The sequence below is a fragment of the Enhydra lutris genome, unplaced genomic scaffold (genome assembly GCF_002288905.1).
Source record: "Enhydra lutris kenyoni isolate GAN:26980312 unplaced genomic scaffold, ASM228890v2 scaffoldscaffold90, whole genome shotgun sequence".
Taxonomy (NCBI): domain Eukaryota; kingdom Metazoa; phylum Chordata; class Mammalia; order Carnivora; family Mustelidae; genus Enhydra; species Enhydra lutris.
This window is the reverse complement of record NW_019154174.1, coordinates 2,013,940-2,084,124: the sequence shown is the minus strand read 5'-3', so window position 1 is coordinate 2,084,124 and position 70,185 is coordinate 2,013,940. Positions and strand designations below refer to the sequence as shown.

At 42.1% G+C, this 70,185-nt stretch overlaps 2 protein-coding genes and 1 pseudogene across 3 annotated transcripts in view; 2 read left to right on the top strand and 1 right to left on the bottom strand.

Moving 5' to 3' along the window:
* Positions 1–4,770, bottom strand: part of LOC111162293 (cerebellar degeneration related protein 2) — a 27,023-nt gene extending 22,253 nt beyond the window's left edge. The window contains exon 1 of the mRNA XM_022526600.1: positions 4,544–4,770. Coding sequence (XP_022382308.1) covers positions 4,544–4,622 — 79 coding nt within the window. The 5' untranslated portion in view covers positions 4,623–4,770. The remainder of the gene's footprint in view (positions 1–4,543) is intronic.
* Positions 4,771–10,368: 5,598 nt separating this feature from the next.
* Positions 10,369–28,180, top strand: LOC111162196 (annotated as a pseudogene).
* Positions 28,181–67,638: 39,458 nt separating this feature from the next.
* LOC111162215 (methyltransferase like 9) overlaps positions 67,639–70,185 on the top strand; it is a 45,216-nt gene continuing 42,669 nt past the window's right edge. For both annotated transcript variants that reach the window (XM_022526453.1, XM_022526451.1), the window contains exon 1: positions 67,639–67,952. In XM_022526453.1, coding sequence (XP_022382161.1) covers positions 67,788–67,952 — 165 coding nt within the window. In that variant the 5' untranslated portion in view covers positions 67,639–67,787. The remainder of the gene's footprint in view (positions 67,953–70,185) is intronic.

Below are 70,185 nucleotides of genomic sequence, written 5' to 3'. Positions count from 1 at the left end.
GGGGAGCCTGCTTCCTCCTCTCTCTCTGCCTGCCTCTCTGCCTGCTTGTGATCTCTGTCAAATAAATAAATAAAATCTTTAAAAAAAAAAAAAAAAAAAAACCTGAGCCAAACCCTCTTCCAGACTCAAGACTAACTTGAGACCATCTTCTACTACTTTGATTCAGTTAAGAAACTACCTACTCCTTAATACACAGCCAGGAGTGGCTTTCCTGCTCTGGCTGCTGTAGAAAGAGATGCCTGCCAAGCACAGCGCTGTGCCAGTAAACAGCAAGCAGAAAAGAATTTGAGACTTGTCCTTCTCTCCATCCTTATTTCCAGTTAAACAAAGCTCCAACCCGGTTCAGTAACCTGAGGTCTCAATCTCCTAAATATTTCATAGAGGTATAGGGTAGAATTCTGGCAAAACAAGTCTCAACTACGAGTAAGTGTCTGTGAAGTCACACTGCATAATAGGATATTACTTCATCTGTTAGTTTAAAGACAAGGGTCTTTTTTTGGTCTTAAAAAAAAATTCATTTCCTGTTGTGTAGCATCTGGCTTCCATATCCAAAAGGAGCCAAAAGCTGGCAGTAAGCCTAAGAAGTGTTTCTAAATAATTAGTGGGGGGAATGGGAGAATGCTCAATGCCCTTTATATTTTTAATTAAGGCACAAAAGGAAAGGTAACAATACAGTTTTGAAGCCTTATGCACCTGATCATCTCTATTTCTCGACAAGGATTTTCTTTAAGAGGTTGTCTTTTCTAAATCCTGTTGAACTGAGCTAGGCAGCCACTAAAAATACCACACATTTACTGCTGGCTTGAGAATTACAATCTATCAATACCTTCCTATGTTTCATATTTTCACTCATTAATCTTTGCAAGTGATAATCTACCTTAACAGTGTAAAATGTTAGCTCTAAGCAGGTACTCTACCCAGCCCGATGCCAAAGCAAAAGATTAGCTCCGGCAGCTGAGTGATTTTTTTAAAAGGATCTTTCTTCCGGAATTCTGAAACTTTTAAATTCCCCTGCTATTATATTTTTATTTTACTTCAGTTTTCACAAACTGTGAGGACAACATATTCCCATGTTAGCTGTAGGCTGCAGCTGTAATTCAACAACATTAGGGATGACAGCTTTTCCTATTACAAAATCAAATGCGTCATTTGGTGATGCTTCTGTGTAACTCCTGTTGCCAACGTTACTATAATTGGGAAAGCAAAAAACCTGAATATAAACATCAGAAAAATGATGGTGCCAGGGGCTCAGTGGGTTAAAGCCTCTGGCTTCTCCCAGGGTCCTGGGATCGAGCCCCACATCGGGCTCTCTGCTCAGCAGGGAGCCGGTCCCCCCCCACCCCCGCTGCTTGTCATCTCTGTCTGTCAAATAAATAAATAAAATCTTTAAAAAAAAATGATGGTGCCAGTTTTAATGACCCTTCAACAATGATTCAGCAAATTAGTTGTACACATGGAAAGTGTACTCATCATGAAAAGCAGGAGAAATATGAGGGTTCCTTTAAACTAAGACCTAATTTGCTGATCCACCTAGTAGGAACTTGAAACCTTATTCTAAGCTTGCACAGCTCACCAAATGACAATTATAATAGCAGCTGGACTAAAAGAAAACTCAGTCTCTGAAGTCTTTCCACCTTGTTCTTGGGGCACATTTCAAAGCAAGCACCATCATTACCTGCACGGAAGGCTCCTGCTGTCCCAGAAAGGATCTTACCCATAGAGATCATTGTCAGTATTCTTACTGTGCCAACTCAGCCCTCTGACAAAAGAGTCTCTTTATCAAAGTGTTCTGTAAAAGCAGAGGGTTTTCTCCTTCTGCCTGCACAAGCTTTACATGTTTCTAACAAGGTATAAATGGTGGACCACATCCTTCCGAGGTTAGAATTTTTCCGCAATTTTAATTTAAAAAAGAATTCCCCAGCAAATTTGATGTGGTCAATTTACTTAAATAATGTTTCTAGTGCTAAAGGAAACAAGTTTATAGTTTAATGACTTTGAAACGTTTTTAGCAGCTCTCTCCAAACAAGGCTTGCTCAGTAAAGTTAATAGTGAGGACGTTAAAAAAAAAAAAAAAAAAAGAACAGATGTGTGCATTTGATAAAATCCCATTAGATGTGCTTATCAATCTGTTTAACAGGACAGACTTGTTTCCAAACTGTATTCAGCATCAAATATCTACTGAGGGCCTTCCATGTGCCAGGCACTGTAGTTGGGCACATAGCAGGAGGCACTATCACCAGGCTCCACTAGTAAACAGATTCCTAGACTGTCAATTCCAGGAGTAGGACCCTATCTATTCTATCTTGTGGATAGGCACTGTGACCCCCGTGCCTAGATGAATTCCTGGCACAGACTCGATAATAAATTCTTCAGAAATTAACACACTTAAAAATTCGTTAGAAGTTTAGATGTACTGTATATGTGTACATGTAATTTTTAAAAGTTGGGACAAAGATATCCTTTTATTCACAGTACAGACTTCCTTCTTCTATAGGCCATATTCACAAGTTATGATTGTTGGAATTTCACATCTATTCCTACCCCACGCACTTGGGTTTTGACATATAGGGTTAGATGTAAAAATCTTTTGAAAAGCAGAAAACAAATCCCAAATGCAAACTGACATTAAGGAGGTTTGGACCTGCGCTCATTACCGTTTCATTAAACCTGAACATCTGATGGCTTTGCTTTGATCAGAGGTTAAAGAGTTCCACATGTAATGGCAACAGGTTGCATCTGTTTCCCATAGACTGAAATCTTACAACTGGTCGCTCCTAACAACTTCCCACAGGGTAGAAGTGCACTGTGGATTAAAGCACCCGATGGAAGGGAGCCATGAAAACAGTAATCCTGATTTAATATTTGTTGACTCAGGTCAACAAATATTAAGACTGAGCCTCTATTATATGCTTAAGTTTGTTAGATTAAAAAAAAGGGGGGAGAAGTTTCACAGATCTATGCTTGTTAAAGAAAGATATTTAGCTTTGATTATACAAACTGCTTCATTTATTGTAGGGATATGCTGCAACTGTGCAGTGGTTGCCTCATTAATCCTGGAGAAAGTATCTAACTAGGCCATCAATCCTTATGGGGAATTTTGAAAACAGGTTTGTTAAAGTCTAAGACAAATCTGCCTTGTGGACATTGAGAACATACGATGGCAAATACTGCACTGCAGTCACTTAACAGCTTGGGCTATTTCAGTGAAACAGTGAACCACTTTGGTTCAAGTGACTGTCCACGACATATCAAAAATCACCTTTCCCCCAAAGAGCTGCTTGTATTTAGAAAAGGCAAACAAAACAAGTCATTCAAGCCTGCATCTTCCCCCCCACCCACTCCCTGTTCCCACCAAGTTCAATGGTTACCATGAACCAACATCATGGTTATTTAATATTCAACTAAATGAGATGTTAATTTTCAGTGCAAATTTAAAGCTGAAAAAGTTGATTTTCACAGAATTGCAGAGACAGAAGATGCCTGAAAAAAATTCCTAAGGAGTGTTCAGTATAGTGGCTAAGAAAGTTTGCTCTCAAGTTTGGAGTGGAAATCCTAGCTGCCCCCCAAACAGTATCTAGTCTACGTCCACAGCTTGATGGGAGGACTAAATGAGCACCAGTGTTAAGAACCCACAAAAAGCGTTCCCCAAATGCAAATTCCCTCTATTAATACACATAAACAAGGTGGGAGCACTGGCTCCAAACTGAAGGCTGCTCTAAGATTTCTCTCTGGAGACAGCTTCGGCCAGAGATCCAAGGCAGGCCAGGATCCGAGGGCCTGTTTTTAACTAAAAAGCTAGGGCGCAAACTACAAGAAGTCGCAGAGGCACAAGTGCTTCAAGTCACTCTCACTTGGCATCTGGTGAACTACCCACAAGCAAAAAAAAAAAAAAAAAAAAAAAAAAGTTTTCGACTTTCTAACACCCAGCTGAAGAAGCTGTAAACCGGTGATAAAGGAGAGATAGGGTCTAGGCAGTGGCTACGACTCCTCGCTCTGAGTGTGTGGGTTCAAACATGCACTTGACGTGGGCGAAATCGTTGGGCCGTGTTAGCCTCGCTTTCCTCATCTGCGAAATGGGGACAAAATTTCCTCCCGGAGGAATGGATGGAGAGGGTGAGGTGGGCGGGCCCGGCACGGTTCCTGCCACATTGCACGGCTACCCCTACCACCTGCAGCAGCTCCTACTCGGTGCGGGCTCGGGGCGGGGGTCCCCGAGGAGGCGCAGAGGCCGCGGGGTGCGAGCCGGGAAGGGGACGTCCTGCGCCTCCTAGGAACGCGGGGAGGATTCAACCAGCTAAGCCGGGAAGCGCTCCCGACGTGCCCGGCCCACACGCAGGGATGGTGAGGGTCACTGCGCAGAAGCGGCCTCCCCTCGGGCTGGGCGCACGGCCCGTGCCCACGCCAGGTGAGCGCCGGACCTTCCCGCACCTGGTGTCCACCCGTCGCCGGCAAGAGCAACTTTTTAACGGTTTCGCGCCTGGGAGCCTCCCGCCAGGCCGCCCGCCCGAGGTGGTGGGGTGGGGGGGAGCGACCGCGCCCTCACCTTGCTGGAGGTCCTGGTGGTCGTACCACGGTTCGTCTTCCTTCATCTCAAACTCCTCCACTAGGTTTTCCGCCAACATCTCGGCCGGCTCCTCCGGGGGCAGCAGCCCCCGCCGCCGCCGTCCCGCCTCAGCCGCTGCCCCGGGCGCTCCACCGGCACCTCCGCCCTCAGCCAGAGCCGCCCTCGGGCGGGACGCGACGCCGCCCAAGCTCCGCCGCGCCTCCTGACCAGAACTGCTCCTCGCTGCCGCAGCCGCCGCGAGGCGGAGCGCACCGCACGCCGCGGACTGGCTTCCCGACCCCCCAACGGCCCCGACAGCCGGAGCCCCGGCGCGAGCGCCCCGGCCGGCACTCTGAGCCGGCTCCTCACGCCGCAGCCGGGCCCAACGTGGCACTTTGGCAGAACCCTCCCCGGCCGGGGCCGCGATTCAAACCCCCGGCGGCCCCTCGGCCAATCGCGAGCGGGCCACCGGCCGAGCGGCAGCGACGTCGTCCAATCCTGTCTCACCGCAGGCCCGCGGATCGCCCGGTCTAGCGGGCAAGCAGCCAATGGTGACTCCGGAAGAAACAAAGAAGGCGGGGGAAAGGCGAAGGGGTGCGGTCGACGGCCCCGCCCTCCCTTCTGCGTTGGGTCACTTCTGGGCCAGCTTTCCGAGTCCCGGGTGTGGAGGTGGCGGCCTCCGTGGTACCTTTGGTGGGTGTCCGACCGGCCAGTTAGCCGGTGGACAGGCTACGTGGGCTTGAGGGGGCGGGAGTCCTGCCTCTGAGCAGTGGGCGGTCGTCGTGGGGGCGCCCTTCGTGCAAGCGGAGGCGCGAAGGGTGCCGGGAGCCGAGGTCCGCCGCCTGACTGGCCCCTTCTGGTCTTTTGACTCCCGGGTTTGCTCTTGAGAAACTAAGGGTCGGCTGGGAGTTTAGGCTGTTGGCTGTTTTCTCCTTCATTATCTGAGCGCTCACCTCCAACCCACTGAGAGTTGTGCTCACTTCCCCTGAAACGGAGGGCCCCATTTAAGTATCTGGGGGCTGAAAAGGGTGCAGCTGAAGGTAGCTCCTTAGGGGAAAAAAAAAAAAAAAAAATTGCAAGCACTTTTGCACATGATTTTTAAAAGGTTCATAGACCGCCAGTTAAGTACCCAGGGTCACAACATGGCACCTGGAGGGAATTGAATGCAGCCCTAGTACTTGATGGCCAGCAGGGCAGTGAACTTCGCTCCGCACAACGTTAAAGTTGATACCGTTCGTGGGGTGCGGCTTTTACCATCACCGTGCAGACCAAACATAGAAACTTAAGTGGGGTGACTGGATGGTCAGTGTTCTCGACCTTGACGTAAGGGTAAAGATACTGCTGATAAAAGCAGTGCTCTCTCCTACAGCAGAGTGCCAACCAATAAATGTAGAAGGAATAATGGTGTTGGAAAGTAATAAAGAGGAATGGTAAACGCAAATCCTTTTCTTCTGAATTCAGGTATACTAAAAAGCAAAATGTTACTGATTAGTTTTTTGGGTTTTTTTTACTTTTTTATTGCTAGGTTAAAAAAAGAAGAAGAAAACTAGGTTACCTTTATAGCCTTTACTGCCCTAGTTGTCAAAATTCAGATATATAGTCCAGAGCCAAAAGAAAATAATTTAAAGCCAACTGTCTTAATCTAAAAGTAAGTCACTGCACACTGAGCTCTTTGGAAAGAGAGATGATTGGATTTAGGATTTGCTGACGGTGATTTGTGGAAGCTGAAGGGCTAAAATCAGGCATTTGACCTTCAAGGGACTCATCTCCCCTAGTCACTGATCCGCAACATTGGAAATGCTAGCTTTTTTTCTCCATGGCAAATAACTCATTGAACTCCACATCAAACTGGTCAGTGTACTGAAACGTTCTTTTGCATTCTCCTTCAAAAACAAACAAACAAAAAAAAAGATATGGAGAGTTAATATTATTGATAGATTAAAATGGCAGAAAAACAGACTTTACATCTTTCGTACTAGTGAGTTCTTTCTACAGACACCTTTTGAAGAAACTTTTTCCCTGGAAAATGTGAACAAAAATTGCATTGAAAAAGAGATGTTAGCATTCACTGCTCAAAACCATGCTTTCGAGGGGTCCCCATCATTCTTTCACAGCCTATTTAGTCAAAACTTAGAAGCAATCATCCCTTTTTAGGGACATTGATATTACTTGGTGTAATGGTAGGTTAGTGAATAACAACCCAAGTTGATTCTAAAAAGAAGGGTTTGGGTTTTCATTTAATAATTCATGGGTACTGGGGCGCCTGGGTGGCTCAGTGGGTTAAGGCCTCTGCCTTCCGCTCAGGTCATGATCTCAGGGTCCTGAGATCGAGCCCTGCATTGGGCTCTCTGCTCAGCAGGAGCCTGCTTCCCCTTCTCTCTCTGCCTGCCTCTCTGCCTACTTGTGATCTCTGTCTGTCAAATGAATAAATAAAATCTTTAAAAAAAATAATAATTCATGGGTACATTGTACACCTGCCCAGCCTAACCATTATACCATTTTGCTATTTAAACTCTTCTGTATAAAACCTTTTGTGGTAAAGAAGAACCAGTTTCAAAAGTCTTTTGTCCCTGCTCATAAAGATAAAATATTCTTGTTTGTGGGGCACCTGGGTGGCTCAGTGGGTTAAAGCTTCTGCGTTCATCTCAGGTCATGATCTCAGGGTCCTGGGATCAGCCCGCATTGGGCTCTCTGCTCAACAGGGAACCTGCTCCCCGACACCCCCCACCTCCGCCCCATGCCTGCCTCTCTGCCTACTTGTGATCTCTGTCTGTCAAATAAGTAAATAAAACCTTTAAAAAAAATTCTTGTTTGTGTCTTGTTGCTGTAGTAAAATCAGGTAAGGAGAGTTTTTAGATAGTAGTGGTGGCTTTGAAAAAAATTTTAAGTGGTGATTTTCAGTTTGATATTTACTGAAATAAGTATTTACTATGATGAAAATAATATAAAGCAAAATATTGATAGTTCCTTTTGCAAATGGAAATAAGGGGGATTTTACTTCCTCCTCTCAGTATATATAAACAAAGAGAAATTGAGGCTATAAGAGTTTTTCATAATGTTACTAAGACCTTATATTCACATGTTTCAGACAGGATGGGTGCTTAACTCAAATTCTTTAAAAAAAAACTTAACTTGGGACACCTAGGTGGCTCAGTCAGTTAAGTGGCTGCCTTTGGCTCAGGTCATGATCTCAAGGTCCTGGGATGGAGCCCTACATCAGGCTCCCGACTCGGGGAAATTTCCTTCCCCCAACTCCCTTAACTCATGCTCTCTCTCTCTCTCTCCCTCTCTCATTGTCTCTCTCAAATAAATAAAATCTTAAAAAAAAAACCAAAACAAAACAAAACTTAATTCAGTGAATTTATGATCCTCTGCAAAATTCTGAGTTTGTAAATACCCACTTCCTGACTTAATGATAGATCAGCTCAGAATGTGTGGCATGCTTCTTTTTTTTTTCAGCATGCCTGAAATAAAACTAAGAAAAAGAAGAGTGCCTACGTTTGGGGGGACTAAATTTGTATCTTGGATTTTGTTTCAACGGACTCCCTTATTTTGGCATTCTTGGCAACACAGTCTTCAATCTTCATTCTCACTTATACCAGAAGTTACTCCCTAGAAGGGGGTCTTCACTGGTATTTCAAGCTTTTTCAAATCTGAGAATTACCTTTAAAGCCAAAAATGTTGGCTGACCTCCACATAATGGTACTTGTACTTTTCAAGTGTTTGGGTACTGCAAAATGACAACAAAAAAATTCATATAGTATCTTATCATTACAGCAAAATCTACAAACATTTTAAGAATAGTAGTGCACTGGGGCGCCTGGGTGGCTCAGTGGGTTAAGCCTCTGCCTTCAGCTCAGGTCATGATCCCAGAGTCCTGGGATCGAGCCCCGTGTCGGGCTTTCTGCTCAGCAGGGAGCCTGCTTCTCTCTCTCTGCCTCCCTCTCTGCCTACTTGTGATCTCTGTCAAATAAATAAATAAAATCTTTAAAAAAAAAAAAAAAGAATAGTAGTGCACATATGAGCAAAATATTCTTTTTTTTTATAAAGATTTTATTTATTTATTTGACAGAGAGAGAGATCACAAGTAGGCAGAGAGAGAGGAGGAAGCAGGCTCCCTGCTGAGCAGAGAGCCCGATGTGGGGCTTGATCCCAGGACACTGGGATCATGACCTGAGCTGAAGGCAGAGGCTTTAACCCGCTGAGCCACCCAGGCATCCCGCAAAATATTCTTTATTCAGTCTGCAGACAATGCTTGGTCTGCATACGGGTTTCATAACCCCTTTTCATTGTAGGGTCCTGCTTCCCATATATTTGGAATCATTTTTGGATCTACCCAATGCAAAGTGAAGCTCAGGGACTTAGATAATTTGAACAAGCTGTTCACTGCTTGCTTCTAGCTTGCCCTTCCCTTCCCTAAGAAACTGGGCAGTAAAGACTGCAGTGTCCGCTGAATTCCCAAGGATTATTTAAGCAAGTGACTTCTCTTGAGTTATCTGGATATTTGTCTGTTTTGTGACACAGTAAGATTATGCCGACCTGGCCAAATATTCCAGGAAGTTAGGGATAAAACAAAAAAATCATGGTATTATCTAAAACTATAGTCAGGGTTAAAAGAAAGACTAATCTTGTTTTGTTAACCTATTTTCCTATTTTCCAGTTGCATAAATCAAGTCACTGAAAGGCTGAGACAATAGGCCAGATTTACGAGGGACGTCTACATCGAGCAAAGACAAGAATGTGTTATTTCTTTTTTTTTTTTTTTAAGATTTTATTTATTTGTTTTGTTATTTATTTGTTTTGAGAGAGAGAGAGAGCAAGTGCACGCCGGAGGAGGGGGCCCTGAGAGAAAGAAACTCAAACCCAACTCAGGACTTGATTTCACAACTGGCACCCCGGAATGTGTTACTTCTAATATCCATCTTAGATACAACCTTTGGGCCAAAGTTACATAGTCTGTGAGGAAAAGACCAACAGTAAATATTCCAGTGCAACTCTGTAACTACTGAATGGTCGACTTTATACTAAGATGAAAGATTCTATTCCTTCTGTCTGACTTTAGCTAAAGGATGTCATTTCATTGTTCCCTTTCTTTTTTTTTTTTTTTTTCATTTTTTAAAAGATTTTATTTATTTATTTGACAGAGATCACAAGCAGGCAGAGAAGCAGGTAGAAAAAAAGAGAGAGGGAAGCAGGCTCCCCGCCAAGCAGAGAGCCCGATGCAGGGCTTGATCCCAGAACCCTGGGATCATGACCTGAGCTGAGGCAGAGGCTTTAACCCACTGAGCCACCCAGGCGCCCCTCATTGTTCCCTTTCTGTTGCACCCTCCAAGCAGGGAGGATAATAATGCCATAGACACATCTCCTTGGCCCCTAGTTAAGCATATCCAAACTCATGGGTAAATCTCACTTTTATAACTTGGAAGAGTTATTAAAAATATGTTCAAGTAGGGGCTCCTGTCTGGCTCAGTTGGAGGAGTGTGTGACTCTTGATCTTTGGGTCTTGGGTTTGAGCCCCGTGTTGGGTTTTAGGGATAACTAAAAATAAAAAAAAAATATATATATATACATATGCAAGTGGGTTACACTTTATGCAAATTAGGGTCCCTAGCAACTTCTCAAAAAATGCTGAGCGAATGGTTAAGAAAGTAAAATGCTGAATCTGGTGACAGCTAGTGGTTTTAGATTTTTACTTAATTAAAATTAAATTAGTGTTCAGTGGAATTTTGCCACCCATCATGTATTGTATGCAAACAGTGAATTTTAACCCCATTTTCCTTTTTTTTTTTTTAAACAAAAGGAAGAAGAATTCCTTTGCATGAAAAATGATACTTTTAAGGATCAAACTCATTGCTTGGGCATATTCTATGCTAACATTAGGGACTGAAACGCTAAATTCTGTCTTCAGTTTCTACTATGTGAAGCTTTTTTTATATCTGTACAAGATTTCAGAAGTGGCCTTTTACCAAGCCCAAGTGAGATGGAGCCCTCATTATCTTATCACCTAGGACAGAGTTTCTCCTTCCCCACAGGGGATTATTATGATTTTCCAAAGAGCTGATTCTTCACACAGCTGTCTTTTCAAGAAAAGGTTATCCATGTCCAAATCCTCTGTTCGAGGGCAAAGAAACTTTTAAAAAGATTGCCACTTAAAACATAAAAGCTTTAGAGTTTAAAGGGAAAGCTTTGGTTATCTGGAAAATCCACTTATATGGAACAATTAGAATTATTATTAAGATATTCTATGTCTTTGAGAAGGTCCGTGGTAATCACAAATTGGGTTGTAACTCATTACCAATTATGTGGTCAGGGTGTATAGAGTTAATGGTGTTAAAACTCTTATATTTTATAATATTACTCATTTATTACCACCAACGCGAACTTGACTTACTTAGTATTGTTTGGCATTTTGCAATGGCAAACATTGATATTTTAACCTTCCCTAATGGAATTGTGTAAAACTATGCCATGGCATATACACAAGCCATCATTCTCTGTAGAGCGTGGCCTTGTGTGCCTTAAAAAGAAGAAGAAGTCTAACATAACGATTGAAAGCACAGATTCTGAGGTCATCTGCCTTGGCTCAGATTGTGGCTCTGTCACTAACTAGCTAGGCAAATTGATCAACTTCTAGGGTCCTCAGTTTCATTTGTAAAGCAGGGATAATTGTAGTACCCACTTCATAGGATCATTTTAAGGATTTAATAAATTAATTGATGTAACTATTTGTACAATGCCTAAACACAAAGTGAATAGGCCTTGGCTTTTGGAGTGGTATTAACCTATCTGATTATGGATATTACAGGATGTACGCCCCCTACTGGTTCTGAAAGCAGTGAACTTTTGCCTCCCCCATGCCTCCCCCACCCCTTATAGTTTTGGTTATTTCACGTTAAAAGTTTGGGAGTCGGGGCGCCTGGGTGGCTCAGTGGGTTAAGCCGCTGCCTTCAGCTCAGGTCATGATCCCAGGGTCCTGGAATCGAGTCCCGCATCGGGCTCTCTGCTTGGCAGGGAGCCTGCTTCCTCCTCTCTCTCTGCCTACTTGTGATCTCTCTCTGTCAAATAAATAAATAAAAATCTTAAAAAAAAATAAAAACCACACTAAAATAATCCTGTGTTGTTGTTTGTTTGTTTGTTTTTTGTTCTCCTAGATGATTTTAATGATCTGGCATGCTCTTAATGACCTGACTGGGTATTTTCACAACAACTCTCAGGCTGACTGCTGTTCCAGTCCACGCAGTTCTGTGCCCCTTTATATTCAATAGGCTTCCTGCTTCCTTGGTTCCCTTGGAAATACTATCAAGAAGGTTGGCAGAGATTTTCACTAGACACAAAAGTCGCCTTCAGCTTATTAAAATTAGCCAAATGACATCACTAATAGGATCCACCAGTGTCCTTTCCTGTGGTCCCCTCTCCGATAACGTGGAAATTTTACTCAATTTTCAGGCTGTTGCTGTGGTCATGGCTCCTCTTGCCGTGGCCAGCCTTTACACTGGCATGTGCCACATGATCACTTGGAACCTACCAGAGAAGCCCCGAGGAAAACCTTTTCTCAGAGAGTGAGCAGGATCTCCCCTGGACCTCCATGGTCTCTATTGATGAGACAGATCTTGACTCAGCAAAACTTTTGCCTTTTTCTGATAATAAATTTCTTTCAAGTCTTCCATTTAACCTTCTCCAATAACTTCATGATGATCTTTGCCAATAGTCTCATTCCTAAGGACATTCTTCCCTCTTCCATAAGCAGTCTCATGTACAGGTCAGGCTTTATTTGCCCACAGGTATGTGATGATTCTCCCTGTAACTTCCCACAGGGATAAACGCTTAACTCTTACCTAGCTGAGGAAATTAAAAACCTGATTGTATCAGCAGTTTGTCAAAATGATACTGTAAGAGACCCGAAGACAATAGAGTCAATGATATTGCAATAATGTCAGGTGACAGATGGCAGCTAGACTTGTGCGTAAGTGTAGCATAATATAGAGACTTGTGAAATCACTAGGTGGTATACCTGACATTAATACAACATGTATGTCAACTGTATTTCAATTAGAAAAAAGAGAGAGAGGGGTGCCCTGGGTGGCACAGTCGGTTAAAGCCTCTGCCCTCGGCTCAGGTCATGATCCCAGAGTCCTAGGATCGAGCCCCGCATTGGGCTCTCTGCTCAGCAGGGAGTCTGCTTCTCCATCTCTCTCTGCCTGCCTCTCTGCCTACTTGTGATCTCTGTCTGTCAAATAAATAAATAAAATCTTTAAAAAAAGAGAGAGAGAGAGGGAGACCCAAAGATTCAGAGCCTCAGGTGTTATGTAAGATTCCATAGAAGCATAATGGAAACAAGAAATGAAAAGAGAAAAGAAAAGTGAACCTATGATATTTGAAACCTTTTAGCTTTTGAATTTTGTTCTCCTGAGCTTTCTCACTTAAACCGTAGCAGAGGTATGGCAGGAAATAAACAGCCGGTTTGCTTTACCCAGGCATTTAACCTTCCTGTAACCATTATAAGAAAGAAGGTTACTTGATCAAGAATTCTTGAAACCAGCTTTCAAAACACTTGGCTAAAAGACTGAGTCCTGGAATTCCAGAACGTTATTAAAATTCCACGCTCATGACCATTACTGGAAAGGGCATGTCCTGCTTCAAAAAGTTTACCAGCCTGCTGGGGTTTTTTTTTAACTCCATTTGGAGAGCTGATGAATCATATTGCTTTCCTTCACCTAAATATGTCACCCCAAAATATGACTTAACCTAGCCTATGATACAGGTTTTTCCGATTTTCATAATTAAATAAGTAAAATTCATTATCCTCTTCAGAGAATAAGTCATTCTAGACAGAAGAGTTTTTACTTCGTTTATGTGTTTACATGGTTTCAAAAATATTTAAACCATGTGGGATAGAAATAGTTCTAAAATATTTTAAGTGTCGCCACACTTTCTTATGCAAAGGACACAGGATACGCTGGCGTTTTCGAAGATTAGCTCGAGGCCTTGTCATGGCTTGGTTACTGTATATACCGTAATAATGGTAAGTCCCCTTGGGTGCTTACTGTGGGTCATGAACCATGCCAAGCCCATTGCTCATATTATCTCATGGAATCCTCACAACAACCACCTTCAAGGGAAAGACTCTTCTTGTCCTTACAGATGAGAAAAGATGAGAAAAGGTTCAGAGGCATCTGCCTTTAGAGCTATACGCTTTTAGATTCTGTCTCTAAAATGTACTGTGTTTACACGGTTTACTTAGCAGAGTAGACCAAATAGAGTATCATATTTAGCTTATCAGAATAGTCCCAGGTACTAGGTATGCATAGTGAAATGATGCTATTCCTTTAGGACAGTTAGAAGTCTGTCAAGCTGTTTGCTCCTATGTTCAATGACCCAGAATGGGGAACTGTTTGTGCTCTTATCTGTGTTATCAGATTCTAAGACATATGTACATTTTATTTTATTTTTTTTTAAAGATTTTATTTATTTATTTGACAGAGAGAGATCACAAGTAGGCAGAGAGGCAGGCAGAGAGAGAGGAAGAGAGGCAGGCAGAGAGAGAGGAAGGGAAGCAGGCTCCCTGCTGAGCAGAGAGCCCGATGCGGGACTCGATCCCAGGACCCTGAGATCATGACCCCAGCCGAAGGCAGCGGCTTAACCCACTGAGCCACCCAGGTGCCCCGACATATGTACATTTTAATATAAGCATATCTATAATATTTATCTTCTTATTTTTAATCATGTACTTGTCTAGAGTATCTCCTCTAAGTGAAAGAAAAAAGTTTGTTAAACTCTTATGTTAAAAATAAAAAGAGTAGGGGTGCCTGGGTGGCTCAGTGGGTTAAGCCTCTGCCTTCAGCTTGGGTTGTGATCTCAGGGTCTTGGGATTGAGCCCCTCATCAGGCTCTTTGCTCCGCGGGGAGCCTGCTTCCCCTCTCTGCCTCCTGTCTGCCTACTTGTGATCTCTGTCAAATAAATAAATAAAATCTTAAAAAAAAAAAAAAGAGTAGGGGTTTCTGGCTGGCTCAGTTGGTAGAGCATGTGACTCTTGATCTCAGTGTTATGTTCAAACCACATGTTGGGTGTGGAGCCTACTTAAAATTTAAAAAATAATAATAATAAATAAAAAATAATAAAGTAGATAGATTTTTTTTTCACAGCTTCATTGAGATGTAATTCACGTATACCATACAGTTCACCCATTTAAAATGTGCAGTTTGGGGTGCCTGAGTGGCTCAGTTAAGAATCCAACTCTTGGTTTCGGCTCAGGTCGTGATCTCAGGGTCGTAAGATGGAGCTCCACGCTGGGCTCCGTGCTCAGTGTAGAATCTATTTGGGATTCTCTCTTCTTTTCTGCCCTTCCCCCTACTCATGTTTTCTCTCTCTGTGACTCTTCCACATCTCATTCCCCTCAGAGAGGCAGGATAGTAAATGGGTTAAGAGCATGGAGTCTGCCAGAGAGTAGTTCTGCGCTCCTCTTACTAGCTGTGTGACCCAGGGTAAGTTACTCAACCATTCTGTGCCTCAGTTTCCTCATCTGTAACATGAGAATAAAAATAGTGCCCAATGAATAGAATTATTATGAGGATTAAGTGACTCAAAATATACAAAGTACTTAAAATGGTTCCTGGCACAAACTAAACCCTCTAGAAATGGTAGTTTTTTTTTTTTTTAATTAAGACTCGATTACGGCAAGTATTTTACTAGATTTCCACTGCAAGAACACACTGACTTTATCTGTTTTGCTTTAGGCTTCTTTGGCATAGGTTTGCCAACATTTATGCTGAGACACACTGTTCACAAACTCCTACTCAATAAGCATGAATGGAGAGCCAAAACTCTCAGTTTGTAGAAGACTTTATTTTAGTAAGTGAAAAAGCATTCTCTCCCATCATTTTTATCATTTATATCATTGGCTCATATCTTTTTATATATTTTTATACATTGGACATATAATAATAGCTAGCAATTGAGTAGCTTATATGTTGAGTGTGTGCTAGATGAGAGAGAGAGACAGAGACAGAGAGATGGTGAGAGGCAGAGACACACAGAGAGAGTGTTTGTTGGAGAAAATGTCCCTTACAATAAAGTAACTTGTCTATGATCACACAGCTGGTAAAGTGGAAAAGCTGGATTCAAACCAAGGGACATCTGATTTCAGAATCTTGCCCTTTCCACTCTGTCACATATTTTTTATATTATTATAATTTCTTGTGTTTTATGCATTCATGCATTAGAGACCGAGAACAAGAGGTTTCATTCCAATATGTGGAAATGTGTGATTTTACAATATTATTCTTATAGGGAGGACTATAATGGGACTTGCTGGGGTGTTCTATGTATTTTCTCTTACAGAACTCTAAGAAATAACTTGGATCACATCAGTTACTGAGCCGTTCATTGTCTTTAGTATCTAGAAAATGAGCTCTTGTTCCTTGAAAGTAGAGAAGTAAGCCAAAAAGTTAGTCAGAGGTAAAAAACACTTTTGTTTATTACAGTACATTTCTATTCTACTTACATCACTCAAAATTCTCATGTAATATATGTACATTTGGTTAATGAAAACTTTTCAAGGCTAAACAATGTACTCTTTTTTTTTTAAGATTTTATTTATTTATTTGACAGACAGAGATAACAAGTAGGCAGAGAGGCAGGCAGAGAGAGAGGAGGAAGCAGGCTCCCTGCTGAGCAGAGAGCCTGATGGATGCGGGGCTCCATCCCAGGACTCTGGGATCATGACCTGAGTCGAAGGCAGAGGCTTTAACCCACTGAGCCACCCAGGCGCCCCAACAATGTACTTTTTTTTTTTTTTAAAGATTTTTTATTTATTTATTTGTCAGAGAGAGAGAGAGAGGGAGAGAGAGCAAGCACAGGCAGACAGAATGGCAGGCAGAGGCAGAGGGAGAAGCAGGCTCCCTGATGAGCAAGGAGCCCGATGTGGGACTCGATCCCAGGACGCTGGGATCATGACCTGAGCCGAAGGCAGCCGCTTAACCAACTGAGCCACCCAGGCGTCCCAACAATGTACTTTTTAATTGAAAACAAAGAATATCTTCAGACACTTGTTAATGTACTTACGTATATTTAGCACAAACTTTTCAATCTAGAACAATGAACTTTTTCAATGATAGCTTGAAATGCAGAAAAAAATGTTAAGTCTGAGCTCTCAACATGAGCCTATTAGAATTATGAAACTATGTAAGATTAGGCAAAAAGCAAAACCCAAAGAAATGTAGATAGAATCATAAACTATTGTTTATGGTACTCAATTTTAGGATTAAAAAGTACATTCAGCTATATAAAAGTAAGAACAATAGTGAAATATATATTCACTTATTCAATAAAAATTTGTTTTATCTACTGTATGCTGAGTGAATTCTGGGCTTTAACCCCAAATCTTCAAATCTGGATTTATATTAGATTTTAGTTGGACCTTTCGCATCACCATAAAGCAATGTTGATTGTTTCTCTCTCTCTCTTTTTTAAGATTTATTTGTTTATTTTAGAGAGAGTGTGCATGTGGTGTGGGGGAGGGGCAAAGAGAGAGGGAGAGGGGATGTAGACTGCCCACTGAGTGCGGAGCCCATCTCGGGGCTCCATCTCAGAGATCATGACCTGAGCAGAAATCAAAAGCCAGACACTGAACAGACTGAGCCACCCAGGTGTCCCATACCGATTGTTTCTAAGCAATGGATTCTTTCATATGGTTGGTTTTAGTAAAATATCTTCATATTAGTGTGAAAATGAAAATGTAGGAAACCTTTTTCGGGTTTGTTCGTTTTATAGGAGATAATGGCTGTTCCTTTGTTATTACAGAATATTACTATCCTTAGTCAATTTTTATGGATATATATGAGTAATAGCATTTCTGGTCACAATAGACAATATTACTTGTGCGTTTCGACTGATACTACAATTCAGAAGCAAATTTATATTTTTGCTGAGAACATTTACTTTGTCATCAGCAAGAGTACACCTAATTCATGGTGTTCTTTCTTAACACTATGTCACCCTGTTTCCATTTCAGTGCCTTGTACTTATCAGTCAGTCCTGGTGGAAGAAGTTTGGTTATTATAAAACTATCTTAATTTCTTACTACCTAGAAGGAGCAGCCTCCATTGTCCCGTTATATCTCAGACAACAATATTATTACTTTTTGGCTCTTTATCTCACTTTTATCATGTAAGTAAGTGCCTGTGCCAATCCCCAAATTACACTAGTCTTGCCATTCACCATTTCAAGGAGTGAAACATTTTTGATCTGAATTGTGTTGAATATTCATTTCTAGGCAGTTAGTGTACCTTTCTTCCAAATTGTCTGAATGTTCACGGCTGCTTTTTTTTTTAAAGATTTTATTTATTTATTTGGCAGACAGAGATCACAAGCAGGCAGAGAGGTAGGCAGAGAGAGAGGAAGGGAAGCAGACTTCCTGCTGAGCAGAGAGCCCAATGCGGGGTTCGATCCCAGGACCCTGGAATCATGGCCCGAGCTGAAGGCAGAGGCTTTAACCCATTGAGCCACCCAGGCGCCCCTGCTTTTTTTGTTTTAAAAGATTTTATTGGGGTGCCTGGGTGGCTCAGTCGGTTAGGCCACTCAGTCAGTTAGGCTGCTGCTGTTGGCCCAGGTCGTGGACCCAGGGTCCTGGGATTGAGCCCCACAGTGGAGAGCCTGCTTCTTCCTCTCCCTCTGTCTGCCACTCTGCCTACTTGTGCTCTCTTTCTCCCTGTCAAATAAATAAATAAAATCTTTTTAAAATTATTTAGTTATTTATTTGACAAAGAAAGAGCAGAAGCAGGCAGAATAGCAGGCAGAGGGAGAAGGGAGAAATAGGCTGCCTGCCGAGCAAGGAGCCTGACACAGGGCTCGATCCCAGGACTCTGAGACCATGGCCTGAGCCCAAGGCAGTCGCTTAACCAACTGAGTCACCCAGGAGTCCCAAATAAATAAAATCTTAAAAAAAAAAAAAAAAGGAGCAAAGAACTCTAAAAAAAGAAAAAAAGATTTTATTTATTTTTTTGGAAGAGAGAGAGTGCACAAGCAGGGGGAGCAACAGGCAGAGGGAGAAGCAAGCTCCCAGCTGAACGAGGAGCCTGATAATGGGACTCAATTACATGACCCTGGAATCGTGGCCCAAGCCTGAGCCATCCAGGTGTCCCTGCAATTTTTTTTTTTTTTTTTTTTTTTTAGAGGTGGCAGGGGTAGAGGGAGAGAGAGAATCTTAAACTGGCTCCATGCCCAGCACAGAGCCTGACACAGGGCTCAATCTCAGGACCCTGAGATCATGACCCGAGCTGAAACCAAGAGTCAGATGCTTAACCATCTGAGCCACCGAGGCACTCTTCATGGCTTCTTTTTTGAAGTTATTTCATACATTAGATTGTGTAGTAAAATTCCTCTTTTTAACCTATTAATGTGCATCATTTAGTAAATGCTGCTGCCAGATAAGGATCTTGCCCCCAAAATATGTTCTTTGCCTTTGTCCCCATCTTGGAAAATGGCTCTATAGTCTGCTTAGGCATCCAAGTCATCAAATTTGTCTTTGTCTTCTCCTTTCTTCTCTGTCTCCTACAATCAATATGCTATTAGTTTATTAGTAGTTTTATTTTCCTAATATGTCCTGAATCCATCCCTTCTCTGCTCCCATTGCCATCCCTTTAGCTCAGGTCCTCATCATCTCTTATGTAGAGTAGTAGATGGCCTCCCAGATGGTCCCGCTGTCTGTAGTCTCCAGTCCCTCCAACCCCTTCGTCCACACTGCTCCTAGAAGAACAGGGCATTCCTTTGCTTAACAATCTTAAGTGGCTTTTCATTGCTCTCAAGATAGAGTCCAAATGATGACACATGAGGTCTTTTGTTATATAGTCACTGTTCACATGTTCATCCTCATTTTTTATTACTCTTTCAGTGTCACTTTACTCCACAGCAAACAGGAATCCTTTGTAGTTCCCAGTTCAAATACCTCATGTCAATATGCAGCATTCTGTGCCCAGAAAGCTGTTCACCATTTCCTGCCTGGCTCTCTCCTGGTGTTTCTGAAGGCTACAGCTCAGGGATGTGCTTCTCTGATGTGCTTCTCTGTCCTCCTCTGGTTTAGGGGTGCCTCCTACATGACTCCCATGCCCTCTGCTTATCTGTGCTGTAGGGTTTACCCCCCTGCCTGTGACTGTCTGTGGCCTCCACTGGACTGAGCTTATTGTGAGTAGGGTCTCTTCTTTTATCACCCTGGCTGCATTATCTACTTCAGTTCCTACAAATAGTTGATCCTTGGAAAATGTGTTTTGGGTGGATAAATGAATAATCCTACCCCAGGTCTCTGCTGGAACAATTTGAGAAAATTTTCATGAAGATTTATTTGTATTTTGAATAAATTGGTAGTGGAGAGTAGAATAACACTCAAAGGATTGAATTGCTGCAGAATTTCATGACATTAGAATTTCGTATAGGTAACTATTCTATAAGTATATAATGGTGGCCCTGCCTATATCATATTTAAAATGACATTTTTTAAAGCTTTTATTTTTTAAGTAAACTCTACACCCAACATGAGGCTTGAAGTCACAGCCCTGAGATCAAGAGTGGCATGCTCTACTGACTGAGCCAGCCAGGCACCCCCTTAAAATGACATCTTTTTTTAAAAGATTTTATTTATTTGACAGAGAGAGATCACAAGTAGACAGAGAGGCATGCAGAGAGAGAGAGAGAGAGGGAAGCAGTCTCCCCACTGAGCAGAGAGCCCGATGTGGGACTTGATCCCAGGATCCTGAGATCATGACCTGAGCCGAAGGCAGTGGCTTAACCCACTGAGCCACCCAGGCGCCCCTTAAAATGACATTTTTATAGTGATTTTTAGAATGAAGATTTTTTTTAAATTAACATATATGTATTATTAGCCCCAGGGGTACAGGTCTGTGAATCTCTAGGTTTACACACTTTATAGCACATACCTTCCCCCAACGTCCATAACCCCACCACCCTCTCCCTACACCCCTCCCCCTGGCAACCCTCGGTTTGTTTTGTGAGATTAAGAGTCTCTTGTGGTTTATGTCCCTCCTGATCCCATCTTGTTTCATTTATAGAATGAAGACTTTTTGTCTTTTTTTTTTTTACTTAAACTATTCCCCCATTTTCATTCTCCTATCATAATTAAAATGTTATATGTTCTTTTATATTAATTTATTCTATTCTTGATATCAAGAGAAAAATGTCTGATTAATTTCCCTGGCCTGTTTTGTTCTTCAGAATCTGCCCATAGTTTAATCAGATTAAACGAGAAGGTAGTAATTTGGGAATGAAGAAAAAGCATAAAAACCATTTTTAAAAGATTTTTATTTATTTATTTGACAGACAGAGATCAGAAGTAGGCAGAGAGGCAGGCAGAGAGAGAGAGGGAAGCAGGCTCCCTGCTGAGCAGAGAGCCCCATGCGGGACTCGATCCCACGACCTTGAGATCATGACCTGAGCCAAAGGCAGAGGCTTTAACCCACTGAGCCACCCAGGCGCCCCTAAAAACCATTTTTAAAAAGCAGACTTAACTATAGAGAATAAGTGATGATTGGGAGTAGATTGGGGAGGGGAGTTGAATGGGGATTGAGGAGGATACTTGCTGTGATGAGCACCAGGGATTGTGTGGAAATGTTGAATCACTAAATTATATACCCAAACTAATATTAATTACACTGTATGTTAACTCACTGGAATTTAAAAACTAAAAAACAAAAAACCCATTTTTTAAAATCCCAAGCAACAGTAGTTATTTCATACTTATTTATTTTTATTTTTATTTTTATTTTTATTTTTTCAAAGATTCTATTTATTTATTTGACAGACAGAGGTCACAAATAGGCAAGAGAGGCAGGCAGAGAGAGAGGAGGAAGCAGGCTCTCCGCAGAGCAGAGAGCCCGATGTGGGGCTCGATTCCAGGACCCTGGGATCACGACCTGAGCGGAAAGCAGAGGCCTTAACCCACTGAGCCACCCAGGCGCCCCTATTTTTATTTTTAAAAAAGATTTTAGGGGCGCCCGGGTGGCTCAGCTGGTTAAGCGGCTGCCTTCGGCTCGGGTCATGATTCCAGGGTCCTGGGATCAAGCCCCGCATCAGTCTCCCTGCTCAGCAGAGAGCCTGCTTCTCTCTCTCCCCCTCTCCCTGCCGCTCTGCTTACTTGTGCTCTCTCTCTAGCTCTCTGTCAAATAAATAAATAAAATATTTTTTAAAAGATTTTATTTATTTATTTGACACACACAGAGAGAGAGAAAGCACAAGAGGAAGGAGCAGAAAAGGGAGAAGCTGACTCCCCACTGAGCAGGGAGCCCCATGAGGGACTCCATCCCAGAAGCCTGGGATCATGACATGAGCCGAAGGCAGATGCTTAGCCAACTGAGGCGCCCCAGTTATTTCATTTTTAAAAGAGAATTATAGGGGCGCCTGGGTGGCTCAGTGGGTTAAAGCCTCTGCCTTCGGCTTGGGTCATGGTCCCGGGGTCCTGGGATCAAGCCCCACATCGGGCTCTCTGCTCAGCGGGGAGCCTGCTTCCTTCTCTCTCTCTCTCTGCCTGCCTCTCTGCCTGCTTGTGATCTCTCTCTGTCAAATAAATAAATAAAATCTTTAAAAAAAGAGAGAATTATGTATTCATAGATAAGGATAGAAAGGTGTGCCTCGGGGCACCTGGGTGGCTCAGTGGGTTAAGCCTCCGCCTTCGGCTCAGGTCATGATCTCAGGGTCCTGGGATCGAGTCCCGCATCGGGCTTTCTGCTCGGCGGGGAGCCTGCTTCCCCCTCTCTCTCTGCCTGCCTCTCTGCCTACTTGTGATCTCTCTCTGTGAAATAAATAAATAAAATCTTTAAAAAAAAAAAAAGAAAGGTGTGCCTCATATCTTTACGTTTATAGTACAGTAGACCCTTGCACAACCCAAGTTTGAACAGTACCGGTCCACTTATAGGAGGACTTTTTTGAATAAATATAGTACAGTACTCTAAATGTATTTTCTCTTCCTTCTGATGACTTTATTTTTAAAAAAGATTTTATTTATTTATTTGAGAGAGAGACAGAGATAACGAGAGAGCCCAAGTAGGGAGGAGAAGGAGAAACAGGCTTCCCATGGAGCAGGGAGCTTGATGGGGGGCTCGATCTCAGGACCGTGGGATCATGACCTGAGCTGAAGGCAGACGCTTAACTGACTGAGCCATCCAGGCACCCCATAATGATTTTTTTAATTAACACTTTCTTTTTTCTAGCTTATTTTATTATAAGAATATAGTATATAATACATATAATACACAGAATATGTGTTAACTGTTTTGTGATATTGGCAAGACTTCCAGTCAGCAGTAGGCTCTTAGTAATTAAGATTTGGGGGAGGCAAAAGGTATATGGGAATTTTCCACTGCCTGGGGGGTCGGCACCCCAAACCCCCATATTGTTCAAGAGTCAGACTGAACTACATTATTTCATTTTTCTTTCTAACAAATTTTCGACTTTCATTTGATGTTTTTTTTTTTAAAACAAAATCTTTGCCTCCTAGTTATATGCATATTTCATATGTATATTTTAGAATGGCTTCTAGGGTGATTGTGCAAGTCGTTTTTTTTTTTTTTCGCTTCTTTAACCTGCCACTAGCTGACATGGTGGATGCAGATTTACTGAAGTTCAATTGGCAGTAAGTACATTTTTTCAAATATTAGCTATATCACATATTAGAATATCACATGGAGGCAGGACCTATCAGAGTCTGCCTGTTATATTGCCACTAGCCATCACGTATCTAAGAGACAATCGTAAGAGGCATCATTGGGAATTAGAGAACAGAACATAATAGGATATTCATGATAGTTTGCCCTGGGCAACTCCCCCCCCCCACCCCGCGTTAGGGAAAGTTAGGACATCCTAACTTTTTATCCCTTAGGTTCACACAGCCGATGCTACAACAGGATTAGATCTCAGAAACCAAAGTGAAATCTCAGATAGCTTTATGTTCTACCTATTGCAGTATCACTTAGTGCCCTGGATGTTAAGGCAAAGTGGCTTTTGCTCTGTGACATTGTAAGAATTAAGATTAAAAACAAAAAAAGGTCCACCTCATCTTTTTTTACTTGAGAAGTCATAAGCTGCTGCTGGTGAGAGGTTTTGTTCTTTGGTCTGGTTTTAAGCTATAAAATTCACTTGGTTGGTAAATGTTTTCTGACATGTACCCTATTTTACAGATGAGAGAGGAATGTTATTTTAACACAGGTACATCCTTTATCAACTCTGTGGAAACATTCAGACTGCATGGCCTCTTTTTTTTTTTTAAGATTTTATTTATTTATGGACAGAGAGAGAGATCACAAGTAGGCAGAGAGGCAGGCAGGGTGGGGGGAAGCAGGGTCCCCTCTGAGCCGAGAGCCTGACGTGGGGCTCGATCCCAGGACCCTGGGACCACGACCTGAGCCGAAGGCAGAGGCCCCAACCCACTGAGCCACCCAGGTGCCCCACCTCTTTTTTTTTTTTTTTTTAATGAAATTTATATTGAGGAAAGTTTTGCCAAACCAGCTTTATATAATTCCTTTCTGTTTCAGGGTTTTGTTACTAAGTTATGTTTGGGTGATAAGCAAGATGGTGAGTTCCTTCAAGAGCAGGACCATGTTTTCACCAGTGTCTAGAAAAGTGACTGGCTCAAATCACTTTTTTTAAATGAGTAATTTAGGGGTGCCTGGGTGACTCAGTGGGTTAAGCCTCTGCCTTTGGCTCAGGCCATGATCTCAGGGTCCTGGGATCGAGTCCCACATCGGGCTCTCTGCTCAGCAGGGAGCCTGCTTCCTCTCTCTGCCTACTTGTGATCTCTGTCTGTCAAATAAAAGAAATAAAAATCTTTAAAAGATGGTTCCCTCCCTCTACTCCCCCCCACTTTAAAAAATGAGTAATTGAGGGACGCCTGGGTGGCTCAGTTGGTTAAGCAGCTGCCTTCGGCTCAGGTCATGATCCCAGCGTCCTGGGATCGAGTCCCACATCGGGCTCCTTGCTCATCAGGGAGCCTGCTTCTCCCTCTGCCTCTGCCTGCCATTCTGTCTGCCTGTGCTTGCTCTCTCTCCGTCTCTCTCTCTGACAAATAAATAAAATCTTTAAAAAAAAAATAAAATAAAATAAAAAAAATGAGTAATTGAATAAGAAGAAATTTCAGAAGACATCTTACAACTCTCAAATTCTTTTAAAAATTATTTACTTATTTATGTATTTATTTGCCAGAGAGAGAGAGAGAGCAGAAGCAGGGGGAACAGCAGAGGGAGAACCAGACTCCCCACTGAGCAGGAAGCTCAACCTGGGGCTCCATCCCAGGACCCTGGGATCATGAGCTAAGCAGAAGGCAGACACTTTAACTGACTGAGCCACCCAGACGCCCCTCTCAAATTCTTTTTGAATGAGACTGGAGACAAGTAAATAAAATGTCTCAAACAGTTGGGAAGAAAAGAACACCAACATTTACCACACCCCAATGTGTACAAGCATTATATGGCTTTTGCTCATTCAAGTGTCACCCCAGCCTTGTGTGGTAGATATTCAAATATGTGCTGATTGCCTCCGATGTGTCAGGCATTGTGGTAAATGCTGGAGATACAATATAGGAGGCCTGGTAACAGATCCCTCTAAAATACACTCTCCTCTCTTTTTTTAATTTTTAATTAAAAAAAAAGATTTTATTTATTTATTATTTATTTTATTTTAGAGGAAGAGCACACAAGCAGGGGCAGGGTAGTGAGCAGAGGGAGAAAGAATTCCTAGTGGACTTCATGCTGAGTGCAGAGCCCAATGTGGGGCTTGATCTAACAACCCTGAGATCATGACCTGAGCCCAAACCAGGATTTGGACGCTCAACGAACTGAGCCACCCAGGTGCCCTTTTAACTTTTAAAGTAATCTCTGCACCCAATGTGGGGTTCAAACTCACGACCCTGAGATCAAGGCTTGCATGCTCCTACAACTGAGCCAGCCAGGTGATTCTAAAACACACTCTATGTACATGGTGTGTTGCAGGCTTTTGACAAGTGGCCAGTCTGGAGGGTACCTGTGCTTTCTTGGTAGCATAAGTTGTATCCTTATTTTATGATCCTGGGGTCCTGGGATTGAGTCCCACTTTGGGCTCCTTGCTCAGCCTGCTTCTCCCTCTGCCTCTGCCTGCCACTCCCCCTGCTTGTGTGCTCTCTATGACAAATAAGTAAAGTCTTCATAAAAAAATAAGTTGGGGGCGCCTGGGTGGCTCAGTGGGTTAAAACCTCCGCCTTCAGCTCAGGTTGTGGTCTCGGGGTCCTGGGATGGAGCCCAGCGTTGGGCTCTCTGCTTAGCAGGGAGCCTGCTTCCTCCTCTCTCTCTGCCTGCCTCTCTGCCTACTTGTGATCTCTGGTGTCAAATAAATAAATAAAATCTTAAAAAAAATAAGTTGTATCCTTAACAAGAGTTAGTGCTTTTTGTTTCAAACCTATTAATGTCAGCTGCAAATGTTATTACAACGACAGCATTTAATCGCTTAGGAACTATAAGGGTGAGATGAAAGTTATTTCTATGAAAACTAAGTTGAATGCTTTATAAAGATTTGACAAAGGTAAGATGTAAAAAAAAAGAACAAAACTCTCAGGTCTGATGTGATGAGAGCTATAAATGTCTTGGGGGAAAGTCATAAAAACCTAAAGCTATTGTGTACTCAGATTGCCTTGTAAACAACTTTAGGTTCTCTCTATAACTGGCAGTAGAAATTGTAGATCATGTAATATGGATACTGTCCTTGGAAGAAAGATGGTACAGTACTTTCACCTGTGGGCCCACACTCAAAGAAAAAAAACCCAAAGAAAAGATCAATGAATGAGTACATTTCACCAAAAACAGAGTAGTTAACATCTTTGCTTCTAAAAAGTATTGTTTTTCTCTAGCCAACTGTTGATTGTCCTGATCAAGTCAGATAAGGACTTAATACAATGGGGACACCTGGGTGGCTCACTTGGTTAAGCAACTGCCTTCATTCAGCTCATGTCATGATCCCAGGGTCTTGGGATTGAGCCTGGAGTTGGGCTTCCTGCTCTGCTGGGAGCCTGCTTCTCCCTCTGCCTCTGCCTGCCACTTCCCCTGCTTGTGCTCTCTCCCTCCCTGTCTCTGTCAAATAAATGAATAAAACCTTAAAAAAAAAAAAGAACTTAATACAATGAGCCAAAACAGATGTAGCCCTTACCCTGTGGCACTGACAGCCTAGTGGGGGAGAGAGACAATAATTGTATTACAATATTATCATATGGCCATAATTATCCTCATTTTGAAGAAACTGAAACTCATGAGAGGGTTAGCCTTCCCAAGGTAATATAACCATCAGATTGAAGGACTGGGAGTGAAACCCAAGTTCTTCCTATCAAATCAGACTTCCTCCTATTCTCTTGCCTCATCTTTCTTCCCTTTCTTTTTCTTTCTCCTTCTCCCCCTTTTCTTGCCTTTTCTTCTCTTTCTCCTCCTTGGTTACAAGGTTTCCACTATTAGTGAGAATATGACAGGGTTTCAGTTTATCCAGTCAATGCACTGAATTTTCGATTTTTTTTATATGACATAACTTAATTATCAAAAATGATATGGCAAAGGGGCACCTGGATGGCTCAATGGGTTAAGTCTCTGCCTTCAGCTCAGGTCATGATCTCTGGGTCCTGGGATTGAGCCCCAAGTCGGGCTCCCTGCTCAGCAGGGATCTCTGTCTTGTGATCTCTGTCTGTCAAATAAACAAATAAAATATTTTAGAAAAAAATGATATGGTGGGGATCTCTGTCTTGTGATCTCTGTCTGTCAAATAAACAAACAAACAAACAAATAAAATATTTTAGGAAAAAATGATATGGTGGGATCTCTGTCAAATAAATAAATAAATAAACAAATAAATAAAATATTTTAGAAAAAATGATATGGCAGGATTCTTACTTAGAACACATTTAAGTAACCCTTCATGAAAACTGGGCTAAGAAACTTAAGTGTGAATCCTAGCTCTACTACTTACACCTTTGTCAAAACCCACAGAACGTAGAACACCAAGAGTGAACCCAAACATAAACCATGCGCTTTGGGTGATGGTGAATGTCAGGGTGACCATGGACAAGTTCATCTCTTCTTCCATCTTTGAAATAGGAGTGATAATATCTTCCTCATAAGATTGTTGTGGGTTTCACAACTTTTTAAAAAAGTATTCTCCCGCCCAATGTGATGCTTGAACTCATGGACTGAGCCAGCCAGGGACCCCTGTTGTGGGGTTTAAATGACATAACACAGGACAGGGTACATACAGCTCTCACTTCTCAAGTATTTGAGAGCCTAGCTGTGTCTTTGATCTGTTTCTTCCTTGAAAGAGCTTGGTTCTTCTATCTCTAGAACCACTGTCACTGAGAGGTTAATATGCTATAACTACTATACTATTTTTATGATTGTCTGGTTAGGGTCAAGGAGGACCTAAATGACGAAAAGGTCCTTGATATACATATACATATATACACATATGCACTGTGTGATACAGACCCATGCTATCTTTGTTTATTTCAGGTCACCCCTTTTCTCAATGGTTTTTGGCATCCATGATTTGTTTACAAAACCTGTTCAGTCTTTAGCTTCAGTGATGATACTCTCTAAGCTAAAAGAGTATGGATATGGAAACCCAGACAAAAGGTAGAGTAAAAATGCCTTTGAAATAATGTAAAGGAAATATGAAAGGAAACTCAGCCTTTTACATTGATTACTGGGCAATTATCTTGGACTTTGGATATTATTAGTTATTAATTCTCAGATCTTGAATAAGCCAAAATAGGGAGTATTAATGTCAAAGACATTTTCACAGGAGTATCTGTAAGGATGTTCTTTAATGGATGCTACAAATGTCTATATAATTCACACGGAACTACATATTGATTGTTTTTATCTTTTTATCGAAGTCATTTATTCACAAATGTTTCTGAGGGCATGCTATTTTCTGTCAGTTTTAAAGGTGTTGGGGATACAAGATGAATTAGGAGCCTCCAAGGAGCCCCACAGATTAAAACACTGAGATACACGCTCTACCAGAAGCATAAAATGGGGCACTGTGGTAGTACAGAGAAGAGATTCCTCCTTCAGTCTCACTGGAGCAAGGAGCACCTCTGAGAAGAGAGGGTTCCTGAGCTGAATTTTGAAGGTTGAGTTGGATTTCCCCTACTGAACCCTGAAGAACATCATTCCAGGTGGAGAAAACAGCATGGAAAATGTCTGGAAGCACAAGAGAACTCTTAATAAGATATTCATTTATTCACTCAACAAACGTCATTGACAGCCTGCCATGTCCTGTGCTCTGGGATAGCGTAGAGTGAACGGCAGTGAACAAACCAACAGAGGTCCCTGCCCTCATAGACTGAGTTCTAAGAGGAGATAAGCAGATGAAAAATTAAATGAAATACATAGTATGTTAGCTGGCAATAAGTTTTTTGGTGAAAAATAAGAGGAATAAGAAAGGTTGGGGAAAGCTGCATTTTTGATTAGAGTGATGGAAGTTCCCAGGAGGTGACTTTTTTTTTTTTTTTTAAGCTTTTTTTTTTTTTTAAGATTTTATTTATTTGTCAGAGAGAGAGAGGGAGAGAGAGCGAGCACAGGCAGACAGAATGGGGCAGAGGCAGAGGGAGAAGCAGGCTCCCTGACGAGCAAGGAGCCCGATGTGGGACTCGATCCCAGGACGCTGGGATCATGACCTGAGCCGAAGGCAGCTGCTTAACCAACTGAGCCACCCAGGCGTCCCTTTTTTTTTAAAGATTTTATTTATTTGACAGAGAGAGACACATTGAAAGCAGGAACACAAACAGGGGGACTGGGAGAGGGAAAGCAAGCTTCCCACCGAGCAGGGAGCCCAATGTGGGGCTCAATCCCCGGAGCCTGGGATCATGACCTGAGCCAAAGGCAGACACTTAAGCGACTGAGCCACACAGGGGTCCTAGGAAGTGACATTTGGGTGAATGCAGGGAGTTGGGAGGACACCATGGAGGCTCTCCGGGGGAAGAGTACTCCTGGCAGAAAACACAGCAAGTGTAAAAGAACAGAGGGATTGCATGCCTGGCTTTCTAGATCTCACAAGGAAGAAGCAAGGGAGGCCAGGTCTTGTAGGCCTTTGCAACCCTGCTTTGTTACTTTGGTTTCACTGTGAGATAAATGGTGGTAGTGAGGCAGTGGAAGACTGATTCTTTTTTTTTTTAAGATTTTATTTATTTATTTGACAGAGAGAGATCACAAGTAGGCAGAGAGGCAGGCAGAGAGAGAGGAGGAAGCAGGCTCCCCATTGAGCAGAGATCCCGATGCGGGGCTCGATCCCAGGACCCTGGGATCATGACCTGAGCCGAAGGCAGAGGCTCATCCCACCGAGCCACCCAGGCGCCCCAGACTGATTCATTTTTTATTTATTTGCTTTATTATTCTTTTTTAAAGATTTTATTTATTTATTTATTTGAGAGCGAGCGTGTGCAAGTGTAGGGGGCAGGCAGGAGCAAAGCGGGAGGGAAAGGGAGTGGGAAGAATCTCGAGCAGACTCACATTGAGTGCAGAGCCTGACCTCGTGACCCTGACATCACGACCTGAGCTGAAACCAAGAGCTGGTCTCTCAACTGACTGAGCCACCCAAGTGCCCCATTTGCTTTATTTTTTAGAGTAGTTTCAGAGTCACAAGAAAATTGAGCAGAAAGTACAGAGTTCCTGTATATTCTCTGTCCTCCACCAGACACAGCCACCCCCATAGCAACATCCCCCACTCCCAGAGTGGTACCCAGGTTACAGTCCATGAAGCTACACTGACATTCACTATCACCCAAAGTGCATGGTTTACGTTGGGGTTCACTCTTGGTGTTGTACATTCTGTGGGTTTTGACAACGGTGGAATGAGTGTAATGACATGTACCTACTAATACGTAGAGATAGTTTTACTGCCCTGAAAATCCTCTGTGCTCCATGCATTCCTCCCACCCTCCCATCTAACCCCAACAATAAACGATCTTTTTACTGTCTCCATGATTTGCCTTTCTCAGGATGTCAGATAGTTGGAATCATACAGTATGTAGCCTTTTCAGATAGGTTTCTTTCATTTAGCAATATGCATTTGTGTTTCCTCCATGTCTTTTCATGGCTTGGTAACTTATTTCTTTTTAGTAGTGATTAATATTCCATTGTCTAGATATATAATGTATTTATCTGTTCATCCCCCCGAAAGGCATATTGGTTGCTTCCAAGTTTTGGCCATTATGAATAAAGCTGTTTAAACATCCATGTGAAGGTTTTTGTGTAGATACATGTTTTCAGTTCCTTTGGGCAAATACCAAGGAGCACAACTGCTGAACTACATGATAGGAGTTTAGTGTTCAGTGTTGTAAGAAGCTGCCGAACTGTCTTCGAAAGCGGCTGTACCACTTTGAATTCCCATCAGCAAAGAAATAAAGAGTTCTTGTTGCTCCACATTCTCATCAGCATTTGGTGTTGTCAGTGTTTTGGACTTTGTCATTTTAATAGGTGTGTATCTCATTTTAATTTGCTGTTTCCCAATGCCTTATGACGTGGAACATCTTTCCATATATTTATTTGCCAGTTGTATATCTTTGGTGAGGTGTCTGTTCAGGTCTTTTGCCAAGTTTTTTTTTTTTTTAAGATTTTTATTTATTTATTTGACAGACAGAGATCACAAGTAGGCAGAGAAGCAGGCAGAGAGAGAGAGAGGAGGAAGCAGGCTCCCTGCTGAGCAGAGAGCCCGATGTGGGGCTCGATCCCAGGACCCTGAGATCATGACCTGAGGCGAAGGCAGAGGCTTTAACCCACTGAGTCACCCAGGTGCCCCTTTTGCCAAGTTTTTAATCAAGTTGTTCATTTTCTTATTGTTGAGTTTCAAGATTTCTTTGCATATTCTGGATAACAACCTTTTATTAGATATGCCTTTTGCGGGCGCCTGGGTGGCTCAGTGGGTTAAGCCGCTGCCTTCTGCTCAGGTCATGATCTCAGGGTCCTGGGATCCAGCCCTGCACTGGGCTCTCTGCTCAGTGGGGAGCCTGCTTCCCCCTCTCTCTCTGCCTGCCTTTCTGCCTACTTGTGATCTCTCTCTCTCTCTCTGTCAAATAAATAAATAAGATCTTCAAAAAAAAAAAAGATATGCCTTTTGCAAATGTTTTCTTCTAGTTTGTGGCTGGTCTTCTTATTCTCTTGACAGTGTCTCTGGAAGAGCAGAAGTTTCTAACTTTAATGAAGTCCAGTTTATCAATTATTTCTTTAAAAAATCATGCCTTTGCTGTTGAGTCTGAAAAATCATCATACTTAGAGCCTTTAATTTTCAGGATGCTAATATAAATGGTGTTATGTTTTTAATTCCAAGTTCCACTTCTTTATCACTGATATATAGGAAAGCAACTGACTTTTTGTTTGTTTGTTTTTTAAAGATTTTATTTATTTATTTGAGAGATGGAGATCACAAGTAGACAGAAAGGCAGGCAGAGAGAGGAAGGGAAGCAGGCTCCCTGCTGAGCAGAGAGCCCGATGCAGGGCTAGATGCAGGGCTAGATCCCAGGACTCCGGGATCATGACCTGAGCCGAAGGCAGAGGCCTTAACCCACTGAGCCACCCAGGTGCCCCAGCAACTGACTTTTGAATATTAGCTTTCTATCCTGCAACCTTGCTATAATTGCTTATTAGTTGCAGGAGGTTTTTGTTGTTGATTCTTCTGGATTTTCTACATCACCAAGGATTTATTTTTTAACGTTTTTCTTACATCCCTACCCCCTTTTTATTATGAACATTTTCATTTTCAAATATACGAAAAAGTTGAAAAAGGTGTATAAGGAAGATTTGTATATTTACCAGCTAGATTCAACTGTTTATATCTAACCATATTGGTTTTATTACATATTGATCAATGTATCCATCTTTCTAATTATACATCAAACCATTTTGTTTTCCCTCACAACTTTTTATAAAAAATTTCAAATACACACATAAAAAAATGAAAGGAAAATATAGAAAATACATACACCCACTCCTTAGATTCAACAGCTGTTAACATTTTGTCAAATTGACTTAATCTTTAGTTATGTGTATGTGTGTGTTTTGTTCTAACTATTTCAAGGTTAAGTTCCAGATACAGTGGCACTTCATATATCTTATTTTTATAAATATATATATTTGTAAATATATCTTATAAATATATATAAATATTGTAAATATATAAATATGTATCTTTGTAAATATATGTTATATATTTATAAATATATCTTATTTTTATAAATCTTACAGTTTAGTATACATCTCCTGGAAAGAAAAATATTCTGACTGGAGAGTTTTGATCAGAGTAATGACCTGATTTGACCTACCCCTTTAATAGCATTCCTCTGGCTGCTGTGTTGAGAAAAGACTGGATGGGGGAGAGGAGTAATATATGGAAACCTGTAGTTGGTAACATATGGTATGTCATGCTGATGGCAGCTGGAGGGAAGTGAGACTGGAAAGGTAATCAGGGCTTGATGTAAAGGACCTGAATGTTAGATTTAGTTCTTAATCTTAATACATCAGAGTTTCCCAAGTATGATGACTTTTTGACTGTTGTTGTATGATTACTCTCTGTACTATTATTTGCTAAATATAAATATTTTTCTTTAATTACGAGCTTAAAAATCTTATGTATCATAAGCAGAATTATACACAAAATCATTCATTTGGTGGGTTTCATTCTTTCCTAACACTAAACACTTAACTGCTAAAATAAAAAGAACAATTGTGTGACATCTGAAAAACGTCATGTGTACTACCAGGAGCACAGATCCTATTCTTTGGGAAAGACTGCTGTAGATAAAGGAAATCATTGAAAGTTTTTAAGCTGGGGACGACAGGACCTAAATTTTGTTTTAGAACATTCTGGCAGTCACATTAATCAAGAATTAGAGGAGCACAGAAATTAAAGCATGGTTACTCATTGCCTATTATGTAACAAGTGCTTTGGATATGAAGGTAAATGAAATAGGTTGTTGCAGGAGATAGACACAAGGACAGGTAACCTCAGCATGCAGTGGTAGTTACAATGATTAGAAGTTATTCTAATCATTATATACAAGATATAATGCTGGCTAAAAGGTGGGTATGATCTGTATTGACTCAGAAATCAATTTCAGGCTTTACAGAGGAAGATTCTTCCACTGGGTTTCAATGGAGGTGTTAATACTGTGAACATAATTTGGAGGTCGCTAGGGAAGGGTAATGGTACATACAAAGCATGGACATGTAAAATGACAGGGTATTCATTTACCGAAACAATTACTGAACACTTACTGGGTATCAGTTCCCTTTATAAGCCCTAAAGCACAAAGAGACAAAAGATGCAGCCCCCACTCTGAATAAGTCTAATGTCAATTATGGTGAAAATCATAATGCTATGTGTTAGGTATTATTGAGAGATGGAGGCATGGGATGCTGTGTGAGTACACCTAGCTAAGCACATAGTTCAGACTGGGTAGCAAAGAAATGATCTCTCAGATGAATTCTGAAAATGTAGTGGGAGTCTGTGCAAGAACAGAGAGTCATGAGATCACGTGACATGCTTGGAGGAACTGCAAATGGTTTAAGAAGGGCTTGAGCAGTGGGGATTTGATTCTAAAAGAAATGGAATATTATTACTATTAAACCAAGGAGTGGTAATATCAGATTTGCCTTTGAAAACAGCACCCTGCAGTGTGGAGAATGGTTTGAAGGGAGGTTAGCCGAATTACAAAGAAAGAACAGTTCAGAAGGCCGATGGACTGCTTTTATATGAGAAATGCTGGCGTGGGTCTGAACTAAAGCAATGTACCATGGAAGGCAAGGAGGAGATCGACATGAGAGAGATGGAGGAGTTAGAATCAACAGAACTTGGTGATAATTGGTTACAGAGGCATGACTCACAACTGGGCAACTGTGTGTTAAGAAAGGAGCTAAGTATACACAGGAAGTGAATGAGTGAGTGTGGACTGCTCTGGATGGCATTTCTTCTGTAGAATCTGAAGGAACTCTTTTCAGTCTGAGCTTCTACATCTGCTAAGTGAATGTTTCCTACCTGCAATAGGGAAGATGCTTGAAATCCAAGTAACATCAAAAGTCTCAAGCAGTGTCGTGGAAGAAAACCATGGATGACTGGAAAGGGAGAGGAACAGAATCTGGGGTAGAAAGGACTCAAAGCTCATTCACTGATAGATGTGAGAGCATGCAGGAAGAAGGGGTGCATAACTCTGTGTCCCTCTAAATTTTCTTTGAGAATAGAGGCCCTAAAGTAATGTTTCTCAACCCCATTGAACATTAGAATCACTTGGAGCTTGAAAAAGTCCTGATGTCCAGGCCACACCCTAGGCCAGTTAAATCAGAATCTCTGGAGGTGAGATCCAGACATTGGTATTTTTTCCAACTTACTAGCTTATTTGATTGTGGAGCCAATGTGGAGAACCTAGAGGTTTACTTCCTTGGAAACAATGGCTCGAGAGATGAATTCCTGTTGACTTGGGCAAAGATACATTGACAACCAGACACATTGGCAAAGTAGTCTTCTGGTCCACTAAGTGTTTTTAGAATTAAGAACTTATGTAGGACACTCAAGTATTATTATCTTTGAGTGATAACATTTGGCATTTGGTGGCCTTACACTGCTATTGGTAATCTGAAGGTGCCTGACTAAAGTCCAGAGGCCAACTGCACACTTAACAGATATGGTAGGTGATCAGAGAGTGCTTTGAGATTCATGGTATATGAATTTAGCAAATGTCTATTTGGAATAGACATTTTCATGCTTGTAAGGGAGTTTTCTAATATCTGATTAATACTTTATTGTTACAAAATGCAGAACTGTATAGTTCAGGAGTAGTAGTCTTGCCCCTGCCATTTTTGAAAGATGGTCTGTGATTTCTTTCTTTCTTTTTTTAAAAAATATTTTATTTATTTATTTGACAGAGAGAGAGATCACAAGTAGTCAGAGAGACAGGCAGAGAGAGAGTGGAAGCAGGCTCCCCGTTGAGCAGAGAGCCCGATGTGGGGCTTGATCCCAGAACCCTGAGATCATGACCTGAGCCGAAGGCAGAGGCTTAACACACTAAGCCACCCAGGTGCCCCTGGTCTGTGATTTCTTGATACAGTTAGAGAAATGTTGGTTCTAAGGGGCATATTATTTTACTAAGTTTAATAGATCTATTTTCTTCTTCTTCTTTTTTTTTTTTTTTTGTAAAACAGAGCATTTTTTTTCTTTTAATTTTTATTAATTTATTTGGAAAAGAGAGGGGGAGAGCACAGAGTAAGAGTGAGAGGGAGAAACAGGCTCCCCGCCAAGCAGGGAGCCTGACATGGGGCTCAATCCCAGGACATTGAGATCATGACCTGAGCTGAAGGCAGATTCTTTTTTTTTTTTTTAAGATTTTTTTTTTTAAAAGATTTTATTTATTTATTTGACAGACACAAGGAGGCAGAGAGGCAGGCATAGAGAGAGGAGGAAGCAGGCTCCCCGCCTAGCAGAGAGCCCGATGCGGGGCTTGATCCCAGGACCCTGAGATCATGACCTGAGCCAAAAGCAGAGGCTTAACCCACTGAGCCACCCAGGTGCCCCCTGAAGGCAGATTCTTAACTGACTGAGCCACCCAGGCTTCCTGATCTATTTTCTTCTTATTGACCAAAGGATATACTTACTCAGTAGCCTGTATATGTAATGGTTAGTTTATTGTTAATGGAGATTCATAAATGGGGTACTTGGGCAAGAAAATCAATGTGTAATCTCTTCCAATTATAGGGGATAAGGTACTTTATGTCATAATATTGGATATTGATTATCTTCATTATTTTATATGGGTAATTTCCATTAAAAGTGCAACAAAGTCCACACTTTTCCCACACACACAAAATGACAATGAAATTCTAGCATATCATAGAAAAAAGGCTACTCCTCCTACTTGGCCAATGAAGCATGCTTGCATTCTTTTGTCAGTAAACATTTGTGGAGTACCTAGTAGGTGTGAGCACTGAGCTGGGATCTGAGATACAAAAAGTCGTAAGGTGTGATGCCTTTCTGCCCTTCGGAAGTTACGTGGCATTAGTGGCGAGGCAGACTGGAAACAGAAAGTCCAGTACAATGGGCTAAGTTCACAGCTGAGATAAGCAGAGAGCAGGAGGAGCACAAGCTGGGCACTCGGCTCCTTGTTCCAGGATGCGGGGCACTGCACTGACTCCATGGGGTAGCACTGTCTCATAGTCCTGGCCATGTTCTTGCTGCGCTAGGAGACATTCTGGAATAGAAAGATGCATTTCCCCAGCAGTCAAAATCTGCCATTCATTGGTTGAATTACAGTTGTCATCTGTGGAGACTCTGCAGGAAACTCAGACAAAAATACATTACTTAAAAAATACTCTTCTAGATCAGTCTGCTACATATTCAAGTGTGTGTTTTCTAAAGATTATTTATTTATTTATTTATTTGAGAGACAGAGTGAGAGGGAGAGGGATAGAGAGAAAGGGGTAAGGGGCAGGCAGAGGGAGAAGGAGACTCCCCGCTGAGCAAGGAGCCCGATGTGGGGCTCCATCCCAGGACCCTGGGACCATGACCTGAGCCGAAGGCAGAGGCTTAACAGGCTGAGCCACCCAGGTCCCCCCCCAAGTGTGTTTTTAAATGTTGTAAATGTAGCTTTCCCTTTGCTTCTCTTTTGTCTGAAAGCCTCATAATACTTCAAAAGTTATACTTGCAACAGAAGTTTAGAAAATGACTTTTCTCTTAATGATGTAGTAAACAATACTGTCTTGAACTCCAGCAAAGAAGCAGATCAAAAGTGAATTGCTTCAGGGTGTATAACTGACAAATAACAAATAACCTCAAGGCTTTGTCTTTTAAGTAATGAAAATATTCTTGGTATTTAATTATATGTGCTAATCATGGAAATCAATTTTAAAGCTGTTTTTTGTGCTTTGTATAGTGATTTACTATAGCAACAGCCTGGACATTCTCAGGCAACAACTCTCTCCTGCTTGTTTAATGATTTCTGTTTCATATTAGGACTAAATTGGTGGTTTTATTCAGTACTAAAAATTAGGTTACTTAGACCAGAAATGGGCTAGTCTTACATATCATACTTGGTGCTGGTGGATTTTGTTCTTTCAAGCTATCCATTCAATATCACGCTGCTGATTCTGCTGTAGTTCTGAAATACTTACTGTAAATCCCTTGATTAATATTTTTACATACTCCTGACCTATGAAGCCACCGAAGCACAGAGCCTTGAATAGGAAAAACAAACATCCCCTAAGAGCTCATGCAGCTTACTATAGGGTCACTGGAAGAGCAAGAAATAGTCAGTAGTTAGGACACTCATGTATTCAGAGCCTTAAATTTTAAAATATGACTTCCCCCTCCCCCATCACTATTTGGGAAGATAGGATTAAACACATACAAAATGTTACAGCTGCAAGGAAGGTGTACATATAAGCATATACATTTGTTGGGGTTGCTAGAATAAATACTGGGATAATCCGTGTTTAACGGTGTTTTATACTAAGTCCATTTGCCAAGTATCTTGAACAGGAGCCCTCGTAACATTCCAAATTTAAAACATTTGGTCCAAAATATGATGATTGAGGCTAAATCAGTTTACTAATGGTGTGTCAGAAATGGGGTTGTGATGTAAGCTTATGTAGAGGAAACCCTATCCTCAAGTTCATAGCACCACAATAATATATATCCTGGGTTTTATGTGCAATTACCAGTGATGATGATTTCTTCCCCATTTTTCGCTTCTTTCCTCTGTATATAAGAGTGATATTTTTCCATTGCAAAGGGACCACTTGAGGACAAGATTATGTACAAAGGAGGAGATAACCTCAGGATTTGTTTTGTTTTGTTCATTTTTGGGTTTTTTTTTTTGAGAAATATTATACTGCTGCTTTTTTCTAGTTTGTCTTTAGAAAACTAATATGAAACATTAACAATATCCCCAGCTTCTCACAAAGAAAAGCAGGTGTATAGGGAGTTACAATCTTACATTTCCATTATCAGTAATGTGATGCTATCAAGCTGTTAGTGTCCTTAGTATTTGTTATAGGTCATTGCCTTTCACTGAAACTTTCTGAATTCATTTTCACAGAAAGCATATGACTATTCTTTAATTTTTTTTTTTCTGGGGTGCCTGGGTGGTTCAGCATTTGACTCTTGATTTTGGCTCAGGTCATGATCTCAGAGACTGAGACTGAGCCCCACGACATGGAAAGCAGTATTCGAGCTAAGTTCTGAAGAATAAGTAGGCACTAACTCTGCCTGGAATCACGTGCAAAACCTCCAGCCATCACTACCTCCTCCTCTAAGAGCCAGAGGAGGGAATGTATGTCCTTGGTGCTCTCGACTGGACTGCACTGGGCATGTGCCCAGACCTAGTCAGAACTCCAGCCTCAGGCTAGCACTAGTGAGTAGGGATGGGCATGTGACTCACGGAAGGCTTTTCAGGGTCCACCGGGGTACTTCTGCTGTGCTACTGGGAGAAATGTACATGTTTCCTTTAGGATCTTAGGCTGCTGGGTCCAAGTAAGCCTGGAGTTACCTTGCTGCCATTTAGTGAAAGCCTGCGTCTATGCAGAAGGAAAGTCTGGGACAGAGGAAACAGGTCCTATCATAATCTGGGTACTTACCCAGATCTACCTCTGCCTGACCTTGCAGTTATAGGAGTTGGCAAGTTCCTTTTCTATTTCAGCTAGCCTGCACTGGGTTTCTTTCACAGCCAAAGTAGCTTGAATAATGTACTTTTCCATTGGCACTTATGTCCAAATTACCATAAATTGGCAGCCTCTGACCGTTATAGGGAAAGGATTCAGTGGTTTCTAATTGGCCATTACTAACAAGGACACAGGAGGTTTGAAACAGCTGAGCACAGATTTTGAGAATGAGAAGACAAGGTCATGGTTGTACTTTTGAACATGATATTGTAGGTGTGCACATGCCTATCTCACGACCTTTGACTGTTCACTGACTGGAACCACAAGACAGACCGGGTGAGAGAACTGGATTGACAATGGGTGCGAGATGCCAACAAGGTAATGGAAACCCAAGTTCCAGTTTGAAGCAGCCTAAATCATACATTTCCCAAACACAAGCAAGAAAGGAACTGGCCTAATCAAGACCTTTAAAGGGGAAAAGAACCACAGAGCCATGACCATGAGCTGCTAGTTACGGAATTACTACAATATGTGCTGAGAAGCCCAGTGTTTTATGAAAAGACTGGTTTGTGCTTGGCTGACGCACTTCCGTACATTTTTATCTGAGTGTTTGAATAGCAGTAGGAGCCCATTACCCTTCGGTATTGTCTACTTATAACAGATCCCAGTTTCAGAAATATCAAGAAATTGGATTCCAGCTACCAAGGGTTCTCTCCAGGAGACATTCGATCTCCAAGACAGAACTGTCTTTTTCTCTTTCTTCCACGGTGAGGGGGGCATTTGGAACCCCTGTGGTGATCTGTAGAGGCAAAGCCTCCTGTGAGCACGCTAACAATTCTTCAGAGAGAAAGCCTTAGGCTAGAAGCTCAAGGAAAGGCAGGGGGATGAACATTTCAATAAGTAGGGCAATTTGATAACTACCTTCTTGTGGTTTAAGACCTAGTGCTCTCGGCGTATCTTGTTATTATTACTGAAACTGCAACCATTTTAATGTTTCATGCGCTCCAAAGAAGAGGTCATTTCCCCACTACTTTGCCGAATCATTTGATGCTCTTCAAAAAAATCTCCCTGTTCTTTCTGCTCCTTTCTTAAGATTCCCTCTTGCTCTTAAAATGTAATTCTAATCTGGGAAAGATGCACAGGATTTAGAGAGTTTCTTTTCCTCCCTCAGTTGGGCTTTTATACTTTCCAACCTTCACATTTTTGAGTGAATCTCTGGTGGAAAAATAATTCCTAAGCCCCGCTTAGAATTTTGCTCACTCAATAAATATTTACTGCACACTTACTGTTTTAGGTGCTTGCAATGTAGAGTAAATAAACCAACAACGATCCTTACCATCAGCAATTGTAGTGGAGGCAGAAACAATAAACATATCTTTAATGTTATCCTATAGTAATAATAGCAATTGCGTCTCTTGCTTATGGAAAAAATTTTTTGCTCCAAATTTTCTCTCATAATGTTCTGTTTTCAAAAGAAAAAACACCTCCCTACAGGTTCTGACATCTAAAATATTGCTGTTTGGGGTCTTTTTCTTCATTTTCTTGTCTTAGCTTATACTTGTTAAACCGTAATACTGTTTTGTGGGAGTACAGATGCTTTTGAATTAGGGTTGGGAAACTTAAGAGTCCACGACTCTGTTGCTACCTCAAGAACAGAAAGTGAACATTTCCTTTCTGCGGTCAGCGTGATGAGACCCTTTTAAGAATAATGATGGTGTCACATGGATTACAGGCTCACTATGTGCCTGGCCCTGTTTGACGGTTTTCCATCATTGCTACAAATTTTCATAATAACCCTGAAGAAGACACTAAGGCTTAACTAGGTTAATAGAGTTGCCCAAAGTTCCACAGCTGGTGAGTTTGGAGCTGAGTTTCTTATCTAGATCTGAACTAAAAGTGACATTATAATATGATTTATGAGAAGGAAAAAACACATTTTTAAAAGATTTATTTGAGAGAGAGCTGCACAGGGGGAGGGGTGAAGGGAGAGGGAGAGAGAGAGAAGGGAGGTCGGAGTTGTGTAGTCAATTGGGGAGGGAAGAAGGGAGAGGATTTTTCTTAAAGGAAGGAAGGAATGCAGGGAAGACAAAACACTACGTGTCACCAGAAATGAGGTTTTCCATAGATGGTTTGGGTGGAGCAGAAGTGACACCACATTTCAGTGGCACCCTTGGTGCCTCTGTTACTTCCCGAGGCTACAGTTGGTATGTGTTGGATGGCCCAGCCTGTGACCCAAGGCTCTGTGTTTGTCTCATAACCCAGAAAGTAGCAGCACAAGAACAATGGGTCGGTAAGTCATAATCACTTCTTGGACTGAGTAGGACTCAATATGAAGGGTGGTCTTCTGGAGCACTGATTGGAAGGGGTGGCCATTCCTAACCAATGCAGTCCAGTCCAGAGCACCAAGGACATGCATTCCCAGCCATGGCTTTTAGAGGAGGAGGTAGTGATGGCTGGAGGTTTTGCACATGATTCTAGGCAGAAGCCCTCTAGTTAGTGCCTACTTATTCTTCAGAGGTCAGTTCCAATACTGTTTTCCCAGGCGAGCTTTCTCTGGACTCCACTTGCCAAGAGTATGCAGACCCTCTGGCTACGTGCTCCCATCTAATACCTTGTACTTTTCTATCACAGCACTTAATGCACTTAATGCAGCGAACTTTTTTTTCTTAAGATTTTATTTATTTGAGAAAGAGTGAGAGGAGGAAAGAAGGGAGAGCATAGAGGGAGGGAGAGAGAGAGAGGAAAGCAGACTCCCCATTGAGCAGAGAGCCCAACGTGGGGCTTGATTCCAGGACCCTGAGATCATGACCTGAGCCGAAGGTACACCCTTAATCAAATGAACTACCCAAGTGCCCCTAAAGCAATGATCTTATATTGCCATAAGTAAATCACTCTTATCTGTGATTACCTGATGAATACCCAGCTCTTGCACTAGAAGGTGAGCTCCTTGAGGGTGGGAGCTCCATCAGTTTTGCCTCCCATTGAATACCAGTACTTAGCCCAGTGTCACCACATTAATAATCACACAGTGCCTATTTTTTTTAAAGATGAATGAATGATATCTAGTTTCTCGTAATAGTAGCTGATTTTAGTACGAAAATGTAACAAACTGCCTCTTGTTCTTCCTAAACTATCATATAGTTTGGTCTTTTCACTTATTTCCTCAACTGATTGAATGAATGAGGTGATATTTTAGGTAACCCAGGTGACCAAAAAGCAGCAGCAGAATGGATAGTCAGCCCCCAAATAATCAGGAGCCCTCTTTTCCTGTATAAGATTTAAATGAAAAAAACAAAAAAAACAAAAAAAACAAAAAAAAAACTATCAGGTACATAATCAAGAACCACAGGGATCTTGGAGTTTAGTGGAAGTTCCTAGCAGAAAACCTGGACATGCTACTTCTGAATAACATTGTTAACTGTAGTTTCCTCTTATCATCTCTAATTGTGTTGAATAATAATAATACATTTAATAATAAAAATGAATGCCGGGTTCCCACCATTTTGTTTAAAACATCTCGGAAAGGGGCGCCTCGGTGGTTAAGTGTCCGACTCCTGGTCTTGGCTCAGGTCATGATCTCATGGGTCGGGAGATCATGCCCTGCTTGGAGCTCTGCACTCAGCGGGGAATCTGCTTGAAGATTCTCTCCCTCTTCCCCTCCCCCTACTCGTGCATGCTCACGCATGCGCACTCTCTAAAATAAATCTTTAAAACATGTTGGACGGTAATTTCAAGACTGAAATATATACCTATGCATTGTGCCTCACTTCTGCCCTCCAACTTCCCCTGTTCTCGGTGTGTGGTCCTTCAGGCATTATGATCACAGGTTTATATGCCAGCTTCCTCTGGTGTCGGCAACTGGAAGGTAGGGATTACTCAATTACTTGGAAAAATCCAGATTATTTGATAACATTTCTGTTACTTTTTAAAAAAGCGTAACTGTTCTGAAACTTTTTGTTATATAGCTTCGAATTAATAAGAAACCACTAGAGGGCGCCTAGGTGGCACAGTGGGTTAAGCCTCTATCTTCGGCTGGGGTCATGATCTCAGGGTCCTGGAATCGAGTCCCGCATCAGGCTCTTTGCTTGGCGGGAAGCCTGCTTCCCTCCTCTCTCTCTGCCTGCCTCTCTCCCTACTTGTGATCTCTCTCTGTCAAATAAATAAATAAAATCTTAAAAAAAAAAAAAGAAACCACTAGAGAAACTAATTATGTTTTAAAGATGGTTTTCTTTCCCTAGTACAATTTTAGATCTTCATGATGCTATGTTTAATTTGATTTGCCTGGTCCCCCCTGAGCACTGCAGTAATTCAGATTCTGGTTTGGAGCCCATTCTCAATCAGAAACAAGCAGATTGCACAGGGGATCTTTAAGGCCAATGCTCGCTATCATGGGATTCAAATAAAACTTTAGTTGCTTATCTGTTCTAATAGAGTTTACATTACACCAGAAGGCAAAACTGTTCTTCATAACCTCTAATTTGTTTAGAAAACAAAACAGATAAAACAAACAAAACCCATCATGTTTCAGGGCTTTTCGACTATAATAATAAACTTAATAAGAAAGTTAAATATGAATTAAGGCCTCTCTCTGTTGGCTGTTTGCAAGTGGTCTTGTGGCCTGGCCACAACCTGTTACTCTTCACCCTTGAATCACTCTGAGTTGATTTGGTTTCCCAGAGCCCACCTGACCGTACATGCCACTTTTATTTTAAGCTCTTTACTGCTTCTTTAGCTGGTTGTATTAGTGAAGACATCATTTCCTTTTTCCTTTTCATTAAGTAACACCATATTACCATGATCTGTAGATTCCCCTGTGACTGATAGCGGTCAGATTTGGGGGATTCAGGGACTAGCGTAGGATAACCCAGATTTATACTGCTCACTGTCTTAGTCACAGAGCTCTTAGTTATAAAGGAACAGGAATTCAACTTCAGCTATCTTAAAAAAGAGGGGTTTCTTGTAAGGATCCAGTAGGCAAATTCATAGGCATGGGGGACAGGAAATAGAATTGAATCATCTCACTGGAGTGGGAAAGGCAAGGGCAGAGGTAGCTTTCTCTGCCTCCGACATCTTTATTTCATTGTCCGCACCCCACCCTGGCCCCCCGCCCAGACACACAGTCTCTCACTCTCTCTCTCTCTCTCACCTGAGCGCCAGAGCTTTCGGATCAGTTGCTTGCTTTCATTTAACGACTTAGACTCTGTGTGCCCGTTGGATTCTCTCTCTCCTTTTTTTAAGTTTTATTTATTTATTTATCGTTAAGTAATCTCTACACCCAACGTGGGGCTCCAACTCACGACCCTGAGATCAAGGTTTGCATGCTGTTTGCACTGAGGCAGCCAGGCACCCCTGTCTGTTAGATTGTCCCACCCAAGAATGGTCATTGCTTAACATGACGCATTGTTGATACTGGTGTGCTGAAGATGTCGGACAACTGGCTCCCTCAAAAAAAGATGTATGCATATATACATATATAACTTTATTATACATTTTACTGATAAAAAGGATGTATAGCATACGACTTACAAATAATACAATATACCTACTACTTATTATAAATTGCATACACCTATAATTTCAGTGTGACTTGTTATTTCTTTTCTTGGTTATTTCTTAAAATTCTACTGTTGGTCTTTATAATTCACAACAATAGTCATGAAATCAAGACTATGAATAAGCTTGATTACTATTCAGTTAAACAAAGAACTCACGTATGTCACAGACCAGAGTGCAGTTACAACCTAAATGTTGTTTTATATTCTCATTTATGTTGACTAGTAAGACAAAATTGGAACACGAAAGACATCCTTCTGAACTTTACTCAATCATTAATAATGTGAGCAAACTTCTCTGATTAATTGAATGATAAGTTTTGAATACTATAAAGAATATGTCCTCAATTTCTCATTCTTTTTACAGTGTAACAGCCATACACGACAGTTTTTAGTTTTGTCTGCATTATTAACATTTTCTTTACTACTTTCTTAAGTCTAGACCAGAGGCTGGCAAACTACAGCCTGTGGGCCAAATCTAACCTATGGTTTTTTTTCTGTGCAGTCTGAGATCTAAGAATAATTTTTGCATTTTTAGAGGCTTGTTAAACAAATAATTATTATGTGACAGGAACTGTATGTAACTCACAAGCTGAAAATATATGCCTTTTTAAAAAAGATTTTATTTATTTATTTGAGAGAGTGAGAGAGAGAGAGAGAGCATGAGCAGGGGGAGGGGCAGAGAGGGAGGAAGAAGCAGACTCCCCACCGAGCAGAGAGCCCAATGCAGGACTCAATCCCAGGACCCTGAGATCATGACCTGAGCCAAAGACAGATGCTTTATCGACTGAGCCACTCAGGCGCACCTAGATGGTTCTTTATAGACAAAGTTTGCCAACCCCTGGTCTAGATAATTAACAAAACAAAACAATAATATATACTGATTTCCATGATATTAGTACATCCACTATCGCTAATTTCAGTCTATAAATGTGGTATTACTGAAAAAAGAATTAGGGGAAAGGATGCTTAGTAACATCTTTTTTATAAGACTAAAAAAGATTTAAAAAGATTAAAAAACAGGGGCGCCTGGGTGGCTCAGTGGGTTAAGCCGCTGCCTTCGGCTCAGGTCATGATCTCAGGGTCCTGGGATCGAGTCCCGCATCGGGCTCTCTGCTCGGCAGGAAGCCTGCTTCCTCCTCTCTCTCTCTCTCTGCCTGCCTCTCCGTCTGCTTGTGATCTCTCTCTGTCAAATAAATAAATAAAATCTTTAAAAAAAAAGATTAAAAAACAAAACAAAATCAGAGAGGGAGACTAACCATGAGAGACTCTGGACTCTAGGAAGCAAACTGAGAGTTACAGAAGGGAGGGGGTCGGGAGAATGGGGTAGTTGGATGATGGGTATTAAGGAGGGCACGTGTTGTGATGAGCACTGGGTCTCATACGCGACTGATGAATCACTGAACACTACATCAACAACTAATGATGTACTATATGATGGCTAACTGAACATAATAAAAAAAATTTTAAGTATAAAAACCAGCTTAAAAAAATAACCATAATACCAGGTGTACATGTTGTATCACCATCCAGATATAGCAGACATTAATAATATTAAGGCATAAATAATAGTAAGATATAGTAATGAGAAAGTGATGTTTTGAGTACTTATACTTTTTTTTGAGTACTTATACTTTTTAATATCATTTGCTTAATCGTATACTTACATATACTAATTTAAAAATAATTGCTATGCTTAAAAACCAGCTCGAGGAATTCCTGAAAAGTTGACAAGGCTCTCACCAGCCAGGATGAGAAGGCTCCAACGTACCACTGGGTGCACATCGTAGGAGTACCCACCGGTTTTGCCACTACTTGATCTGCGGGTAGATGTTCAGTAAAAAGTGGAAGGAGCACAGGTAGAGTAGACCTGATTCATATCCTGAGTTCTCTGATCCAAGCCAGCATGCTTCAGTAAGAGAATACAAAATGGTATATTTCCCAAGTTTGTTTTCATTTTGCTTTCCCTGAAATCAGCAAAGTTCTTTTTAGGGCCTGGAGATAGGGAAAACTAGGGATGGGGAAGGTGACTGTATTATTTTCCAGGGAGGTCTACTAATCATAAATCCACATTGATTCCTGAAATGGGAGCTAAAGATGGTGAAGAAGTTTGGACCTGTACAAACTTGAATATGACCCATGAGGAAAGAATCAGTGAACTTCAAGATATGTCAATAGAAATTACTGAAGCTCAAACACAGAGAGAGTGAGAAAAAAAGAATAGAGCACCCAAGAGACTTGGGACAATATGAAGTAGACAAACATACTTTTTTTTTTTTTGACAAATATACTTTTAATGGGATTCCTCCCACTGCAAAATAAAGTGGAACAGGTTAGAAGAAATATTTGAAGAGGCAATAGCCAAGAATTTTCAAAAAATAATGAAAGACATCAAACCCAGGAGCTCAAGATCCAAGTAGCTCAGAGAACCAGGAAAAAAACCAAAACAAAACAGGATAAATATTAAAAACCCCACCAAACATACAAAACAAAAAACACCTAGACACATAATATTCAAACTGATGAAAACCAGAGATAAAAATAAATCACTGATGGTAGCCAGAGAAATAAGATGCATTACATGGAGAGGAACAAAAATCAGATTAGCAGCACACTTTGCACCAGAAACAATGCAAGACAGAAGGCAATGTAATGGCATCTTTAAAATGTTGAAAGAAAAAAAAAAAACTCATCAACTTAAAATTTTATAAACAATGCAAATATCTTTAAAAATTAGGGTGATATCAAGACTTTCAGAAAAACAAAAGGCTGAAAGAATTACCAGCAGATTTACATTACATGAAGTGTCCAAGGAGGTTACCAGATAGAAACTTGGGTCTACACCAAGGAATAAATATCTCTAGAAATGGTTAAAATGAAGGTAAACGACTTCTTTTTTCTTGTTTTTAATAACTTTAACAGGTGATTGAGGATCACTTGTACATTGCCGGTGAAAATGTAAAATAGTACCACCACTATGGAATACATTTTGGCAACTTCTTTTTTTTTTTTTTTTTTTTAAAGATTTTATCCATTTACCTGACAGAGATCACAAGTAGGCAGAGAGGCACGCAGAGAGAGAGGAGGAAGCAGGCTCCCTGCCAAGCAGAGAGCCCGATGTGGCACCCCCATTTTGGCAACTTCTTATAAAACTAAACATGCATGGGGCACCTGGGTGGCTCAGTGGGTTGAGCCTCTGCCTTCAGCTCAGGTCATGATCTCAGGGTCCTGGGATCGAGCCCTGCATCGGGTTCTCTGCTCAGCGGGGAGCCTGCTTCCCCCTCTCTCTCTGCCTGCCTCTCTGCCTATTTGTGATCTCTCTGTCAAAAAAATAAATAAAACCTTTAAGGAAAAAAAAAAAAAAACAAATAAACAGGCAGTTACCATGCAACACAATGATTGTACTTTGGGGTATTTATCCCAGAGAAGCGAAAACTTGTATTTACACAATAACCCATAAATGAGTATTCGTAACAACTTGATTCATAACAGCCAAAAACTACAACAGCTCAGATGTCCTTCAACAAATTAGTGGTTAAACAAACTATGACAGACAAAAACCATGGAATACTATTCAGCAATAAAAATGAACAAACTATTGATATACACATCAACATGGATGATTCTCCAGGGAATTACACCGATTGAAAAATCCAATCACAGGTTATATGCCATATGATTCCTTTTATATAACATTTGTTGAAATGAAAAAGTTTTAGAAATGGAGGACAGTTAAATGGTGGCCAGAGGTTTAAGATGGGAGTGGAAAGGGATAGAGATGAGTGTGGTTATAACAGGGCAACACAAGCAATCCTTGCGGGGGTGGAATTGTTCTGTATCTTGACAGTGGTGGTGGATACTGAACCTACATTGTGACAAAACTGTCTGGAACTAACACACACATGAAAGTAAAACTCTGGAAATCTGAATATTAGGATTGTTAACAGTGTCAAAATCCTGGCTGTGATAATGTGCTATAGCTTGTTAAGATGTTACCGTTAGGGTAAACTGGGTAAAGATTACATGGAATAACTCCATACTTGTTCTTACCACAGAAAATGTGAATCCACAATTATCTCCACAAAATGTTCAATAAAAGATGATTGACTATCTAAAGCCAAAACAGTAGCAGTGTAGGGGCCTCTGGGTGGCTCTGTTGGTTGAGAGACTGACTCTTGGTTTTGGTTCAGATCATGATCTTGGGGTCTTGAGATCGAGCCCCACATCAACTCCATGCTCAGCACAGAATCTACTTGAAATTCTCTCTTTCCCTCTGTTCCTCCCCCTGCTCGCACTCTCTCTCTCTCTCTCTCTCTAAAATAAATAAATAAATCTTTAAAAAAATAGGCAGCAGTGTATTTTGTAATTACAGTATGTGCAAAAATAAAATATAGGATAACAATAGCCTAAAAGATGAGAGGGAAGAATTTGTCATATATTGCTAAAAGGTTTTTATACTATATAGAAAGTATATTATTATTTTAAAGTAGGATGTGATTAATCAAAGATGTATATTGTGAACTTCAGGGCAACCATTAAATATATTTTTTTAAAATGAGGCATGAATGGGGCACGTGGGTGGTGTAGTCATTAAGTGTCTCCCTTCGGCTCAGGTCATGATCCCAGGGTCCTGAGATCAAGCCCCGAATCAGGCTCCCTGCTCAGTGGGAAACCTGCTTCTCTTACTCCCCCTGCTTGTGTTCCCTCTCTCACTGTGTCTCTCTCTGTCAAATAAATAAATAAATAAAATCTTTAAAAAAAATGAGACATGAATAATAAGCCTATAGTAAAGATAACATAATAAAAATTATTCAACCTAAAAGCAGGCAGAAAAAGAGGAAGGAGGGCCAAGAATAGAACAGAGAGAAAACAACTAGCTAGGTGTTAGATGTAATCAATATTACATTAAATACAATGGTTTAAACAGGGGTGCCTGGTAGTTCAGTGGGTTAAAGCCTCTGCCTTTGGCTCAGGTCATGATCCCAGGGTCCTGGGATCGAGCCCTGCATCAGGGCTCTCTGCTCAGCAGGGAGCCTGCTTCCCCCACAACCCTACCTACTTGTGATCTCTGTCAGATTTAAAAAAAAAAAAAACTTCAAATGGTCTAAACACACCAATTAAAAGACAGAAATTGTTAATTGAATTAAAAACAAGATCTACATACATGATATATTTTTAAAAATCCACTTTTTTCTTTTTTTTTGAGAGAAAGAGAGAGAGCAAGTGACTGAGAGCAAGCTGGGGGAGGGGCAGAGAGAGAGAAAATCTTAAGCAGGCTCCATGCTCAGCCCAGAGCCTAATGCAGGGCTCTAACTCACGACCCTGGGATCATAACCTGAGCCGAAATTAAGAACTGGACATTTAACCAACTGAGCCACCCAGGGCCCAGCCCCCCCAAAATCTACCTTTTTTTTCTCTTAAAGGTTTTATTTATTTATTTTCAGAGGGAGAGATCACAAGTAGGCAGAGAGGCAGGCAGAGAGAAATGGGAAGCAGGCTCCCTGCTGAGCAGAGAGTCTGATGTGGGGCTTGATCCCAGTACCCTAAGATCATGACCTGAGCTGAAGGCAGAGGCTTAACCCACTGAACCACCCAGGCGCCCCAAAAATCTAAATATGAAGACATAGATATTTCAAAAGACAAAGGATTGAAAAGTGTAACACGTAAACAGTAATCTAAGAAAAGTTGGAGTGCCATGTTAATATTTAATTCAACTTCAGAAGAAGGAATATTACCAGGGATAAAGGGAGAGCTCACATAATAATAAATGGGTCAATTTACCAACAAAATGTAATAATCCTACATGTGTATGTACCCAACCGCAGAACTTCAAAATGCATGAAGCAAAAATTAGAAGTGAATGGAAACATAGACAAATCCACAATTTTATAATTTTTTAATACTTTTTTAAAGGAAACTCTTTCCCCAATGTGGGGCTCAAATGCATGACTCCAAGATCAAGAGTCACATGCTCTACCAACTGAGCCACCAGGTACCCTGACAAATCCACAATTTTAGGTGGAAACCTCACTTCTTAGTAATCAATAGGGCAAGCAGAAAGAAAATCAATAAGGATATGGAAGAAGTTAACAATACTATCAAGAAACTTGACCTAGTTGCTATTTATAGAACAGTTTGCCCAGCAACAGCAGAATATACATTCTTTTCAAGTACAAATGAAACATTTACCAAGATAGACCATCTTATGGGCAGTAAAAGAAACAACACATGTGGAAGAATAGAAATCATATAAAGTATGTAAAGTATGTCTTCTGATTAGAATGGTACTAAATTAGAAACCAGTAACAAACATACCTGGGAAATATTCCAAAATCTGGAAGTTAAAAAAGCACTTTTTCTCTTTTTTTGGAGAGAGTATGCACATGAGCCAAGGGTAGGGGTCGAGGGGCAAGGAGGTCAGAAGGAGAAAGAGAGAGAGAGAATCCCAAGTAGGCTCCCCACCCAGCACAGAGCCAGACACAGGGCTGATCCCAGGACTCTAAGATCATGACCCCAAATCAAGCCAAAATCAAGAATCAGATGCCCAAGTGACTGAGCCACCCAAGAGCCCCTAAAAACACGCTTTTAAGTAACTCACAGGTTAAAGAGAAAGTCACCAAGGAAACTACAACATATTTTGAATGGAACAAAAATGAAAACTATAATATATCAAAATTTGTGGGATTCATCAAGAGCAGAGCCTAGAAGGTAGTCTGTGGGGTTAAATGCTTATATTAGAAAAAAAAAAAAAGAAGGGTTTCAAATCAATAACCTATGTTTCCACCTTAAGAAACTAGAAAAAGGGGGTGCCTGGGTGGCTCAGTGAATTAAGATTAAGCAGCTACCTTCTGCTCAGGTCATGATCACAGGGTCCTGGGGTCAAGTCCCACATCAGGCTCCCTGCTCAGTGGGGAGTCTGCTTCTCCCTCTTCTTCTGCCCCTACCCCACACCCGCCTCCAGCTCATGCACTCTCTCTTTCACTCTCTCAAATAAATAAAATTTTTTAAAAAAGGAAACTAGGAAAAGGAGAGCAAATTAAACCCAAATCAAGCAGGAGGAGGAAATAAGATTAGAAATAGATAAAATTGGAAACAGATGCCTGTTTGAACAGCTATCACCAAAAAAATTAGAGATAAGAAATGTTAGCAAAGATGTGGAGAAAAGGGAACCCTGCGCACTGTTGGTGGCAATGTAAATTTGGTGTAGCCACTGTAGAAAACAGTATGGAAGTTTCTCAAAAAGTTGAAAATTGAACTACCATATGATTCAGCAATTCCACTTCTGGGAATTATCTGAAGGAAAAGAAAGCCCCTGTTGGGATATCTGTACTCCCATGTTTATTGCAGCATTATTTACATAACCAACATAGGGAAACAACCTAAGAGTCCAAAGACAGATGAATGGGTAAAGCTGACACTAAGACAGGGAAAGAGAAACACTATATGATCTCACTTATAAGTAGATTGAGGGCATTATGCTAAGAGAACTAAGACCGGGAAAGAGAAACACTATATGATCTCAGTTATAAGTAGATTCTAACAAACAAACAAACAAACAAAAAGCCAACAATCGGGACACCTGGGTGGCTCAGTTGGTTAAGCCGCTGCCTTCCGCTCAGGTCATGATCCCAGTGTCCTGGGATCGAGACCCACATGGGGCTCCTTGCTCAGCAGGGAGCCTGCTTCTCTCTCTCTCTCTGCCTCTCCCACTGCTTGTGTGCTCTCTCTCTCTCTTTCTCTCTGACAAATAAACCAATAAAATCTTTAAAAAAAAAAAAAAGCCAACAACCAAAAAACCCCCAAACCAAAACTCACAGAAAAAAATCAGATTTGTGGTTACCAAAAGCACAACTTTCCATTTATAAATAAGTCCCAAGGATGTCCATTTATAAATAAGTCCCAAGGATGTAATGTACAACATGATGATTGTAGTTAACACTGCTAGATGGTATATTTGAAAGTTGTTAAGAGAGTAAATCCTAAGAGTTCCCATACAAGGAAAAAAACCATTTTATTTCTTTTTCCCTTTTTGTATCTATATGAGGTGACAGCTGTTAACTAAACTTATTGTGGTCATCATTAGACAATATATGTAAGCCAAGTCATTATATTGTACACCTTAAACTTACACAGTGCTGGGGCGCCTGGGTGGCTCAGTTGTTAAGCATCTGCCTTCAGCTCAGGTCATGATCCCAGGATCCTGGGACTGAGCCCCGAATCAGGCTCCCTGCTCAGTGGGAAGTCTGTTTTTCCCTCTCCCACTCCCTGCCCCCCGCCCCCGGCTTGTGTTCCCTCTCTTGCTGTGTCTCTCTCTGTCAAATAAATAAATAAAATCTTAAGAAAAAAACACTTACACAGGGCTATATGTCAATTATATCTCCATAAAACTGAAAGAAAGAGATATCTGGGGCGCCTGGGTGGCTCAGTGGGTTAAGCCTCTGCCTTTGGCTCAGGTCATGATCTCAGGGTCCTGGGATCGAGTCCCATATCAGGCTCTCTGCTCGGCAGGGAGCCTGCTTCCCCCTCTCTCTCTACCTGCCCCTCTGCCTACTTGTGATCTCTCTCTCTCTGCGTCAAATAAAAAAAAAAAAAAAAGAAAAAAGAGGTATCTGCACTCCCATGTTCGTTGCAACGTTATTCACAATATTCAAGTATGGAAACAACCTAAGTGTTTGTTGATGGGTGAATGGGTAAAGAAGATGTGATATAAACACAGATATAGATATTATTCAACCATAAAAAAAAGAAAGAAATCTTGTCATTTGCAACAACATGGTTGAGCCTGGAGGACATTATGCTAAGTAAACCAGAACAGAAAAGATAAATATTGTATGAGTGGAAGTTTGAAAAGTTGAACTCATAGAACCAGAGAACAGTGGTTGCCATGACATTGGGGAGTGGGGAAAATAGGGAGATGCTGGTCCAAAGGCACAATCTTGCAGTTATAATTAATAAATTCTGTGGACCTAGTGTAAAGAACGGTGACGGTAGGGGCACCTGAGTAGCTCAGTCAGTTAAACGTCTCCCTTCAGCTCAGGTCATGATCCCGGGATCCTGGAGTGGATCCCAGCATTGGGCCCCCTGCTCAGTGGGGAGTCTCTTTCTCCCTTTCCCTCCCCCCAGCTTGTGTGCTCTCTTGCTCTCTCTCACTCACTTCCTCAAATAAATAAAATCTTTAAAAAAAGAATGGTGACTGTAGTTAATAACACTATGTCATGGGGTGCTTGGGTGGCTCAGTCTGTTAAACAACTGACTTTGACTCTGGTTGTGATCTGGGGTTTCTGGGATCAAACCCCGCAACCAGCCCCATGACCCACACTGTGCTCAGCAGGGAGTCTGCTTCTCCTTCTCCCTCTGCCCCTTCCCCTGCTCATGCTTGATCGCTCTCTCTCTCTCAAATAAATAAATAAAATCTTAAAAAAACATTATGTTAGGGGTGCCTGGGTGGTTCAGTGGGTTAAAGCCTCTGCCTTCAGCTCGGATCATGATCTCAGGGTCCTGGGATCGAGCCCCGCATCGGGCTCCCTGCTCACTGGGGAGACTGCTTCCCTTCCTCTCTCTTTGCCTGCCTCTCTGCCTACTTGTGATCTCTGTCAAATAAATAAATAAAATCTTAGAAAAAACCCAAACACTATGTTATATACTTGAAATTCGCTAATAGCTCCCAAGTGTTCTCACTGAATGTGCGTGTGCTTGCACATGCCCAGATGCACAGACACACACACACATACACACCCCTAAGTATGTGAGGTAATGGATGTGTTAATTAACTTATTATAATTATTTCATAATCTATATGAATGTTAAATAATCCCATTGTGCACCTTTAAAAAAATCATGTTGTACAATCTACATACATACAATTTTTTAAAAAAGGATTTTATTTATTTATCCATTTGAGAGAGAGAAAGCACGAGTAAGGGAAGGAGGAGAGAGACAGGGACAAACAGACTCCACACTGAGCATAAAGCCTGACGTGGGGCCTGATCCCACAACCATGAGATCACCATCCCAGCCGACACCAACAGTCAGATGCTCAACCAAGTGAGCCACCCAGGCACCCCCATAATACAATTTCTATTTATCAATCATACCTCAGTAAGTCTGGAAAAAAATGGAAAACTCCTGATTTTTGAAGTATATTGTTAAGAAAATGAAAAGGAAAGCCACAGGCTGGGAGAAAATATTTGTAAAATCCCTGTTTGAAAAAAGACTTGCATGTAGAGTATTTTCAAAAATCCTTACACCCAGGGGTGTCTGGGACGCTTAGTGGATTGAGCACTGGACTCTTGGTTTCAGCTTAGGTCATGATCTCAGGGTCGTAAGATTAAGTCCTGAGTAGGGACACTGATAACAGAGTCCACCTGAGTTTCTCTCTCCTCCCTCTGCCCCACTGCCCCGTGCATGCATGCACTCTCTCTCATATAAATGAATCTTAAAAAAAACAAACAACAAACCTGGGCACCTGGGTGGCTCAGTGGGTTAAAGCCTCTGTCTTCGGCTCAGGTCATGATCCCAGGGTCCTGGGATTGAGCCCCGCATCGGGCTCTCTGCTCAGCAGGGAGCCTGCTTCCTCCTCTCTCTCTATGCCTGCCTCTCTGCCTACTTGTGATCTCTGTCTGTCAAATAAATAAATAAAATCTTAAAAAAAAAACCACCTCTCACAACCAATTAAAAGATAAGAAAGAACCCAATAAAAAATGGGCAACTATCTGAACAGACATTCGAGCAAAGAAGATACACAGATGGAAAATAAGTACGTGAAAAGATCTTTAACATTATTGGTTTTACTGGGAAAAGGCAAATTAAAACCACAGTGAAATACCACTATATAACTACTTGAATGGCTAAATTAAAAAATGACAATACCACGTGGCGAAAAGGTTGTGGAGCACCCAGAACTCATACAGCCCTGGGAGAATTAAAATGGCACAGCTGCTTTGGAAAACAATTTGACAGCTTATTAGAAAGTTAAATAGACATAGAATCTGACATAGAATCCAAAAATGCCATTGCTAGTTATTTGCTCAAGAGAACAAAAAACTACATTTACATAAAACATAAACACGGGGACACCTGGGTGGCTCAGTTGGTTAGGTACCTGCTTCTGCCTTCTGCTCAGGTCTACTTGATCCTGGGGTCCTGGGATCGAGTCCCCCACTGGGTGGCTCAGTTAGTTGGGTACCTGCTTCTGCCTTCTGCTCAGGTCTACTCTATCCCGGGATCCTGGGATCAAGTCCCCCACTGGGCTCTTTGCTCAGCAGGGAGCCTACATCTCCCTCTCCCTCTGCCTCTCCCCCTGCTCATGCTCTCTCTCTCTGACAAATAAACAAACAAAATCTTAAAAAAAAAAAGTACACCATTGTTTAGGCAGATTTACTCACAATCACACATTAAAAAAAACTGGAATAATTTGGAAATAACTCAAATTCCAACTGGTTAATAGGTAAACAAATTGCAGTACATCTACATCATGAGATGATATATGTTGATAAGAAGACAGATTTATTGATACAGCTGTGTGAGTGAATGCCAAGCACATAATGCTGAAAGAAAGAAGCCAGACTCAAAAGATTATTATCTACTATATGATTCCATTTAAAGAATATTCTGGAAAGGGTAAAACCATCAGGGCAGCAGACACCTTAGTTATTGTCAGGATCTAAGGTGGGGAGAGAAGTTGACAACAAGGGATGCTGCAAATTTTTTTAGGGAATGAAAATATTCTATATTTGGATCGACAAATGCACAGTTGTATGCATTTATCAAAACTCAGGAATTATACACTACAGAGGATGAATTATCTGACTTAAAAAATATTTACAGATCACAGAAATTGTTTTCATTTTATTTTTGGGATATTGTCCTGAAGTGAATACACAAATGCCATTTGACTTGCTATTTAGAAATGTCATTTTCAGGGCACATGGGTGGCTCAGTTGGTTAAGCGTCCAGCTCTTGATTTCAGCTCAGGTCATGGGATTGAGCCCTGTGTCTGTCCCCTAGCTGGGCATGCAGTCTGCTTGGGATTCTCTCCCTCCCCCTCCCTGTCTGTCCCTACCACTTCTTCCTTCCTCCCCATACCTTCCCCACAATGCTCTCTCTTTCTCAAATAAATACATCTTTTAAAAACAGGAAATGTCATTTTCTTCTTTTAGGTTATTTCAACACTTAAAAAATCATTACCTAGGGATGCCTGGGTGGCTCAGTGGGTTAAGCCGCTGCCTTCGGCTCAGGTCATGATTCCAGAGTCCTGGAATCGAGTCCTGCATTTGGTTCCTTGCTCGGCAGGGAGCCTGCTTCTCTCTCCACCTCTGTCTACTTGTGCACGCTCTTTCTCTCTGATAAATAAATAAAAATTTTAAAAAATCATTACCTCATTAAAAAATTGCGTGACTGTCGAATATTCTTTTTAGTATTTTTTTTTTTATTAAAGTACATATTGCTTCTGCTAAGAACCTCTTCCCTGACTTGTCCCTGTGAGGCATGTTTCAGTCTCCCTGTTTACAGCCAGATTCTGAATCAGACACTTGAGCGGCCCAGGAACCTGCACAGTAACTAGCACCACCGGGGACATGATGCTCGTGGGCTGAGAATGGCTAATTAACACTAGGAGGCAGTAGAGCATTGAGTAAAGAATGTGGGTTTTACAACCAAGCTGCCTACTTTAAAATCCTGCCTCAACCACTCACTGGCTGTGCAATGGAAGCTTTAGGGACCTTGCATTCTCCCTGCTTGGCGCGGGGTGGGGGGGGCAGTAGTAACGATAGTATCAACCTTGTTAGATTGTAACAAGGATTAAAAGAGATGCCATATGTAAGACATGGCACGATGTGTGGTATTGAGTGTCCACTGTCGTAGTTTCTAGTGATCTGTTCATGAAGAGCAAGGCTGTGGCCCAGATCTAGAATTTCATGGGGTAAAAATACACCCATTTTCATTTCTAGAGTGCTTTTCTACCCAAATGCCTCCCTGGGAACTGGGCAGGCCTCACACTAAGGGGAAGGGTGATGGATATGGGGACTAAGAAACGCAAGGTCTTTGGCTTCGTGTCGTAAAAAGCTGACAATTTGTCAAGCATATAGTTGTCTCTGCTTACAAACATCGTCACAGGTATGCACCTGTCGCAGTAAATTATTTCTTATTTTGTGGCGTGCTAGGGAACTCTGAACTGGTGAGGTTTGTTGTTAAAGAGTGTGGGAAGGGGTGCCTGGGTGGCTCAGTGGGTTAGGCCTCTGCCTTCTGCTCAGGTCATGATCTCAGGGTCCTGGGATCGATGATCTCAGGGTCCTGGGATCGATGATCTCAGGGTCCTGGGATCGAGCCTCGAGTCAGGCTCTCTGCTCAGCAGGGAGCCTGCTTCCTCCTCTCTCTGCCTGCCTTTCTGCCTGTTTGTGATCTCTGTCTGTCAAATAAATAAATAAAATCTTAAAAAAAAAAGAGTGTGGGAAAACAGTTAAATTGCTTCTCTTTTGTACTATGTAAGTACAGATATGTTTGTTCTAGCATTGGGGGGAAAATCCACAGAACTCCAAATTCACAAAAGAAAGTAAACAGTGAAGGAACAGATCCTGTAACTGGAAGTCTCTAATCCAGGCACATGTACAGGTGGTCTTTATTAAGTATCATTTTTAGAGACAAAATAATTAATGTGATGTAATTTTCGAAGATCACATGGAAAATGTCAGGGACGTAACCAGAATCTGAGTTTGCTGCCTCCTGGTATGAATGCTCACCCTGGTTTTGATGATAAAGGTGAGAGCTGGATGAACTGACACGGGGTTCAGGGACTGGGAACGTGTGGTGGGGCAAAAAAAGATCCTGAAAGAGAACCACAGGCATGTCTGAGCACTCTGGGAACATTCGCATTCCTACCCGTTGCACTTTTCAGACAAATGAGGTCTGATATTTGTTCGGTGAAGGAAAGCTCACTAGCCAACTTCAGTCCCCATAAGGAGCTTGAGGTGGGAAAATCACCATTGCCTAAGGTTTTGCTGGTGCCGAAACCTGATATGTGGGTATGCTGAGAAGGAATCATTTCCCACAGAGACATTAGCATAGGCCAAACACCCAGCCCAGTGCAAAAAAAACACAAAAAAATAAAAAAACCCACCCAAACCTATTTACTAATTTATACTGAGAAATCGGTCAATGAGACAGATCCTTGCATTCCCCATCAGCACATCCCCACCATGTGGTGAGCATGTAATGAGGGACATGGCCATTTAGAATGATGTTAATGGATGATGTCATGAAACCTGGATAAAATGGATGCACCCATCTCCATCCATACAGAGAGAGACATCCGCCACACTGAGCCAAGTGGAGGGTACTGCTTCCTGGGCTGATGATGGAGATCCATGATGAAATCAGCCTGCCTTTCTATTTTCTAAGGCTGACACTCCTCTCCACCTCCACCCACAATGAACTGCTTTTTCTATAGATATGATATGACCTTCCTTCAGTCAATCTGCAGTCAAGTCTTGCCTTGGGGACCTGCTTTTCTAAAAGGTGACTTTGCATCTCTTTGCTCTAATCCATTACACATATGCTTTCACAAAGTGTGATTCTTACCGATTTTATTTCCCTATTTCCAGAATTTTTTTCAGGGCAGTTTTTTTTTTTTTTTTTTTAAAGATTTTATTTATTTATTTCACAGAGAGAGAGATCACAAGTAGGCAGAGAGGCAGGCAGAGAGAGAGAGAGAGAGAGGAGGAAGCAGGTTCTCCACTGAGCAGAGAGCCCGATGCGGGACTCCATCCGAGGACCCTGAGATCATGACCTGAGCCGAAGGCAGCAGCTTAAACCACTGAGCCACCCAGGCGTTCAGGGCAGTTTTGATGAGCAACTGCATGTACTGCCTATCATGCCAAAGACCTGACTTAGGGGCACCTGGGTGGCTCAATCAGTTAAGCATCTGCTTTCTGCTCAGGTCATGATCCCAGGGTCCTGGGATTGAACGCCATGTAGGACTCTCTGCTTGGTGGGGAGTCTGCTTCTCCCTCTCCCTCTGCCTGCAGTTCCCCCTGCTTGTGCTCTCTCACTATCTCTCCCTCTGTCAAATAAATAAATAAATAAATAAATAAAACCTTTTAAAAAAAAATACCCTATTTGGGGGGCACCTGGGTGGTTCAGTGGGTTAAGCTTCTGCCTTCGGCTCAGGTCATGATCTCAGGGTCCTGGGATTGGGCCCCGCATCGGGCTCTCTGCTCGGCAGGGAACCTGCTTTCCTCTCTCTCTGCCTGCCTCTCTGCCTACTTGTGATCTCTATCTTGCTGTCATAAATAAATAAATAAATAAATAAATAAATCTATCTTAAAAAAAAAAAAAATACCCTATTTGGGAAGCCTGGGTGGCTCACTCGGTTAAGCCACTGCCTTCTGCTCAGGTCATGATCCCAGGGTCCTGGGATCGAGTCCCGCATCAGGCTCCTTGCTCGGCAGGGAGCCTGCTTCTCTCCCTGACTCTGCCTGCTTGTGCGCGAGCACTCTCTCTCTCTCTCTCAATAAATAAATAAATAAAATCTTTTAAAAAAACACCCGATTTAATTTTTTAAAAAGATTTTATTTATTTATTTGACAGAGAGAAAGATCACAAGTAGGCAGAGAGGCAGGCAGAAAGGAGGAGAAGCAGGCTCCCTGCTCAGCAGAGAGCCTGATGCGGGGCTCGATCCCAGGACCCTGGGATCATGACCCGAGCCAAAGGAAGAGGCTTAACCCACTGAGCCACCCAGGTGCCCCTGATTTTTTTTCTTAAAACATCTTTAAGGGGCGCCTGGGTGGCTCAGTGGGTTGGGCCGCTGCCTTCGGCTCAGGTCATGATCTCAGAGTCCTGGGATCGAGCCCCGCATCGGGCTCTCTGCTCTCTAGGGGAGCCTGCTTCCTCCTCTCTCTCTCTGCCTGCTTGTGATCTCTCTGTCAAATAAATAAATAAAATCTTTAAAAAAAAAAAAATCTTTAAAACATATGTCAAAAATATAAATATTCCTGACACTTGTATCCAGATATAAATTCTAAATGGGGTAAAAGAATTAACAAATATTAAATGTTCTTGGATACGATATGATCGTATCCAAGAACATTTATGTATCAAATGAAAATATGCCCATGTCTAGAACAATGGAGAAATTCTAGTCCATGTATCAAACAGGGTGTTGGAGAATCTACAAATTAATCAATTGTACTATCAAATAACTACAGGGATAACTTAAATTTTTTTCCTTGAAGACTTATTCCAAGGCACCTGGGTGGCTCAGTCAGTTAAGCATCTGCCTTCAGCTCGGGTCATGATCCCTGGGTCCTGGGATTGAGTCCTGCATTGGGCAACTTGCTCAGCAGGGAGTCTGCTTCTCTCTCTACCCCTCCCCACTGCTTGTTATCACTCTCTTTCTCATGTTCTCTCTCTCTCAAATAAATAAATAGAACCTTAAAAAAAGACTTATTCCATTGAATAATCATGATGAGCATTGTAGATGTGGTAAAAATTATCTGTAAATATGTTTCTTTATGAAAATTTTAAGAAAATTTTCCTTTAAGAAAATTTTCCTCAGGGAATTTGTTTAAACTTATAAGATATTTAAAAAACATCAAATTTGGGTGCCTGGGTGGCTCAGTTGGTTAAGCAACTGTCTTCAGCTCAGGTCACAGTCTCAGAGTCCCAGGATCGAGACCCGCATCGTGCCCCTGGCTCCATGGGAAGTCTGCTTCTCCCTCTGACCTTCTCGCCTCTCATGTTCTCTCTCACTGTCTCTCTCTCAAATAAATAAATAAAATCTTAAAAAAAAAAAAGGGCAGCAAATTTGGCTCCGGTGTCATTTAAAGCTTTGGTTGTAAGCTGGCCTTCTGGAGACAGAGCAACCTGTTCTATACTCACAGATAACAAACTATACTTTTGTGAGGTCCCTGGGCAAAGCTGGCTTCTCCTGCTCTTACCGCCCAGAGCTGGTGTGGGAGGCTGAAGGAAGCGGATGGAATCTGAGCACTGTTGGTGGAAGGAAAAACTGCTGGCTTCTAATGCCTGCTCCTGTCGTATCTAAAACTTTTTTTGAAAGACTTGAGCATACAAAGCTATTGAACTTGAGGTAAACTTTCTATTGTAAAATAGCCTAATAGCTGTTTTCAGGATTGACTGTCAGTGTTAGGAAACTGTATGGAACAAAGGATGCTTGCTAAGGGAAAACCATGAACCAGAGGCAAACAGCTGTGGGGGTCTCACCATGCTGAGTTTTTGGTTATTTAATAGGCCAAAAGCCTTTCCTCTGGGTTTAATGGTTTGTGCACACAATACATTTAAGAGAGATCCTAGGCTGAGTTGTAAAGCAAACTAACATTAGTTGTGGCTATTAAAAAAAAAAAAGTATCAATCACTGTTTTTACCAGAGAAGGGAGATAGTTCTGTCTGATTTTCAGGCTGCTTGATTGCTCAAGTATCCTCTTTCATAAATGTATTCTTCCTCATTCTCAGACCAGTATGCGGTTGTGCAAAAATAAAATGGTCATCTTCTTTCATGCCAGCAGAGATGTGGTTCTGGGCTATGTTATATAAACTCTTTAAGATCACTTATGTTTACATATATACATATATATTTTGTCTACTGTGACATATTTAGATTTTAAGTTTTAAAGCTTTCTCATTGTACCGTGCAATTTTTTCATGTATTTCATATGAACCATAAGTTTGAATGTTTTATAGTTATAGAACAAAAAGGCTTTATAGTTTCAAAATGAGCATATAAAAACACAGTGGCATGAAGTGACACGGAGCCTGGGGTGGAGAGGAAGTGGCCACTCATAAGACCAAACCCGCATACATGCAGGAGACAGCAATTAAGAGGCCAAGGATAGGGATGTTTTGAAAATATACTTAAAATAAGATCAAAGAAGATCTTTGGACCTTTGAAAATGTCCCAGAAAGTGAGTGAAAAACAACAGCCTTCTCTCTTTATTCAGAGCTCTGACTCAGACCTCCTACTAGAAGGACATTGCGAAGTTGAAATGTGTTATTTTTTTTTAAGATTTTATTTATTTATTTGACAGACAGAGATCACAAGTAGGCAGAGAGGCAGGCAGAGAGAGAGGAGGAAGCAAGCTCCATGGAGCAGAGAGCCCGATGCGGGGCTCGATCCCAGGACCCTGAGATCATGACCTGAGGTGAAGGCAGAGGCTTTAACCCACTGTGCCACCCAGGCCCCCCTGAAATGTGTTATTTTAAAATGCAACACAATATATTCCTTTAAGTGAGTTAAACTACTATGTGCAATTTTTTGAAGGATCCTTAAAGCAGTCATGTATATGTACAACATAATTACATAGGTGGCCCACCGTGAGTTTTCACATCCTAGGAGGTTCCAAGGGTCCCCCTATCTCTTTTCTCACAATTACTGAGTGCACCGATAATCCAGAGGAACTTGGGCAATTCGGAAACTCTCAAACTTAACAAGATGTCAAAACGAGGGCTGCAATGTCACACTTCCTCTGGGCAGCTCTCCCTGAATACTCTATTCCCTGTACCCTATTCAAGTCAGATTCCTCTGTTGTAAGTTCTAGCAATATCCAATTCTTTTCTTGCACACAGCAGTTTATAATTATATATTCATTTTTTTGGTAATTATATATTCATTTTTTGATTCCTTGGACAGTCCGACTCCCTACTGCACAGATGGCAAGCTGTATGAGGCACCGTGTTTGTTTTGTAATTCCACTTAATCCAGTGACTGGTGTATGACATGTACTCAATAAGTTATTTATTATTCAATAAGTTATTTATTGACTATATGAAAGTGGTATTTGTGGTATTTGTCTTTCTGATGTTATTCCTGACAAGAAAAGTATAAGATTGCCATGGTGTATAGTGGAGGGGCAGGGGAAGGAAGCTGTGGGGGTCAGAAGGTTCTACGCAGGTGAAATGCCATGGCTGGCATGGAGTTCTATGTATCAGAGTGGTAAAGGCTTCCCTACTAAGAAGACAGGCATCCTTGACAAGTCATCTACATTAGGCTTGCTGTCTGATTCTGTGGTTTTAGGTTTGAATGTTTTCTAGTTTTGTGTTTTATTCCCACCCCCCTTCTTACCCTTCCTCCCTTAGTTTGAAATCTCAGGAACGAACCTGGGAGTAGACACATTATGAGGAGGAGCTCTCATCAAGGCCTCTAAGGGAATGTTTTATGGTGAGAGGCTTTGCAGAGACCACAGTCACTTTAGGACTGAACATAATGTTGGCTGAGACTTTCAGATCATCTGATTCTCAGAGGTATTATGAAGTAAGCAGCTCAGAATCATGGCCCTTAGTTTATAAATGAGGAAAGTAGGTGGAGATCAGAAGAGGTTGAATTATACAAGTTATCGTGAAAACCAGAGCAAATTAACATTTTTTGGAGAGTTTACTATGTTACTTAGACTATATACTTTAATTTTTTTTTAAGAATATATACTTTAACCATTACCACATCCCCATGAGATAGGTAACCATTACTATTATTCCCATTTTACAGATGAGGAGACTGAGACTTGGAGAGGTCAAATTATTTGCCTCAAATTTTATTATTAAGAAGCAGAGAGCCACGCTTCAAACTCAGGTAGTCTCTGTCACAACACTATGTTAATGAGTAGCACTGGGAAATCTCCAAGAGTACATTGTGTTATTTGAACTTGCTTCTATAGGTGTGACTCCTGGTTTAATTCTGCTGCTTTATGTTGCCAATTTTTTTTAAAGATTTTATTTATTCATTTGACAGAGAGAGAGATCACAAGTAGGCAGAGAGGCAGGCAGAGAGAGAGGGTGAAGCAGGCTCCCCGCTGAGTAGAGAGCCCGAGGTGAGGCTCGAGCCCAGGACCCTGAGATTATGACCTGAGCCGAGGGCAGGGGCTTAACCCACTGAGCCTCTCAGGCGCCCCTATGTTGCCAATTTTTAAAAACTGTTTGCATTTTCACCTGAGCTTAGAATTTATCACTCAGATACCACAGTGGTCATTGCCTATAACTGAAATTAGGTCAACCAGGTTCAGATAAAATCCCCTATATCTACTAATTTTAAAAAACCTGCTGAATACATTGACTAATTTTATATTTTAGAGGTGCTCGTTGATTAATTACCACAGGGCACATCTACTGAATATATTTGGGAATACTTGCACACTTCTCTGACACTACAAAACATTAAGTATTAGAAAAAAAAAGAAGTCCATGAAAACATGTGATTTATGAGTTCTTTAAGGAGAGGACAGTAACCCACAGCGACTGACACATTTTGTGCCCTCTACAGATGCAAGTCCCTCTTTCTTTGGGCTCCCTTTACATTCTATTTTGTCACTGAAAAGTGGACATGATAATGTTGTCATCTGTAGCTCATAAGAACAAATGACAACAAAAGGGACCCTTGCTTAGAGTTCTACAGAGGGAAGTGACCCAGGCAAGATTTGGGGCTCATGCACAGAGCTATGACCCAGGAGGGCAGTGAGCAGAGATCAGTACAGAGGGTGTCATTTGTGTATCTTTGGAATATCACTGACTGGATTTGAAAGCCACATTGGAAAGGATATTGGCTGGTTTGGGGCTTATCTGGGCCTCTTCCCCTCCCCGTTATGGACAACTGAGGTTTTAAATTGAGGTTTTAATATATAGCAGTGACATTCTAGTAGATGAAGGAAGGGGGCAGTCCCCGAGGGCAATCTGAACTTCTGCTTAGTATATTTACTCTTGCTGTTTTCCTTCCTCCTCATTTGTAATTCAGGAGGCTCTCTGAGAAGACAGAGACAGCGAGGCTTGAGGCTTCTTAGATGGATCGAAGGATCACGAGCTGGGATACCAAGTTCTATGAAAAGGTCTGCTATTGAATTTGCTCTACCTTTAGGCAAATCATTTGATCGTGCTGTGCTTTGGTTTCTTCCTGTGCTTGCTAAGTGTAAATAACATGTATTGGACTATTTTGTGATTATTATAGAGTCTTTTAAATGTGTGGGTGATTTATTTTTCCAGGCCAGCTGCTCAGGTATAAAATGAAAATCTGCTCCTTTGAGATGCTAGGCTCCATGGCCGTCAACTGACCTCCAGATCCTTGAGTTCAGCAGCTGTCCAGTTGCTTCTTGTTCATCTGACACAGTTTGCAGTCTCTGGGCTGTGGCTCCTCAGGTTTACTCTATAGTTGGGGCGCATACCTTTTTGTCTCCTTTGTTTTCAGAAATGAAAGATGTCACTTTACATACCTTTGCTGCTTTCACCCTCATCCCCAACCCACCCCCTCTAAAAATATGAAGGCTTTTTTTGCTTTCTGCACAGACAGAGGGGCTTTATCTGACACTGATTTCAAGAGATAGGAGGGAGAGTTGACCTGGTAAACAAACTGAATTCTTTGGATTGCCTAATATAGTTCCCTTTCAATGACTTAGGCCAGGACCACTGGAGGTTTGAACTAGAGTTAGGGGTTCTCCCTCTTTGCAGTTTTGGCAGGAAGCAGTCAGGGAATATAGTGAAAAGAGAGAACACAAAGTATCCTCCCCGTTTCCCCGCCCCCTGTTTTTGTTAGTTCATTATCTGGCCTACCTCACTGTGGGAAACAAGACGTCCCTGTTAACCAAAAAATGCTGACCTGAGATTCTTAGAAGCTACTAAAAATGTCTGTGGGTAAAGGACGATTTTGGTCCTCATCAGGGGATCGCCACCGGCTGCTTCACAAATGACAATCTCTCAAGTGCAATACTGGAGTAACTGCAGAGGCTTGTTTCTTTGGAACCAAAATAAAACGTTATTTCCTTTCTCTCTAGTGCAGTGAAATTAAAAGCAGTTTCTAAACAAACCTGGAACCCGTGAAATATGTTACTCCTTAGCTGTAGCTTGGTTGTAGCCGCAGGAAGAACTTCAGACACAGGAACCCAGTGCAACCCTTCAGTTCTGAAACGTTGCTAAGTCTGCTCGTGCTGCAAATGATCAAAGAAACATCCGAGTCAATTACTGCTCGCAGAGCTGAGTTCGCTTTAAGAGTGTTGGGTCCAACTTCCGCCTGTTAGTTCAAGGAAATAAGCAGCAAGGGACTCTAATGTGTGTGTGTGTGTGTGTGTGTGTGTTTGTGTGTGTGTGTGTGTGTGTGTGTGTGTGTGTGTATGGGGGTGTCTTCATTCCTGGGCAGGGTCGTCAGTACATCAAAATATTACTTGTAGGTGCCCCAGCTGCTGTAATATTTTGAGTAGCTTCTAATATTTGCAGTAGCTTCTAACAAAGGCAGAGCTTTCACGGATGCCTCTTAGAAACAGGTAGCCAGCAACTTGCTAGGCTCGAGGGACAGGACTGGGAGGAGGGGAGAGGTCGGTGAGAGCCTTTCCCTCTTAGATTTCCTGACTGCTTTGTGGCTCCCGCGGAGCAGGGTGGAGGCCCTAGGGGTCTGGCTCGCTGGCTCTAAATGTAAATAGGAAACCACGCAGCCGAGCCAGTGACAGTTAAGAACTGGCACCGTCCGTCCCAAGCAAGGGGTTGGTCTTGACAGTCCCGACGTACGAACGGCGGGAGACACCCTCTCCTCACCCCCCGGCCGGGGGTCGGGGGTGGGGGATGCGACGCCCAGAGGCAAAGACTACAGCGAGGAAGGACCGGAAGCCCTAAAGGCACCACCTTGGAGGGACGGGAGGTTTCACGAGCTACCTTCGGAAGTATCTCCCTCTATGCTAAGAAAAATTAAAAAATCTTCTCCGCCATTACGTGAAGCCGCAGCCGAGACAAGGCGGGGCCGCGCGCGCCGGGCTAATGCGCGCTCTTTTTGTCCCGCCTCCCGGCCGGCGGCGCACTGAGCCAGGGAACGCGCCCGGACCTTCCCTAAGTGCTCCGGGTGGAAACTGGCGCCGGCGGCGGCGGCGTTCCGCAGGCGGAAAGGAAGGGGGAGGCGGGAAGGCTGTGCGCCGCCCGCTCCTCCCCACCCCCCGCCTCGGCCCTGAAGGGGCTGGATGGGCAAGTTGGGCGCGATGGCTCGAGCCCGGGCGGCGGCGGCGGCGGCCGGAGGCGGCGGCGCCTCCTCCTCCTCGCCCCGGCGCCGGCGGTGATCCGAACGAGCGGCCGCGGCCCCCGATGAGACTGTTCGTGGGCTGGCTGTGCCTGAGCCTGGCGTCCGTGTGGCTGGCGCGGAGGATGTGGACGCTGCGGAGCCCGCTCACCCGCTCCCTCTACGTGAACATGACGAGCGGCCCCGGCGGGCCGGCGGCGGCCGCGGGTGGCAGGAAGGAGAACCACCAGGTACGCGGCCCGCGGGGGTCGGGCCCCGGCCCGGGCTGGAGCGGGGGCGTGGCGGCCCGGCCTTCCCGCGCTCGGCCCGGCTATTGTGCGGGGCGCCGCGGCGACAGAGGGCCTCCCGGGCGGTCGCCCCGCCGCCTCGGCCCTTCAGAAAGTTTTCCCGACGCCTTCGCGGCCGGGCGCTCGGCCCGGGCCCCGCGGTGCCTTTTGTTCCCGGGCGCGGGCGGAGAACGGCCTCCCGGAGCCTCCCCGGGCCCGAGGGTGGGCGCCCCGGAGCCCCGCATTGTTCCCGCGTCCCGGGCGGTGATCGCAGGCGCCCGGCCGCAGGGCGCAGGAACTTTGGGGTGGGCGCGTGGCCGCGGGTATCCATCTGGTCCCGGGGCCTGCGGTGTAAAGGACCACCGAGCCCATGACCCTGGACCTCCTTCCTAAACCCCGGGAATCAAAGCCAAAAGCCGGTCCCGCTTTTTGTCTGCTCGAATCTCTCAGCATACAAAGGGCCATAAAGAAATTTAACCGTGCATCGTGAGAGCCATTTAACTCTCCGGCCTTATTCGGGTGACATTTTCCCTCTGCAGTTAAAAAAAAAAAAAAAAAATGTATTTGACAGGTCCTCACACTCCCATCCTCCCGAACCTTCCCCCCTCCGACCTAAGACAGATCTCCTTTAAACTTCGGTGTTGGTTATAGGGCTGGAAAGATGGGGTAAGAAGGAAGATGATGCAAGCTTTTCCAGGAAGGGTTTTTTAAAAAAACAAAAAACAAACAAACAAACAAACAAAAAAACAAACAAACAGAATTAGGCAGGAGTGCATTGCTTTCAGAGTTGTGGATCGTGAACTGTGCAATGTGACCGGTTAGGTCGTCTTTTCATTAGGTTGAGTTTTGGGCCACTTAACCAGAAGTATGTGCAGTTCAACTGTAGAATTAAGAGTGATATTTCATTTTTGACCATAATGTAGTTTGCGGTTAACCTTGCATTTATTGAAAAGAGGCTTTCAAGCCCTGGCTTATAATTGGTAGCATTTATAGTGCATTTTGCCTTTCCAGAGAGCAGTAAGCGATGATTCCCCATTTTGGTGTCTCATCGGTTTTTCATAGATTTCTCATTTTCCTATGTTAGGTTTCTTACTATGCCAGGCGTTCAGAGAGTTTACGCTGCGGTGGATTCTGTGTATTTTAATGGAAGTAAATAATTATCTAAGGACATAAAGCAATTCATTAAGACAAGTAGTGTTTAGTTTTTATCTAGTAATTGGCCCCCTTTCCATTTTTAAAGGAAATCATGCATTTCCATGAAATTTTTTTGTGTGATCCCACGGCTATTAGAGTTTGTTAGGTGATCATGCCTATGATATTGTTAGGAGTGCACTTAAAGTCAGGAGGTGATCTTAAGTTGTAAAACCACATTCTTTGCTGTGGGTTAATTAGCACTAATCATTCTCAGAGAAACAACTCTGAAGTACTGCAGTGATAATGTACAGTTACCAGAATGTCACATAGCCATATGGAATATGAAATAAGGTTCTGGGTGGGATGAAAAGGAGGCAGATCTCCATTGATGTGGAATTATGGTTGAGTCTCTTAGCTGAGGTGTTTATGACTCTTGTCGTGATTACGTCTGTTGTAACACACTTGATCAGTTGTCCATGCTTATGGAAGAATTGGTTATATTTTAAAAATTGAAAAGCTGTTTAAGTAATTTGATTTTTTTGGAATCTAGGTAGAATATAGATGTAAACATCGCCTCACAATATCTCCTAACAGGAGATACTTTCTAATTGTGTACCTTTTTAAAACTGAATCAGTTAGGTTCTGACAAACTGACATTGGTTTCAGATACACCATTTACTTTGTTACACTTCTGAGATACTGATGTATGTGTGTACACTGTGTGTTTTAACCAGTTGGACTAACAGTTTGGCAGCTGTGTTCTCCAGGGTGAAGACTGATCTGGTACTTCCTGAGTATTTTGGGGGAGATTGGCTTGTTTCCTTAGAGTGATCAATCCAGAGGTTATTTTGAGATGATGCATTGACATTTTGGAAAATATTGTCCATGAATAAAGATTAAAGTGAACAAAAGAAATGTGTGTGTAAAAACCACAGTGAGATAAAGTGAAAGAGGGGATTGTCCCCTCTGCAGAGTGCCTGCGTTGGTTGTTATCTGCTTTATATTCCAGGATCCTAGGTTTGCCTTATAAACCTTCTGACTTGTGAAGAAACTTAACTCTAAC